Consider the following 54,944-nt stretch of genomic DNA (forward strand, 5'->3'; position numbering starts at 1 on the left):
GGTGGGGGAACGTCTGGGGTGGGAGCAAGAAGAGTTCCCTATAAGTAATGCTGGCCAGGCCTGCCAAGTGCCTCGGGCATTCCAGCAGAGAGCATCACCATCAATAAGCTGGGACCCCACAACAAGGCCAGTGAGTACTGCTTTCTAAATTGTGAAGGAAAGAGGATGAGCAAGGAAGGGAGGAAGGGCAGAGGAGGGGGAGGTGCTGCAGACAAACTTCTGCTTTGAGTATTGTCTTGGGTTGGTTTCACTGCTAAAGTGCACAACAGTTCAACAACTGGAAGTGTCGATTCTGCCACAGCTGAACTGTGAGATCTTGGGCATCCTCCAACTTCCATAACCCTATTTTTCCCTCTGTAAGTAAAGTCTCTCAGTCATGTCCAATTCTTTGCGACCCCATGGACTGTAGCCCACCACGCTCCTCTGTCCATGGGATTTTCCAGGCAAGAATACTGGAGTGGGTTGCCTTTTCCTTCTCCAGGGGATCTTGCTGACCCAGGGATCGAACCCGGGTCTCCCACACTGCAGGCAGTCGCTTTACCGCCTGAGCCACCAGGGGAGCCCTTTCCTCTGTAAAGTAGCCCCAGATACTGGCAGTAAACCCTGTTGAGTGCATATCCATTCCCCTCTGCTTATTTCCTAAGCGAGACTAGACTTTGTTTGTTCATCCACGCCTTCCATGTGACCCAGGGGAAACAGACTCCCTGTCCAGCTCCTGGGAGGAACCCTGACTGGTTTATGCCAATGACAGTAAACCCACCCTTCCTTGCCAGTAGGGCTTCACCGGCGGCTCAGATGGTCAAGAATCCACCTGCAATGCCGGAGACCGGGGTTCAATCCCTGGGTTGGGAAGATACCCTGGAGAAGGAAATGGCCACCCACTCCAGTATTCTTGCCTGGAGAATCCCATGGACAGAGGAGCCTGGAGCGCTACAGTCCATGAGGTTGCAAGAATCAGACATGATTCCTTGCCAATAACTGGTCCAGGAACCCAAAGCAGTCACTGGAGGTCACCACCCCACCTTATTGACCCCCCTACCACGGGATAGACATGTTATCTAACCTGACTATTCAGTATTAGAGAAGGATTTCTCTTCCATGCTTGGGTGAGAGAGTCTTCTTCTTTTGAGCTAGAATAATGAGATAGGTAGCCCCAGTTGCTACTGAGGTAGTTCTTAACCACCATAAGGGAAAGTGGTCTTGGCTTGAGCTGAAGATGCCCTGGCTAACAGCATGAAAGAGAGGGAGGAGTACTGTTGCAGAAAGGGGGACCCCTTTCAGGGCCCAAAAGGAGGCTCTGGTCTAACACTTAGAAATGAATTGTCTGAGGAGACAAACATGCTGACAAAGTAAAAGACTTTATTGGGAAGGAGTGTCCAGGCAGACAGCAGGAGGGTAAGGAAACCTATGTGGCTCAAAGTCTCAGGCTTTATGGTGATGGGATTAGTTTCCGGGTTGTCTTTGGTCAATCATTCTGACTCAGGGTGCTTCCTGGTCGTGCATGCATGGCTCAGGCAAGATGGATGCCAACGAGAAGGATTCTGGATTTTGACCTTTCCCACACTCTTCCAGTTGGTGGTGGCTTATTAGTTCCGTGTTCCTTACCATGACCTCCTGTCCTAAGAAAAACTCGTGCAAATGGTTACTATCGTGCCTGGCCAGGGTGGGCAGTTTCAGTCAGTGTGCTTGCCCTAACAGTACCTAAGTCCTCATCAACCTACTGGATTAACAACCCAAAACCATGATACCTGTGGTTTGGACTTAAGCCAGTCATAACTTTTCTTATTGTTTGATGCAGCTTGAATCAGATTTTCAGTTGCTTGACTAAATCACAGTGCAACAATGCTAAATATCAATCTACGTAAAAAGACTTTATAAATTGCAGAAAATGTACACAAACGACAGCCTTTTCCAAAATTGTAAAGTTTCAACTAACCTAGACAGGTGGGGTTTTTAGGAAAAATCCATAACATTCTTTCTTTAAGGACATATTTGCCCTCTCTTGACCTCTGAACAGAGATTGTATTCTCTACAACACCTATTGCATTATCAACACTTAATAAATGCAAAATAATGTTGTGTTAACTACAAATTGCCACCAGATGTTCTTAAGACTTTGGAACCTTCAAGTGAAACTGATTGCACAAAATAGTAGTTTAATTATTACATCATCCATCTCAGTAATGGCGAGCGTCTGTCTGTCTCAGGACTGAAAGCTCAAGTTAGACCACTGCTGCAGTGCTGAAGATCAAATGCTCGATATGTGGTCCCTAAAGGCAGATTTTGGGGAAAGCCAACAATCAGCTTCTCTATACATCATCATCTTGAATTATTTTGTTCAAAGACAAAGCTCAGCATCCAAAATAAGATGTCAAACAAGAAGAAGTCAAAACAAGAGGTTTCTGGTTGAAATGAAGTTGAGGAAGACAAGCACTCCCAGCAGTGCAGACAAGCAACCAGAAGCATTATCCATAGTGGTTAATAAATAATAAGAGAGGAAGACAAGTCTGTTTAGAACAGCTAGAAGGAATTGTCTCCTCTGCTGAAGGGCACCAGGAAAGGATTCCTGCATTCCCAGAAAATGCTCCTCCCATGCAGTGAATCTCAACCCTAGCTGCAGATTGGAATCACCTGAGTAGGGATTTTTTGTTTGTTTGTTTGTTTTGTTCTGTTTCTTCCAGCTGTCCCAGAACTCCACTGCAAGCAATTAAATCAAAATTCCTGGGGAAGGACTTAAATTAGAGATCCTGAACCAACATCATTAACATCACTTAGGAATTTTTAGAAATGCAAATTCTCAAGCCCCCATTCAAGGACTACTGAAGTTTGAGAAATATAAGCTTAGATGACAAAAAAGCTTATTTACCCTCACAGAACAGTTACAAGGCTAAAAAGTCCAGGATAGCAAGGAAGATGACTCCACACAGTCAGTCGGGATCCAGGTTCCTTCCTTTCTGTTGCTCTGTGGTCCCCTAGGACATTGTTAGCATCTACCTGGTCAAAGCTGGACCACTCCAGGTTGCAACCTGCAGCAGGGAAAGAGAGAACTAGAAGAAAACCTATTATCCTGAGGCCTACGGCCAGAAGTCCTACACAGTGTTTCCTTTCTGAATTTAGCCACAGAACCACATCTAATTCAAAGGATGTTGGGAGATCGAGTTTTGTCTAGTCTAAGAAGAAGGAAAGGACAAAGATCCGTTTCTACACCAGACACACTGTACTTCAGTTCAGTGGCTCAGTCAGGTCTGATTCTCTGTGACCCCATGGACTGCAGCCCACCAGGCCTCCCTGTCCATCACCAACTCCCAGAGCTTGCTCAAACTCATGTCCATCAAGTCGGTGATGCCGTCCAACCATCTCATCCTCTGTCGTCCCCTTCTCCTCCTGCCTTCAATCTTTCCCAGAAACAGGGTTTTTTCCAATGAGTCAGCTCTTCACATCAGGTGGCCAAAGTATTGGAGTTTCAGCTTCGGCATCAGTCCTTCCAATGAATATTCAGGATTGATTTTCTTTAGGATTGACTGGTTTGATCTCCTTGCTGTCCAAGGGACTCTCAATACTCTTCCCCAACACCACAGTTCAAAAGCATCGATTCTTCAGTGCTCAGCCTTCTTTAAGGTCCAACTCTCATATCCAACCATGACTATTGCAAAAACCATAGCTTTGACTAGACGGACCTTTGTCAGCAAAGTAATGTCTTTGCTTTTAATATGCTGTCTAGGTTGGTCATAACTTTTCTTCCAAGGAGCAAGTGTCTTTTAATTTCATGGCTGCAGTCACCATTTGCAGTGATTTTGGAGCCCAAAAAAATAAGGAATCTCACTGTCTCCATTGTTTCCCCATCTATTTGCCAAGAAGTGATGGGACCGGATGCCATGATCTTAGTTTTTTGAATGTTGAGTTTTAAGCCAGCTTTTTAACTCTTCTCTTTCACTTTCTTTCACCTTCATCAGGAGGATCTTTAGTTCCTCTTTACTTTCTGCCATAAGGGTGGTGTCATCTGCTTATCTGAGGTTATTGATATTTCTCCTGGCAAAGAAGGAAAGAACAAAGATCAGTCTCTGTGCCGGACACACTGTAAGTGCCCAATGGATGATGGCCATTATTAGAGCTGTTATTATTAACAAGGATGTATGCTCCACAAGCTTAGAATACAAACACTGTTTCATCTATTCTATCCTTCTAATAAATACTTTGAGACCCAAAGACCTTACCAGCAGGAAACCTGGAATTCCTTCCTTGAGGCCTTTTCCATTCTTTCATCCCTAGGGCCTTTCTCAGTTCTAAAGAGAACTGAGAATGCCAGGTGAGAGAAATAACTAGAAAGTTTGACTAGCTCACCAGTACCACTGCTTTGGAGGCTACCTCATGGTCATACCAGGCCTGGTCACACCCAGTCCAGTGGCTGATTATCCCTGCCATGCAGATGTGTGTTTTTCACACGGCCACAGTCAAGCCTCCACTCCACTCATCATTTTAAGTCAAATGCATCTTCTCAGTCATCATCTCTAAGAATAAAACAATGCCTGCCTCACCCAAGTGCTGTAGAACATCCTTTCTCATAGTCCAGGGCCCCACGAAACCCTGATCCTGAATCCAAGCCAGACATGCCCATGATGAATTCCACTCTAGGATCCTTGGTGTTCTTTCTTTCCAACAAATATCAGCCCAGTACATCAATGTCTAATGACATTAACCCTTAAAAGAGAAGAACCAGGGACTTTATTGCATTCCTTCCAGAGGATTCCTTGGCTACTTGGAAAAACTAACACCTCCTACTCAAAACTACCTCTGTATACCAAGGACTATGGTGAGGGGGCTACCTTTTTCAGATCATAAACAAAAATCTCTTAAAAATATTATCCCAAGGATAACACATATCTACTGGCCTTACATTTTTATAACTAAGCAAAGCACTCAAGTGATTTTTCCTACTACCATAAGAAATCTGCTCCAAGGCTGCTGCTGGATATTAAAGAGGCTGCCATCGTTTTAAACATCTCATTTCAGCAGTTTTCAATAATATCTAACATCCCTTCAAGGCAAGTATCATTATCACTATCTTGGTCTATAATTTTAGAAGTAGAGAGTTTAAGAAACCCCTAATTTCAATGACCACAGAGCCAGTGTTCAAAACCTGATCTTTCTGACTAATAATAATAACTAACCTTTATTAAGCACTTTTTATTCACTGTGTACTGTGAATAATTAATAAACAGAAACCTCAACTAAACAGAGCTGAAAGACCAGACGCGACTGCTCCCACACCCAGCAACCAGGGCAGAACCCAACAGAAGCAAGAACAACTCATCTGCTTTCCTGGCAAGGACTCAGACAATGAAAAGCCGCGGACTCTTCACTTTCTGTAGCCCTTCCAACTTCCTTCTCCCTCCATAAAGTGTTCTCCTAGCCTTGCCATGCAGGGACCTGCGTGTTGCTCACCATCATTGTAGTCCCCAAATTGCAATTCTTTGCTGATCCTGAATAAAACCCCTTTCTGGAGAAATATCTGGCAATCTATTTCAAATCAATGTTTTAGTGGCCCATATGGGAACCAGAGAAGACCCCTGATAGCTCTGGGTCTAGTGAGCAAACAGGTGTAATACTCAAAATTGAACCCATTGTCACTATTTTTCTCACCAACCCTGCAATTTAAAGTATGCCTTGATCCTCAGTGCAAATGCATTCCCTTTTTCCATTTGACGATTTCCAGATTTTACTTGGGATCTATTTTAAAGTTTCATCTTTCTGGTTAAGGCCCTGTTTTGTATACGAGTACTCATTTAGTGCTTTGGTCTGATCTTGAGGTCAAACTATTGACTGAGCTATTTCAAATCCTAAAAGATGATGCCGTGAAAGTGCTGCACTCAATATGTCAGCAAATTTGGAAAACTCAGCAGTGGCCACAGGACTGGAAAACATCAGTTTTCATTCCAATCCCAAAGAAAGGCAATGCCAAAGAATGCTCAAACTACTGCACAAATGCACTCATCGCACACGCTAGTAAAGTAATGCTCAAAACTCTCCAAGCCAGACTTCAGCAATACATGAACCGTGAACCAGATGTTCAAGCCAGTTTTAGAAAAGGCAGAGGAACCAGAGATCAAATTGCCAACATCCACGGGATCATCAAAAAAGCGAAAAAGTTTCAGAAAAACATCTATTTCTGCTTTATTGACTATGCCAAAGCCTTTGACTGTGTGGATCACAATAAACTGTGGAAAATTCTGAAGGAGATGGGAATACCAGACCACCTGACCTGCCTCTTGAGAAACCTGTACACAGGTCAGGAAGCAACAGTTAGAACTGGACATGGAACAACAGACTGGTTCCAAATAGGAAAAGGAGTACGTCAAGGCTGTATATTATCACCCTGCTTATTACATCATGAGAAACGCTGGGCTGGAGGAAGCACAAGCTGGAATCAAGGTTGCCAGGAGCAATATCAGTAACCTCAGATATGCAGATGACATCACCCTTATGGCCGAATGTGAAGAAGAACTAAAGGGCTTCTTGATGAAAGTGAAAGAGGAGAGTGAAAAAGTTGGCTTAAAGCTCAACATTCAGAAAACCAAGATCATGGCATAAGCAGGGTGACAATATACAGTCCCATCACTTCATGGCAAATAGATGGGGAAACAGTGGAAACAGTGGCTGACTTTATTTTGGGGGCCTCTAAAATCACTGCAGATGGTGACTGTAGCCATGAAATTAAAGACGCTTACTCCTTAGAAGGAAAGTTATGACCAACCTAGACAGCATATTAAAAAGCAGAGACATTACTTTGTCCACAAAGGTCCATCTAGTCAAGGTTATAGTTTTACCAGTAGTCATGTATGGATGTGAGAGTTGGACTATAAAGAAAGCTGAGTGCCAAAGAATTGATGCTTTTGAACTGTGGTGTTGGAGGAGACTCTTGAGAGTCCCTTGGACTGCTAGGAGATCCAACCAGTCCATCCTAAAGCGGATAAGTCCTGGGTGTTCATTGGAAAGACTGATGTTGAAGCTGAAACTCCAATACTTTGGCCACCTGATGTGAAGAGCTGACTCATTGGAAAAGACCCTGATGCCAGGAAAGATTGAGGGCAGGAGGAGAAGGGGATGACAGAGGATGAGATGGTTGGATGGCATCACCAACTCAATGGACATGGGTTTGGGTAGACTCCAGCAGTTGGTGATGGACAGGGAAGCCTGGAGTGCTGCGGTTCATGGGGTCGCAAAGAGTCAGACATGACTGAGCGACTGAACTGAACTGAACTGAACTCAGGAGGAAGCTGCTTCAGATGAAACTGTGGCCATTCAGCCTTCAGCCTATTCTTCAGGAAGGAGCTATCTTCTGGAAACTGGCTGGAAAAGCCTCTGGTCTGGCTACTTCTCCATGACCAAGCTGTTTCTTTTGAAGTGGCTGATATTCAGACTTGCAAGCTGTTTGACTTGACCTGTAAGCTATTTGAACCATTTGAAAACTGTCCTTTTACATTAGAGAAAAACCTCTGAGAAATGGGATCCCAGTTATCTAAATATTTTGAAGGTGCCCCCCTACACAATAAATGCAGCCAATTTTATGTCCTTTCCTCCTGCACATTTCTAACTAAAAGGGTCAATCTGACCAAGGGCAATCTAGAGTATCAAAGGCCATCATGGGGAGCTTTTTGAAATCCTCGAATTTAATTTCCTTAAAACCAAATTGGACTACAATAGCTCAAAATTTTCTGGAACTGAGTGGAATGCTTATTTCAGTTGGTATTTTGAGGTTTTCCAGCATAATCAGGAATCTAAAAATTGCCTCTCTGCAAAATGAGATTTTAAGATTAACTGAGGCAAACAATTGATTTAAGAGAAATAAAATGGTTCCTGATGGCTCAGGCTCTGCTTCCAGAGCCATCTTGTCTGTCATCCTTCTGCTCTTCACATCCAGACTCTGCCACCAGCACCATCTTCCTTCTTCCCATATACACTGCCAACACCTTCTTTTCTACTTCAATTCTGCCATATTAATTCTCTCACCAAACCCCCTTTCTCTGAAATTCTCCCCACCCCCTTTTTCTGCTGAACATATCGGAAACTATCCCCTTAAAATTAAGCCTCCTGGGGGTCAAGAGGCTAAGCCTTTAATTTCTTATACTCCCTGGACTAAAGCTGAACTGCAAGCCATAGTCAAAGACTTTCCCAAAGTAACCAAAGATCTTCACAGATTTGCTGAGAAATGCAGCAGTCATTCAAACTTAGCATACTGGTTTCTCTGACTTTTATCACCTAATTCATATGCTCATTGGTAAAGGCCAGACTCAACATTGGATGGAAGCTACTAATTGGGGAAATCCTAAAAGGTCTCCAGAATTACAACTGGGAGACCAGCCTGTTTATTATATGGTCAGGCATGCACAATTGCTAAGAGACTTCACTGAGCAATTCCTAGGGCTTTTTAAAAACCTACTGATTGCATAAGATTCAGGCTTTCACACAGAAATCTGATGAACCTGCTCATAATTATTACACTTGACTTCAGCTTATTTTTAAGGAAAACTCTGGTCTTCCCTTCAGCTGGTGAGTCCACATGGCTAGTTTTTGCTCTATTTTTATTAATGGACCAAACTGAGACCTTTTCCTTCTGGTAAAGAAAAGACCAGGATGGAATAGGAAACTACCTCCACTGCAGATTTAGTTAATCTGGTAAACCAGCTCTCTCGAATCCTAAATGAGTCACCTCAAAAGAAGATTGCTGAAATTCTTAATCTTCACCTTTGCAAATGAAGGCTCCTAAATGAAACCAAATCCTCCTAGTTTCTGCTATTATTGCAAAGACCTAAGGTATTGAAAAGAGATCTTTACACATTTAAGCACTTTAAGCATTTTCAGTCCTTTAACCAGCCTTTCCAATATCCTCCCAATTCTTAATGTCAGGCCTCCAAGGAATTACAGGGGATCTTCCCAACCCTCCCTTCTAGACAGCTTGGAGAAACATTTCTCTAGACTGGGGATGCATCTCTTCCAGTCCTGACACTGGAGCCACATCCTTGGTACTCAACACCACTACTGTTAAACAGCCCTGGCCTCAGAGAATTGAAACAGTTCAAATAGCAGGAATCCCCAGTGAACCTCAGGAGGTTCCTATCTTTGAACCTATTTCCTTTTGTCTAGGCCCTTGAGAGATACACACCCTTTCCTCCTTAGTTCCTCCTCTCCTATCCATTTATTAGACCAAGACATCTCAGAGAGGATGCATGCTGGAATTTCATTCTCCCAAAGGGGTAAGTAATTCTGGAATTTCATAGCAGTCATCAGTGTAACCAACTAGGTCACTTAAATGACCCTTTGACATTTTATTTCCTTAATCTCTGATGATATTAGAACTGATTCCAGAAACACTGATCATCTGTCCCCATTGAATCAGTTACCACTTTCCTTATGGACAAAATCTCTAAGTGACACTGGCAAAATTCACAGTGTACCTCCCATCAAGATTCAAATCTCTCTAGAATTAACCAGTACTCTTTCCAGGTGGAGCAGTGGTAAAGAATCTGCCTGTGAAGACAAGAGATATGAGTTCGATCCCTGGGTTGGGAAGATCCCCTGGAGAAGGAAACCGCAAGCCACTCCAGTATTCTAGTCTGGGAAATCCCAAGGACAGAGAAGCCTGCCAGGCCACAGTCCATGGGGTCACAAAGAGTAGGACATGATTTAACAACTAAACAACTGTAAGTTAAAAAGACCTTCAAGGCTTAAAACCCATCTTAGAAGATTACAAGGCACAAGACTTCATTATCCCTTGTATTGGTCCCTGTAACACTCCCATTTTACTGGTGAGGAAACCTAAGGGTCAAAGGGAGGTTTGTCTAGGACCTCCAAGCAATAAACAACATTGTTATCCCTGGACACCTTGTTGTTCCTAACCCTCGTTCACTACTAACATCCATTCCCACCAGAGGCAAATTCTTTACAGTTACTTATGCAGTGCATTCTTTGATGGTTTAGTCACTAAGTTGTGTCTGACTCTTGTGACCCCATGGACTGTAGTCTGCCAAGCTCCTCTTTCCATGGGATTCTCCAAGCAAGAATACTGGAATGGGTTGCCATCTCCTTCTCCAGGGAATCTCCCCAACCCAGGAATCAAACCTCGGTCTCCTGCACTGCAGGCAGATTCTTTCCTGACTGAGCTACGAGGGAAGATATTTCAGTTGATGAAGTGAGCCAATACCTTTTTGCCTTCACTTGGGAAGGAGAAGAATTCACCTGGACAGTAATGCCTCTGGCTTTTACGAAGTCTTTATTTCTTGCAAATCCTGAAGGCTGATCTGATTTATATAAAGTCCCTGAGAGAGTCCTTCTTTTGTTGCAATATGTGGATGATTTGCTTCTTTGCTCCCCTTCTTAAGCCTCCTTACAGGAAAATGGCACCCACTTGAGAAAGCTTTTCACCTTAAAGGGACATAAGGTCAACAAGGAAAAATTGCAGTCTGCCCAAACCCAGATTCAATATTTAGGGTATCTGATATTAGAACAAGGGTTATACCTGGAGCCAGATAGACTTAATGGATTCCTAAGTTTCCCAAAACTCAAAATTAAATGCCAACTTAGAAAAAACTTCATGGTTGTCTTGGACTAGTTGGTTATTACTGAAATTAGATTTCAAATTTCTCTCTTACAGCCAAACCATTATGTACTTTACTGAAAAATAACAATCCAGACCTAATTTTATGGAAATAAGGAGAGACATAGCTTTCAGTGTCTTAAAGGAGAGTTTGATGAACTTACCTGCTTTGGGGTATCTCAATTATCAAATGCCCTTTTTCCTTTTTTGTATATGGAAAGGAAGGAGGTGCCATTGGGGTACTCACCTAAAAACACGGGTTTTTGTTGAACCGAGAAAGTGCTTTACTTGTTTCACTTGTCTGAAGTACAAACCAGGAAAGCCTGTTCATGTTGCTCCTTCACTTTTTACACTGCCTAATGGATCACCCACTCGAGGTCTGGCAAATGAATTTCATACAACTTTCTCTGTCTAATGACAAGCAATTAATCTCCAAAATATACAAATAACTCATAGAGCTCAATATTAAAAAAAAAAAAGAAATTCAATCAAAACCTGGGCAGAAGACCTAGCTAGACATTTCTCCAAAGAAGACATATAGATGGCCAAGAGGCATATGACAAGATGCTCAGCATCACTAATTATTAGGGAAAAGCAAATCAAAACTACAATGACATCACACTGGTCAGAACAACCATCATCAAAAAATTCACAACTGATAAATGCTGGAGAGGGTGTGGAAAAAAGGGAACCCTCTTACACTATTGGTATGAATGTAAATTGATACAGTCACTATGTATAACAGTATGTAGGTTCTCTAAAAAGCTAAAAACAGAATTACATTTAGGATGCTTCCATATCATTGCAACCCCACTCCTGGGCATATATCCAGAGAAAACCATAATTCAAAAATACACATGTACCCCAATGTTCATTGCAGCACTATTTACAATAGCAATGATATGGAAGCAACCTAAATGTCCATCAACAGAAGATGTACAGAAATACTATGGAATATTACTCAGCCATAAAAATGAACAAAACTGTGCAATCGGCAGAGATGTGCACAGACGTCTGTCTGATGAATATAAATATATTTGAGTCAAGGCCTATATGTTTTCATACTGAACTAAAGCCTTTTCTTTCAGACCACTGCCTCTCCTGTGGCTAAAATCCTTTGGAAAAGATTACCCCTACCTGGGGAACTCCTCTAAAACTTCACAGTGATTGAGGAATCCATTTTACTGGCCACATACTTCAAAGAGCCTACACTGTTTTTTCTGGTTCAAAAATACTTTTGTTATCCTTATCACTCCCAATCCTCAGGTTTTTCAAACATACTAATGGTATTATTAAGACTCAGTCGGAAAAAAGAAGACTCAACTGGGGACTTCCCTGTAACTGAGGATAAGAACCCACCTGCCAGTGAGCATACACAGGTTTGATCCTTAGTCCAGGAAGATTCCACATGCCACAGAGCAACTAACCCACAACTACTGAAGCTCGCACCCTCTAGAGTCCGCAAGCCCCAACTACTGAACTTGTGTGCCACAACTGCTGAAGCCCAAGCGCCCTAGAGCCTGTGCTCCACAACAAAAGAAGCCACCACAATGAGAGCAATGAGAAGCCTGTGCACTGCAACGAAGAGTAGCAGCAAAGACCCAGCACAGCCAGAAATAAAATGAATCTTTTAAAAAGACTCAATTGGCAAAATTCGTGTCCATTAAGTTTGTGGTGCTACCTAACCATCTCATCCTTTACAGCCCTCTTCTCCTTTTGCCTTCAATCTTTCCCAGCATCAGGGTCTTTTACAGTGAGTCAGATCTTCACATCAGGTGGGCAAAGTATTGGAGTTTCAGCTTCAACATCAGTCCTTCCAGTGAATATTCAGGACTGATTTCCTTTAGGAGTGACTGGTTCAGTCTCCTTGCAGTCCAAGGACTCTCGAGAGTCTTCTCCAACACCACAGTTTGAAAATATCAATTTTTCAGCTCTCAGCCTTCTTTATGGTGCAAAAACTCTCACATCCATGCATGACTACTGGAAAAACCATAGATTTGACTAGACGGAATTTTGTCGGCAAAATGATGTCTCTTCTATTTAATATGCTGTCTAGGTTTGTCGTAGCTTTCCTTTCAAGGAGCACGCATCTTTCAGTTTCATGGCTGCAGTCACTGTCCATAGTGATCCTGGAGCCCAAGAAAAGAAAATCTGTCACTGTTTCCACTTTTCCCCTTCTATTAATATTTGCCATGAAGTGATGGGACTGGATGCCATGATCTTAGTTTTTAAATGTTAAGTTTTAAGCCAGCTTTTTCAATCTCCTCTTTCACCCTCATCAAAAGGTTCTTTAGTTCATCTTCCTTTTCTGCCATTAGAGTAGTATCATCTACATATCTGAGGTTATTGGTATTTCTCCTGGTAATCTTGATTCCAGCTTGTGATTTATCCAGCCTGGCATTTCGCATGATGTACGCTGCATAGAAGTTAAATAAATAAAGTTAAATAAGTTAAATAATAATAATAAATAAAGTTAAATAAATAAATAGTAGGGTGACAATATAGAGCCTTGTCATATTCCCTTCCCAATTTTGAATTGGTCAGTTGGTACCTCTTCAGTTCTAACTACTGCTTCTTGATCCGCACACAGGTTTCTCAGGAGGCAGGTAAGGTGATCTGGTATTCCCATCTCTTTAAGAATTTTCCAGTTTGTTGTGATCCACACAGTCAAAGGCTTTCACATAGTCAATGAAGCAGATGTTTTCTGAATTTCCTTGCTTTCTCTATGATCCAATGAATGTTGGCAATTTGATCTCTGGTTCCTCTGCCTTTTCTAAACTCAGCTTGTACACCTGGAAGTTCTCAGTTCATGTACTGCTGAAGCCTAGCTTGAAGGATTTTGAGCATAATCTTGCTAACATGTGAAATGAGCACAATTGTACTGTAGTATGAGGATTCTTTGGCATTGCCTTTCTGAAAATTCCCTGATAGCTCAGTTGGTAAAGAAACTGCCTGCAAGGCAGGAGACCCTGGTTTGATTCTTGGGTTGGGAAGATCCCCTGGAGAAGGGAAAGGCTACCCACTCCAGTATTCTGGCTTGGGTCACAAAGAGTCAGACTCAACTGAGTGACTTTCACTCCCCACTTCCTTGGGATTGGAGCAAAACCTGACCTTTTCCAGTCCTGTGGCCACTGCTGAGTTTTCCAAATTTGCTGACATATTGAGTGCAGCACTTTTACAGCATTATCTTTTAGGATTTGAAATAGCTCAGCTGGAATTCTATCACCTACACTAGCTTTGTTCATAGTGATGCTTCCTAAGGCCCACTTGACTTCACACTCCAGGATGTCTGGCTCTAGGTGAGTGACCACACCATCATGGTTATCTGGTTTGCCAAGATTTTTCTTTTTTTGTATAGTTCTTCTGTATATCCTTTCCACTTCTTCTTTTTTTATTTTTTAATTTATTTATTTCTAATTAAAGGATAATTTCTTTACAATATTGTGTTGGTTTCTGCTACACATCAACATGAGCCAGCCATAGGTATACATACGATCACCTCCTTCCAGAAACTCCCTCCTACCTGCCACACCATCCAACCCCTCTAGGCTCACAGGTTGCTACCTCTTCTTAATCTCTTCCGCTTCTGTTAGGTCCTTACCATTTCTGTCCTTCATCACATTACCACTAATGTTTCTAAATCTCAGATTCACACCTTTGGGAACTCATAAAGTCTCTCCTGAGATAGTCACATGGTGCCCAATGCACCTGACTCCTGCTTCTTTTAACCCACAACTGATAAGAGATAGTCTAATATTGCAAAGGCCTAACTATTTCTATTAAAAAGTTGTCAGGAGATAAAGACCTTAAACATCACATCTTGCAACCTGGAGGTTTTGTGTATTAGAAAAGACACTTCCAGATGAACTTTCTTCAATCTTGCTGGAAAGGCCCCTATCAGGTACTGCTAAGTGACCCACATGTCACCAAATTCCAGGAAATAAACTCTTGGATTCACGTGAAATACATAAAGAAAGCAATGAACTGTGACTGGAACTACACATCATCTGGTGACCTGAAAGTAAAGATTTTCTTGAATTGAAGCAGAAGACAACTGACGGTACAGCTTCCCCAAGACTTTCAGATGGCAAGTTTGCTGCCAAACTTTGATGATGATACACTTCAGATGATCTCTAGTGTCTATAATCGTGATAACACACCTCTGTGTGTGCTAAATCACTTCAGTCGTGTCCAACTCTGTAAGACCCCGTGGACTGTAGCCCCCCAGGCTCCTCTGTCTATGGGTTTCTCCAGGCAAGAATACAGGAGTGGGTTGCCATGCAACCAGGGGATCTTCCCAACCCAGGGATTGAACCCATGTCTCAGGTCATTGGCAGGTGGGTTCTTTGCCCCTATTGCCACCTGGAAAGTTCCTCCTAATAACATATGGACTTCAGATAAAAAGTGCCTGAGCGTTCACCCTCCTAATGTGACCTTAATAAGTTTCCAATCTGTTCACATCCCTCCAACTTGACACATCTTTCTTAACACTGAGAGACAAAAAGCCACTAAAACTTGAAAATTTGACTCTTGATCAGGAGTGCTTTCAGAGAAAGATCTTGATCAAAAGGGGAAAATATAAAAACTTAATAAACAGGAACCTCAGTTAAATAGATTAAGGAGACCAGAAGAGGAAGCTCCCTGGTCCTGCAACGATAGCAGAGCTCAACAGGAACAAGAATGACTTTTCCTTTTTCCTGACAAGACTCAGTCAGTGAGAAGCCATGGACTTGGTTTACAATAGCCCTCCGAACTTCCTTCTCTCTATAAAAGCATTCTCCTTCTCTTGTCATGTAGGGATCTGCACATGGCTTGTCATGGTTGCAGTGACAAAACTGTAACTCTCTGCCAATCCTGAATAAACCCATCTTTGCTGGAAAGATATCTAGCAGTCTATTCATTTCAGGTCAGCACTGTTTTTAAAAACTTTTTAAAAATAATTTACACACAGGAAAGTACAGAAATCACAAGTGCACAGCTTGGTAAATTTTCACAAACTGAGTACATCCACATAGTCAGTACCCACAACATAAAAGCCAGCATATCCAGCACCCCCAGATACTCTCCTCATGCCACTTTCTAGTCATTCTCCCCAACTAGGGCAATCGTTATCCTATTTTCTAGTTTTGCCTGGTTTTGATCTTTACATGAATGGAATCATACAGTATTTTCCTTTTCACATCTGGTTATTTTCACTTTTTGCTATGTTTGTGAGATTCATCCATGTTGTTACATGTTATAATATTCTATTATATACACAAAATGGAATGTATTTATCCATTGTACTATTGGTGGGCATTTGGGTAGCTTCTAGTTGGGGCTATTATAAACCATGCTGCTATGAACATTCCAGTAAATGTCCCTTGGTAAATATCTGTACTCATATCTATTGGATATGTACCTAGAAACGGAACATAATGTATGCAGTGTTCTACTGGTAGATGCTGTCCGGATACTATGTAAGTACTTCACATGTATTAACTATTTTAATCCTCATAAGAGTCCCCAAAATGTAGATACTATTATTAGCCTCAATTTATACAGATGAGGACATAAAGACATAGAGAGATTAAACAGATTAAATAGCAGAACCAGTAAATGAATGAATTTTATTTTAAATTCAAGAGTTTTAGGTCCAGAGCCTGTACTCATAACCTTCAATCTATACTGTTAAACTGAGATTTCTTCTAGAACTATACCATTCTTTTATTTTGTTAACTAATTTTCCTTTACCATGCACTGATATAAGAATTAAAGCACACACATACACATGCATATAAGATAACCCTAGGAATGATCGATAACTTCTTTGATATCCTTGATATAAAACCAGCTATAAGCTGGTCATTTATTTATATACAAGCATTATTACTTGTACATGTTACTACTTATATATTACTACTTATATCATTACTTATTACTTATACACAAGCTGATCATTTTCATATATACAAGTTGTGTGTATATATGAAAAGTTCAGATAAACCAAGGATTATTTTTTGTATTTCTGACGTAATTAAAAATATAATATAGGCAAGACATCCTCAGTTACATACCCAGTTACCAAACATTCTATATTAACTGGAAAACTGAAGAGTCATACTTATCCCAGCTTCCTACAGCAAGTGGTAGTTTTACACACTAAATCACTCAATATATTATATTATTTGTGCTAAGTGTTTTGAGGGGATGCACACTGGGAAAGTACACATGGGGTGAACACATTCCCCATCCGAAAAGGCTCTCCCATTCTTGTAAAGGACATTACAGAGAACTATGACACGAGAGAAGTACCAAAACACGGTTATAAGGCTACAGACTCACAAGGTGTGGACCACTTCTCACTCATAGATCAGAGGAGACTGAAATGGTGACATTTTGACTGAGTCAAGAAAGACTGATATGATTTCTCCAAAAAAAGGCAGTTGGGTCAGGAAGGGGTAATAGAAAGAACAAATGGACAGATACAGGAGGGCACCAAATTCTTCTGGAAAACAGCCAAAAGTGGAGTATGTTGGGAACCAGAGCATGTCCTGGGCAGAAAACCTCACCACTAATGTTTACCGAGCACCAACTGTGTGTTCTCTCATCTGACCCTCACGGCAGCCCAGGAAGGAAGGCACCGTGATTCCCTTTTACAAGTGAGGGTACAGGGACATAAAAAAATGAAGTTAACGTGTCTAAGGCCACAGCACTTCCAAGTGCCACAGACCAAGCCTTCAGGTCCAAAGCCCCCAGTCTGCTGCCTCCTGCCAGGGATAATGGACCTGAGGGGGAACTAGGAGCCTTCCAGGCTGAGGACCTTGGACATCACATGGAAAGCAATGTAAGACCATCAGAGAGTTACTCAAAGGGGCATCCCTGGTGGTCCAGTGGTTAAGAATCTGCCTGCCAACTCAGGGAACTGCGGCTCAATCTCTGGTCCAGGAAGATCCCTCGTGCCGCGAGGCAGCTGGGCCTGCACTGCCTGTGTGTCCTACAGCCCACGTAGCAGTCCCTGCTCTCAGCAACTGGAGAGAGCCCCCTTGCAGCAGTGGAGACCCAGCACAGCTATAAATAAATACAAAAAAAAAACAGGCTTAAAGAGAGTTAGTGAGAAACAGGATATAATCAGAGCAGTGCTCTAAGAACAGAATGCAGCAAACTGTAGGTCACTACTTACTAGGAATCAAATGAAGTAGGTTTTGACTAGCATTTTTTTCCAAATAAAAGGATAGAACAGAATGGAATGGAATCAAATAGAATAGGAAATATCAGAATACACCTCACATCGATTAAAATATAATTTCATAAAAATTTTGCCTCATTTTAGATAGATAACATACAGGTAAGGAGGTAGATTAGACGGATGAATAGAGAGATAAGTAGCAGAGAGGTGTGTATACTGCGCTCTGTATACATGAACATATTCGTGTTGAATCTTAACCTTAGCCAGAAATAAGAAAGACAAGGGGCTCATCTCCCAGGAAGAGAAGCGAGCATGGGCCCGGAGATATCAGAACCTTTGTAAACAAAGTAATGATTTCTTCCTCCCTAAAAATGATGTCCATGTCAAATCCCTAGAGTCTAATTCTCTTTAGCACTCACCCAAATTCCCCAGGAATATCTGTAAAGGGAACTTTACCGATATGATTAACTTAAGAATGTTGAAAGGAAGAGCTTATCCTGGGTAGTTTGGGTGAGTCCTAAAGGCAATTAGATGGATCCTCATAAAATAGACACATGGAAGGCAACGTGAAGACAGAGGCAGAGACTAGAGTGATGAGTCTACACGTCAAGGAGTGCTAATAGCCACCAGAAGATGGAACCATCAGAGAGAGTGTGGTCCTGCCCACGTCTTGATTTCAGACTTCTGGCCTTCAGTACTGAGAGAATAAATTTCTGTTGTTTTAAGGCACCAAGTTTGTGGTGATTTATCTTTGGAAGCCCTAGGAAACAACTACAGCCCTGGACAAGGGCTTGGGGTTTGAACAAAACTTCAGCCTCAGAATAGAAATAGGAGTTCAATCTAAAAGTGGAATAGAGGGACTTCCTTGGTGGTCCAGTGGGTAAGAATCTGCCTGCCAATTCAGGGGACATGGGTTTGATCCTTGGTCGGGATCAAACATGCCGCAGGGCAGTTAAGCCCAAACATCACAGCTACTGAAGTCCATGCTCTGCAACGAGAAGCTACCACAATGAGAAGCCCATGCACCACGACAAAGAGTAGCCCCCTGCTCACTCTAGAGGAAGTCTACGCTCAGCAACGAGGACCTAGCACAGCCCAAAATAAGTACGGAAAAATTTTAAATACATTTTTTATAAAAGTAAAATAGAAACCCATCACACACTGGTTCATGGGGCAGCCAGGCATGCCAAGTCACTTTAGTCATAACCTGCTCTTTGTGACCCTGTGGACTATAGCCCGACAGGCTCCTCTGTCCGTGGGATTCTCCAGGAAAGAATACTGAAGTGGGTTGCCCTGCCCTCCTCCAGGGGATCTTCACAACCCAGGGATCTAACCGGTGCCTCTTACATCTCCTGCATTGGCAGGGGGGTTCTTTACCACCAGTGCCAGCTGGGAAGCCCCATTAGACATAGACTACCCCAGACCAATTCCAAACCTAGCCACGATGGAGAAGAGTGGGTAAGTCCTGGAGTGACTCAGGGACTAGGTGGGGTGGAGGTGGGGGGGTATGGGGGGGGGACAGGGTGGGGTTCATCATGCAGGTAGGACTTTTCAGTACCAGGCAGGGCAATAGGAACTGACAGAGCAATGAGAGATGTTCTGCCAGTCATAAATAACTGGTAGAACCTGGCGGCATGCAGTCTGAGATGATGTCCATTTCAAAGGGGAAAAAAATGAAAAACCAGAAAAAATGCTGCTCCTTCTATGGATGGAATCCGTCCCTTCATTCAAGGGCCAGGCACATGCCAGTGCAGGGGTGTGGAGGTAAGCACAAGGTCTGCACTGGACCTCCTCGGCAGCCCTCACAGCCTCTCTTGGAACCGAGACCTCCCTGCAAGCTCAGAAGACTCATTCTCCCATTCCGCACCTGTGTTAGCAGGAATCAGGGAAAGGAAGACCTTACCATCTCTACAGGCTTCTAACTCACAAGTCGGTCATAGAACTAGCCTTACTGTTAACATACTATGGGGATTTCCTACTCCCTAAAAGTCACATAAGAGAATTTCAATCTAGATGCTCTCAAAAGGCACTTCTTCCCCACCTAGGCAACATAGGACAAACAACTATGCATCAGTTCCAGCCCCTGTCCCCCAGGAGTGTGTGTCCTCACACATAATATGAGGACTAGCCATAATCACTAAAACTATAGAGCAGTGGTATTTGTCGCTAAATTGTGTCCGACTCTTGCGACCCTGTGGACTATAGCCTGCCAGGCTCCTCTGTCCATGGGATTATCCAGGCAAGAATACTAGGGTGGGTTGCCATATCCTTCTCCAGGGGATCTTCCTGACCCAGGAGTCGAGCCTGGGTCTTCTGCAGTGGACCTTCAAATGACACAGACAATCAGAGACAAACAACTAGAGGGGATAGGACAGGTTTTATTGATACATCAATCCAGGCATGAAAGGATTCCAAAATGTGAAAACTAATATCAAATGCATATCTTTAATCTTATAACCACTAGAAACAGTCTTATCCAGAATAACCAGCATGATAATGAAATAAGATAATGTAACAGTTGCAATGAAAATCTCTTTTTAATTATTAAAGAATTTCTAAATTGTTTCACCTCTCTGGCTTCAACTGCTTCATCTGTAAAATGAGTTTGATACACAATCACTTTAAGTCCTTTCCAGTCCCCTTATATTCCTTGGGCAATTTATTGTAAGGGAGATACTTTTGTTGGCTTTATCCTTAGGGCCTTCTGTGAGGTCTTCAAGTAGGGGGAGCTTTGGGATTTTCAGAAAGCTTTTCGGAGAAGGCAATGACATCCCACTCTAGTACTTTTGCTTGGAAAATCCCATGTTCAGAGGAGCCTGGTAGGCTGCAGTCCATGGGGTCGCTAGGAGTCGGACACGACTGAGCGGCTTCACTTTCACTTTTCACTTTCATGCATTGGAGAAGGAAATGGCAACCCACTCCAGTGTTCTTGCCTGGAGAATCCCAGGGACAGGGGAGCCTGGTGGACTGCCGTCTATGGGATCGCACAGAGTCAGACACAACTGAAGTGACTTAGCAGCAGCAGCAGTAAGAATCTTTAAGCTATAAAGATTGGTTGATATGACTGGGGAAATAGAACAAACTGGTCAGCCTAAAATCCTGGGTTCCTCCCTAAGAGGCACTATGGCCAACTGGGGACCAGGAAGCGCACTAGGCACTAGCCCTAAGCCCTGGCCAGTGGGACATTTCTAATGGCCTCCATCCATTGGGTTCTCACTCTGCCTTCATTATAATGCCTCGCTCAAACTTTTACTCCCCCACATAGCTCCCCAACTGATCCTTTTATTCTTTTCCTTGAATCAGGTTTAACTTTCTGAAGACTGAAAATCATAAAGCAAAAATTGATTTGAAACAAGGAGGAGGGAAGAGGGAGCTGGACTCACACAAATATAGAAGTGAAAAAAAAATTGTTTAATGTCAAAGCCTCAAACAAAGGCTGGACTACTGACTCCTCAGGGGGTTGATGGGTTTGAGCCACAGGAATCAGCACGTGACTCTTCAGGTTGATCTGTTTGTTGGTTGCTACGTGGATTGGTGATAAAATATCCATTTGGGTGGGATCAAAAATTGTATTACCCTCTTAGAGCACATCTGTGAATACTGGCCTTTTGAACAAATGATTGTAGTTCAGCAGGTCTCTCTGCTGTCAGAGGCTGCTTCCCAAATACCAACTTTGAGTCTAGCCCTACCATATGGACTCATGGGGGTCCATGAAAAATAGTGTTCGAGGGGCCGGAAAGATGAGAAGTTCTGACAATAAGTGACAGGGTTTGTCCAGGCTGCTGAAGAGAAATGTACTGAGACAAAAGACTAAGGAGGTGCACACCTTTGGAACGTGTCTGTGGATCAAAACACACCCTAACAGATTCTTGAGACAGCGCCGGCAGCCGTGTTAACCTTGGCATTGCTATCATTAAAAGGCTATGCTCATTTCTGGCACCTAACATGGGACACTTTGACAGCAATAGGGTTGATGGAAGAGGAAAGAATCTGTTTTGCAGTTTAAAAAAAAACAAGTTCTCGGATTTCTCAGGCCATTTGAAATCACGCCAGAGAAATACTCGATTTCAGCATTCTTCAGCTCTCTGCGATGATGCTGCAAGTGGTGTCCCCCACGTGTGATGATGTATTTCAGAGCCAGAGTTTTCTCAACATGTTCCAAGCCTGCAGGCTCCTGATCCTTTTTCAAATTACAAAGATGATAGGATCCCAGAGAGAGCTGTGATTAGTCTAAACTCTCCACAGCTGTGAGAGACGAGTGTACAAATTCCAATAAAGATTCTGCATGTTCTGGACTGAATTTACCTACGCAGCACTGAGGCCTAAATCGGGGACCACTTAAAAGAATCAGAGCTGCCCCATTGCTATTCCATCTCCAGCATTAGCAGCCGGAAGGCTGGCAACCGTTCTCTGAAGATGCCTCCCCTCACACCCACTGCCTCCCCTCACACCCACAACTCTGTCACTGCCCAGCAGTGAGTATCTATTTTTGGTGCAGGGGGAGAAAAGCTAATACATCGACCCAATGGACTATAGCCTGCCAGGTTCCTCTGTCCATAGGATTTTCCAGGCAAGGATACTGGAGTGGGTTGCCATTTCCTTCTCCAGGGCATCTTCCCGACACCAGGGATTGAACCTGGGTCTCCTGCATTGTAGGCAGATTCTTTGCTATCTGAGCCACCAGGGAATCCCTATTGATACACGGGAATCCAAAGAGGCCTTGCAATTCATGATGTGAACTGCCAGGAGGACTATAAAACACCTTGTAACTGAAGAGGTTGGTCTGGACTGTGTGTGACAACAAAACCAGTTGTATTACCACCTCTAACTCATTTGGATCAGTGCTAGCAAGAACGCAGGTTCCGAGCAGTCTTCAGTTACCTGGCAAAGTCAGCAGGGCTTTGTTTTCTTATTTTGGACACCTTTTCCCTAAAATACTTCCTTGGAAGGCTAAGTAAATGTAATAATACATAGCACGCCACTTTTACCATGTTTAATAACTGTATAGTCTGAAGACTCTTGGCTACACTCCTTTATGAAACATCTGACACTTGGCATGCTTTCCAAGACTGGGAAAGAGTTAGGGGACAAGTATTCACACCACTGTCGACACATATTAACAATTATAGAGATAATAAATAAGACACTTTATTCGGGGGGAAAAATGAAAAATGTTTTTTTAATTATTTTCTCATACGATTTGCATGGGTTTTCCAAAGCCATGTACACACTCACCATGTACACACTCACCATGTACAGCCTACTCCATTGCTTAGAGTCCACTGCAGTGCACCTGGTATTGCTCCTGACATCTGGAGTTTTTCTTTTTTTTTTTTTTTTTTTGGCCACGCTGCAGGATTTCAGTTCCTCCACCAGGGCTTGAACTTGGACCACCACAGTGAAGTCTGGAATGTTAACCACTAGGCCACCAGGGAACTCCCTGGAGATTTTTAATAGTGTGCTTTCATTTTCCAGTTTTATCACACAGCCATCCACATGTGTGTATACGGCATTTCTCACTGTAGACATTGAACTTGACTTTCTCTAAAGCCAGAAAGACAACACAACTGAAGTCAGAAGTTCCAAAGAAGAGTTGATAAGCTGTAAATGAAATTCTCAAAACACCTACCTCTGGATGATCTACACATGATATCTACACACTAAAATGGGGGTGGGAGTAGAGGAAGAAGGAAATAAGCTTCATTTTTCTAATATTCATATAAACAAAACACAAAATTAGAAACACTTCCTCTTTTATCTTTCATAGTCCTTCATGCAAATCTACATGCTAAGTCTTTCAACTACTGATGGTATACCTCAGATTTCACCTTTTCTAAAGAAAAACCAAATTATTAACTTAAGTGTATTAAACTGTATGGCAACTATGCATAACTCCCCCAGGAACCATATTGCAAGGGTAATTTCAGTATCAAGTGGCTTATTCCTGTCTTTCTGCTGGAGGTCAGTTCTGAGTAGAAATCACCCAGCAAGGCAAGTTGGGGAAAAACAAAACAAAATATCAATATACTGAGTGAGAAGTCATACCATAGGACAAGATTCTGATAGTTAAAATAACAACCAGGGAAGACTGACAGGTAAGGGGAATGTTGCCTTGCTGGGAATATTCAAGATTTGCCTGGTGGTAAACATTAGTGACATGCTGATAAGCGTCTGACAACTAGCTCTAGCGATAAAAGTATTTTGTACCATTTGCAATTTCCCTGGTGTAAATACACCCAGGAAGCCTAATTTCAAGCTACCCAAATGACATCACTGAATGGGAAGTTACAAAGAGATTTATAACAATGGCCCACTGTATGCTATTTCAGACACAACAGATGTAAATAACCTCAAACATAAATTAAAATAAAATGTAGGGTAATAACCAGACCATGGTGTATTTTGACTACTGCTTTTGTTTTTCAATATAGTTAATTTAACTAAGTTTACATAATTTAATTTTTTTTCATAATTTAACTTTTTAATAGTGGTTGCATTTAACAACTGGCTCTCAAAAGTCATGAATATTTAAAGGTTGGCTCTATATTTGCTCCATCATATGTTGTCTGTTCAGAATATCTTTAATATCTCTAACCCCACCGTGTCTTTTCCCGCGAGTTCTTTAATAGATATTATGAACAGACAACAAAAAAAAACCAAGTAAATGAAGGTACTAATTCATTTCGATCAAAGTATCTCCAGAGTTTCCAAGGCTGCCAACCTCTTTGCAATTCCCCTTCTGAAATACTCAAAAGTTCAGGTTTCGGTGTGCATACATAGTATTTACAGGAGAGACAATACCTTACAGGTGTATTACACATCATACTTGCCCGAGCAGTGTCTTTAAGACACTGTGGGACATTCTAGCCCTGCATAGTCAATTTATATCAGTGGGGAACACTATTTTAGTGCATAGTGGGGAAAAAAGAGTCCTGGAGCTGTTTGTGCTTAGAAGGCGGCGGGGGAGTGGAGCTGATCGCGCAAGGAGGCCGGGAGGCTGATCCGGGGCCCGAAGATTCCCAGTTAGCTCCGGGAAAACGCACAACTCTGCAAGCCAGTCTACAGCAGCACCAAACTTTTTTCCCTCTCTCTTGTTTTCTAACTAGTGATTTTACTAAAATTCAGTTTTTTCTGGTTGGCGATACTCTCAAGATCCCCTCTGGGAAGCTAAAATTATTAAGAGCTACAACATTTAAAAGTGCGCTTAATCTGACAGAACAGCTCCGTAGTGTTTTCCTCGTGATGCAAACCTGTTACTAGAGTAGACACTTGTGTGCAGGCTCTTCATAGATCTCACTGCCAAAACTACCACCAGCAGTAGTCGTGGCCGAGTGGTTAAGGCGATGGACTAGAAATCCATTGGGGTCTCCCCGCGCAGGTTCGAATCCTGCCGACTACGGCAAGTGAGCTCTTTTGACACAGGAGCTTATTTCTCTTTTGCAGGCTTCTCCACAGACCTTTTAAAGAATATATGAACGGCTGGAATACGATTGGGACCCCAAGGGGCTAGACGAGGAGGAGATGAGAAAGCTAGGGAGTCGGGCGATTGTGGTTACAACCTGAGTCCAGGAGGAGCGGGAGACGGGACAAAACACTTCAGACAATCGGGAACAAAAAAGCCAGTAGCGCAGAAACGGACAAGGCCGACCTCCCGCCCAGCCGCCTGAACGTCCACGCCGCCCGGGGCCCTCGCGACCCCACCGCGTCTTTTCGCGCGAGCTCGTCAACAACCAAGCCTCGCGAGGGTCGGAAATGGCGCGCGCATGCGCGGGGGCGACGGGGCACGCGCCCCGAGAGGGGGTTGCCCCCCCCCCCCGCGTTGCCCCTGGAAACCACCCGGTGCCAGAGCGACCCGGGAGCAAGACGTGAGAATACAAGATGGCGGAGGACCTAGACGAGCTCTTGGATGAGGTGGAGTCCAAGTTTTGCCGACCAGACCCACTGAGACTGGGTACGGTCGAGTCGCCCAGAGGCGGCGGCGGCGGCTTCTTCGGCAACGACCAGAACCGAGCCGAGGCGAAAGAGAATCTCAGGTTAACAGGCGGGAGGGGCGGGTTGTTGTGGTGAAGCCTGCTCCAGGCCCTAAGGCCACCCCTCCGCCGCCAGACCGAAAGAAACGTACCCCCACCCCCACCCGCGACCTCCAGCTCCTCTCCGTGTTCGGGCCCAGACCCTCAGTTCCTCACTCCTCCGGGCTGCACATACTCCTGCGCCTCGTCCTCGAGGATCCTAGCATCTCTCCCCGAGGCCCGACTCCGCCCCCGAGCCGGCCCCGCCTCTGAGAGCCCACGGCTTCCCCAGGTCTGTTCCACCCGGACACTTCCCCGGGGCTGCCAGTGGGGCAGAGAGGGTGCAGCTTAGGCCCCTGCTTTCGAACCGCGAGGGGTTCACGGTGACCCGGGCCTCCGTCTTCGTGAGTGATTCTCGTCCCCTTTTCAGATGCGGGGACCCCATTCCCCAGGCAGAACAATTCTTGGGCCAGTTGCTGGAGAAAACGTTTGCATTCTAGTCCATCATTAGTTGTTGTTGTTGTTTTTCCCTTTGAAGCTCAGAATTAAATGAGGTTGGATTTAGGATAAAAGGTTTAGTTATTGGTCACACCCTATTAATCCCACCACTGTCTTTCTACCCAGGGCCCCAACCAAGGGTCCCAGAGGATCTCAGGCATTCAAATTGAAATTTGGGGCAATTTCTTAAAGTCTTGGTTTTTGATCCAAAAAAGCATCTTTCATATTTGTCAATCTTTTTTTTTTTTCCTGTGTAATTATTAAATAGCAATGACTTTCTTCTTATCTCCACTTCCCCTCAATTCCCTTTTTGCCAGAGTGAGTATAGGCCTTCAAAGTGATCACTTGGGAGGCTCTGCAATAACTCTTGTTTGAATCTCTTGGAAACTCTTGTGGAATTAGACCGAGGCAGCTTTGGAAAAAACCAAGAGAATCAGTCTTGTTCATTTATGGTTGCATCTGTGGGTTTTGTTTTGTTCTTGTGTGCCTCTGTGATTTCCCAGAACCCAGCACCATTGCTACCCAATTTACTAGATTTACCTCTAATGACATATGTTTGTTTAAACTCACCCACACAATAAAAACGTTGGAAAGAGTCTAAAGTTCAGAAACGGAAGTTCTAAAAATTAGTTGAGTGCTGGGCAGCATTCTAAGAAATAAATGTTGAGCCAACTAAAATGACTGCTTTGAATGGGCTAATGCTCACTTGACTGTATATGCAAATATCACTCTCATTAATTTGTATATTGTTATCTTGAAGGCTGGACATCCTTCTGTACTGATTTCCAGCAGATCTACCATTCCTGTCCTACAACAGTGTTACCTTACAGTTTCTTTGTTCTTTTTATTCACTCCTTTGAGGGTGGAGAGAATTTATCAAAGAGCCTTCCAGAACCTATTCATCTTAGGAGAACTAGCACAGAGAATAGGATGACTTGGAACTGGCTGCTGAAAATGGTAAGGATTAGTAAGGTGGACAGATCCTTTCCAAGCACAGGTCCTTTTATGCCTCTCTGTAAAATCCATCTGTAATCCTAGCACCCCATCCCACCATACTAAATCAAATTCTTCAGTAATACATTTACAGAAGCTGTAGCAAGCCAGTACTACTGTTATTCACATGTTAAAACTTTTCATTTGGCAGTATAGTTATATAGGTAAATTGCACAGAAAGCGCCAACAATGATGCTAAACTTAAATATAAATGCAGCATATAATGTCAAACATTAACATTTTGTCCTGAGCCAAAGTTGATACAAGAAAGTTAGGAACCTACTTAAAATATGAATTTATTAATAGGAGACTACCTGCCAATTGTATAGTGATTTAGCCTGTATCTCTTTCATAAAAGAGCTAAAATACTGAAACTGTGTCTTTAAAATGATAACTCTGCAACTAATACATGACTGTGCCATATCTGGATATCAGGGACAGCTACTAATATAAACAGAACATAGCAATTTGATGGAGACTTCAAAATGATAAAGGGAAATATATTATTAGTTTTAAACAAAAAAAGACTGATGTAAGTTGAACTGCAATAAGAATAATGTGGTTCAGGATGATACATATGGGGAATATTTACAGATAATATCATAACCTCCTAGATAATAGCTATAATAATAACCAGCATTTATTGAATCATTTCTATATACTAAGAGCCTTATGTGTGTTGTTTCACTTAATTTCCAAATCCCTATGAAGTGAATGCTATTATTGCACTCATTTTACATTTAGAAAAATAGTTACTTGCTCAAGTTCATATTTCCAAGTCTACCAGGACATTGTACACCTAGATATAAGCTTTTTTGTATACCTTTCACATTTAATTGTGGTTCAAGTGTTAAACTCAAATTGTCTATATTATGTAGAATATTTTATTTTTGACAGAAACTATGTTTTAAATCAGAATTCAATATAAGAAGCAAAATCAGAGAATCAATAGCTATTTATTAACGTTTGATAAAGATTATTGTATTGTAGCATCAAAAAACCAAACAATATTATACCATCCTTTAAAATTTATATGCTTTCTCACTGAAATGATGGCATCTTTTTTTCCCACTTCTATAGGAAAACATAGGCAAGCATAGACATCACAAAATTGTGTGATCTAATAACAAACCAGAATCTTTTTTTTTTTTTTTTTTTTTTAATTTTTTTTCCATTTATTTTTATTAGTTGGAGGCTAATTACTTTACATCATTGCAGTGGTTTTTGTCATACATTGAAATGAATTAGCCATGGATTTACATGTATTCCCCATCCCGGTCCCCCCTCCCACCTCCCTCTCCACCCGATCCCTCTGGGTCTTCCCAGTGCACCAGGCCCGAGCACTTGTCTCATGCACCCAACCTGGGCTGGTGATCTAACAGACCAGAATCTTAATGTAAGCTGGTAGTTTGAACCCCTAACAGAGTAGTAGACTGGTAACATTTGAATGCATCTGGTTCTTGAAATTGTGAAACTGCAGGAGAGGGGAATCCAGAGAGAACATCCTGAAAACCAAAGTAGAGAATTTCTCAGGGACATTTTAGCAACCTGCTATCATAATAAAAATTGAAGGAATTGGTACCCAAATATCAGGTGCTTCTGAAAGATTAAAAAGGATTGTTACTGAGAAAGGCCATTGAATGTAATGATTTGGGTAGTAGAGACTTTGGCAGCAAAAAAGGAGCTTCATTGTAGTTGAGGGATATAGAGGCCAGAGACAGAATATTACACCTGGAAGAAGTTTAAAATAGTTGTCTAGATCTGCTTGTTACATACAAAATGTCTGAAGTTCTGCGTGCTTAGTCACCGAGTCGTGTCTGACTCTTTGAGACCCCGTGGACTGTAGCCCACTAGGCTCCTCTCCTCGAAGATTCTCCAGGCAAGAATACTGGAGTAGGTTGCCATGTCCTCCTCCAGGGCATCTTCCCAACCCAAGGATGGAACCCAGGTCTCCCACATTGCAGGCAGATTCTTTACCGGCTGAGCCACCAGGGGAGCCCAACAGTAGTGGCATGGATAGGCTATCCCTTCTCCAGGGGAAATTCCCAACCCAGAAATTGAACCGTGGTCTCCTGCATCGCAGGAGATTCAGAGAGATTAAATATTGGGTTGACCAAAAAGTTCTTTTGGGTTTTTCCACAGCAGCTTATGGAAGTTTAATTTAAGCTTAAATTCCATAAGCTTCATTTAAACTAGGTGGATAGCTCTCGACTATTGGTGCCTTTCCCACTCGCGGGGCGTTCGACGTCGTCTTGGCATCTTTGATTGTCACAGCTGGGAAAGGGCGTGCTGCTGGCATCTAGTGGGTAGAAGTCAGGGACGCTGTAAAACACCCTGCAGCTTGTCCCCCCCCCATGACACACATCAGGGGGTGACTGGCCCAAACGTCGGCATTTCTAAGCTGGAGGAGCCCTCAGCCAGGCCACCGGCTGATGCTGAACCCAGTATATTAATACTGCAGGGAGGTAGAATAATGGAGGAGTGATCAGAGAGGGTGGCAGCTTCGAGAGGGTTTTTGGAGTGCTTCTCTGAAGAGCAGAGCATCCTTGGCAAGAAACCAGTATGGTGGTGGTTTAGTCACCGAGTCGTGTCTGACTCTTTGCAACCCTGTGGACTGTGGCCCGTGGCCCACCAGGCTCCTCTGTCCATGGGATTCTCCAGGCAAGAGTACTGGAGTGGGTTGCCATTGCCTTCTCCAGGGGATCTTCCCAACCCAGCAATTGAACCCAGGTCTCCTGCATTGCAGGCAGATTCTTTACCAACTGAGCTATGAAGGAAGTGTAGAGTGGAAGATAATAAAGGTAAAAGTTAGAAAGGGAAAAACTGAAAAAGAGTGAACAGAGACGGAGTTAGTCCTGCAGTATTAGACAGCAGCCTCTGCATTCTCTTATGTCAGGTTAAGTATCACACTCTAAGCAGCATCAGGAGCTTCCCTGGTAGCTCAACTGGTAGGAGAATCCGCCTGCAGTTTGGGAGACCTGGATTCACTCCCTGGGTTGGGAATATTCCCCTGGAGGAGGGCATGGCAACCCACTCCTGTATTCTTGCCTGGAGAATCCCCATGGACAGAGGAGCCTGACAGGCTACAATCCATGGGGTCACAAAGAGTCAGACCCTTTGTGGGATCACAACTGAGTGACTAAGCACAGCACAGCACGAGTAGTATCAGAGAAGGACTATAGTCCTGATGTTAAGAATTTCAGAGAAAATACGTTTCTACAAACAGAGTTAGACTGAAAAGCCTGTCTTTTAAAATAAATATGATCCAGTGAAGTTACAAAGTAATAATGATGTATAGCATCTGTACAATAGCAACTCTGAAGAGAGTTCTTCTCCTTTACGGTTCAGTTCAGTCGCTCACTCGTGTCCGACTCTTTGCATCCCCATGAACTGCAACACGCCAGGCCTCCCTGTCCATCACCAACTCCTGGAGTCCACCCAAACCCATGCCATTGAGTCAGTGATGCCATCCAACCATCTCGTCCTCTGTCGTCCCCTTCTCCTCCTGCCCCCAGCCCCTCCCAGCATCAGGGTCTTTTCCAATGAGTCAGCTCGTCGCGTGAGGTGGCCAAAGGATTGGAGTTTCAGCTTCAACATCAGTCCTCCCAATGAACACCCAGGACTGATCTCCTTTAGGATGGACTGGTTGGATCTCCTTGCAGTCCGAGGGACTGTCAAGAGTCTTCTCCAACACCACAGTTCAGAAGTATCAATTCTTCAGCACTCAGCTTTCTTTATAGTGCAACTCTCACGTCCATACATGACCACCGGAAAAACCATAGCCTTGACTAGATATCTTAAACTGCCCTAGATTCAATTCCAAGCCTCTCCTCACACTATTTATATGATCTTGTGCAAGTTTTTTAATCTCTTCATCTGTGTATTCAGTAACATTCAGTAACGTGCATAACTTCTATGCAGAGTACATCATGAGAAACGCTGGGCTGGAAGAAGCACAAGCTGGAATCAAGATTGCCGGGAGAAATATCAATAACCTCAGATATGCAGATCACACCACCCTTATGGCAGAAAGTGAAGAACTAAAGAGCCTCTTAATGAAAGTGAAAGAGGAGTGAAAAAGTTAGCTTAAAGCTTAACATTCAGAAAACTAAGATCATGGCATCTAGTCCCGTCACTTCATGGCAAATAGATGAGGAAACGGTGGCTGACTTTATTTTTTTGGTCTCCAAAATCACTGCAGATGGTGACTGCAGCCATGAAATTAAAAGATGCTTACTCCTTGGAAGGAAAGTTATGACCAACCTAGACAGCATATTAAAAAGCAGAGACATTACTTTGCCAACAAAGGTCTGTTTAGTCAAGGCTATGGTTTTTCCAGTGGTCATGTATGGATGTGAGAGTTGTGAAGAAAGCTGAGCGCCGAAGAATTGATGCTTTTGAACTGTGGTGTTGGAGAAGACTCTTGAGAGTCCCTTGGACTGCAAGGAGATCCAGTCCATGCTAAAGGAGATCAGTCCTGGGTGTTCATTGGAAGGACTGATGTTGAAGCTGAAACTCCAATCCTTTGGCCACCTCATGCGAAGAGCTGACTCATTGGAAAAGACCCTGATGCCGGGAAAGATTGAGGGCAGGAGGAGAAGGGGACAACAGAGGACGAGATGGTTGGATGGCATCACCGTCTCGATTGACATGGGTTTGGGTGGACTCCCGGAGTTGGTGATGGACAGGGAGGCCTGGCCTGCTGCAATTCATGGGGTTGCAAAGAGTCAGACATGACTGAGCAAATGAACTGAACTGAACTGAGTAAATGTTAGCTGTTAAATAGAAGTCCCATGCAGTAACAGTTTGTCAGTAATCCTGTGATGGCTTTACCTGTAGAAGATAAAGAGGTCGTTGAGGTACTCTGTCAAGCAACTAACACTTTTCTGTGTGGGTTTGTAATTGATCATTTGGTTATATAACCTTTGGCTCCTGTACTAAAGAGACTATTATTTGACTTACAATGGAATCCTTAGGGGAAAATTAGACATATGGAAATTATCTTTGTTTATAATTCTCAGGTTCTACTTATACATATTTTTTATTCTTTAATAAGTGGTTAATGTAATTTGGAAAAGTAGATACCTACCTTTCTCTTATATATATCATATGGCTTTAAATGTTATTTTTTAAGTGTGTAAAAGTACACATGTGAATTTGTACCCAACAAACTACATCTTTTTCTCAAGAAACTTGGGCTATGCCCATAGTATGAAAATAATAACATCACATTTGTCCTTTTGGTATCAACTCTAACAATGGACTTTATTGAAACAAAATTCTTTGGATACTTGGCTGACTTTGTCTGCACTTAAGCTTCAAATGTTTTTTTGGTTTTTTTGTTGCTGTTTGTTTTTTCAGATCAGCAGAAACATTTGAAGAAGAAGATGATCTTGACAGTCTTATTAATGAAATATTTGAAGAGCCCCACTTGAACAAAAAATGCTTTGTAAGTAAAGTGTCATAAAGGTAATAGCAATTCTTTCATTATCTCAAGACATGTTTAAAATAATCTGAAAGCTTATAGAATTTACAAGTATCTATATTCCTGAATTATGAGAAGTAAAATTGTTTAAAGAAATTATTCCACTTAGATTTATACAAGAAAAAAATATTAGAAACTGTGTGTGTTTTGCTGTTTATTTCTTGTCAAGAATGATAAATTAGAAAAGCCATTGAACAAAACGCAACTTGCAGATGAAGTTGATTACTTGTATTTATTTGTAGACTCTTAAGAGCACTTTTCTAAAAGGTCAAAATCAGCTTTCATTATAGGAGTGTGCTTAGCATCTCAGATGCTTTGCCGTTGCTCTCATCCCTGAACTAATGAGTTAGTTGGTAATTTAATTTTTTAAATACTTGTGCATCTATGACAACTTTATAAAAGCTTGTAAAATAACGTAACAGCCACCTGTATATTTACTACTCATACTGAACATACCTTAACATTTTGCCAGAGTTACTCCTCTGTATTTTTTATTTTTTGGACATGCTGCATGGCTTGCAGGATTTTAGTTCCCCCACTGGGAGTTGAACCCAGGCCAAAGTAGTGAAAGTACCACTGAACTGCCAGGAGCTATATATATCTTCAGATCAAGGCATTTCAGAAAGAGAAAGAAATACTTTTCTAAAGAAATACTAGAGAAGATAATCTGAAACAAAAGTAGCTTTTATAATCATGAAGAAATACACTTTTATACATTTCTTCTGTATGCTCCCTTTTTTTTTGAGGGTGAGGAAACAGATTTTATTTATTTATTTATTTGGCTGCACGTTGCAGTATGCAGAATCTTAGTTCCCCAGCGAGGGGTTGACCCCATGCCCCTTGCATTGGGAGCTTGGAGTCTTAGCCACTGGACCACCAGGGAAGTCCTCGTATGCTCCCTTTTTGAAGTTAGTTATTATATTCAGTTTTCCAACCTGCAGAAGAAAAAGCAACCCAAGTTAAACTTCTGGAGAAAAGCAGATTGATGTCAAACATTGATTGGATGAGAAAAGAAGTGTGTGAATTGCCAGTCCGTGCCCAGCTTGTCCTAAGAGGCCAGATCATGCTCCTGAGAACAATACTCCCTCCCCCATTGCTCACCCATTGTGTTGTGTTTTTCTTTCTTTTTTTTTTTCAGTTAAAGTATAGTTGACTTACAGTATTATGTTATTTGCCAGTTATTTTGTTCATTAACCATTTTCAGACTCACCCAAGAAAGCTCAGAAACAGCTGCAGATGTCCCAGTGTGCCAGCTTTGAGTCATAAACAGGAGCCAGGATGGCACATGGAGCATGCTTCCAAAGACAAACAGAGACTCGGGCACAATAGTATTTTTCAGATATGCACTAAAAATGTTTCCAGTTCTGTTTAACATCAGTTTTATTTAACAAATAGAAGAGTTAAGAGAAAATAGTAAAACAAAGTATTTTGCCTCCATTAAATTTCCTCACCTACTAGGTAAAATGATGGCGTGTCTCTGCATAGTTTAAATTGCCTTTTCTCCTTCTCATTTCCTTTCCTTGGTGGTGGTCCTAGTATGTGGTTGGCTTATGTTGTTTGGTACCTTATACCAGTTAACACTTAATAAGTGCTTGCTAATGATGATGTTGTGTAACCATAGAGGAACTACTGTGTGGTTGTGACTAGGTGACTCTACATTTTCATTGAATGGTTGATACCATTCTGTTTGATCAAAACTAATATTCCTGAAGTTACCCAGGAGTTTGGTTAATTTATTTTTAGTTCAGGTGAGTACCATTCACAGCCTTTAAAATGAGTCTGAGATTTTCTTCCTCAATTGCATTTTTCCATGATGAAGTTTTAAATAGCATATCCTTCATATTAAATCATTGAACTCTAGTGTTAACTGAAGAGTTATAAAGTGACTCTAAATCTTAGCATGCTAATAATGGCAGTATGTCAATTTTCTGGACTAAACGTTAGCATAGTAATTTGTGAATTCCTCAGAGAGGTCTGCTTCCCCTTTGCTTTTACAAGGTTTTGATCATTGTTTTTATTTCTGAAACTTTAAAATCTAAGGAAATTTTTATTTAAGCCATTTTTAAATACTTTTATTATAAAATAACAAATATTAGTTTTCATGTTACAATTCTCTAAGTTACCTCTGGTCTTTTATTATTTTGTTTTTTTTTTTAACAGAAATTAAAATCTAAATCTTCAGGTAACACATCTGTCAGAGCTTCCATTCAAGGCCTTGATAAAAGGTAAGTCGGGATTGCCTCAGCAAACTGCTAAGCATGGTCTAGTAGATTTTGTTACTATTTAACAACACTGAGCAACAAAGCACTGGTTAGTTTTCAGGAAAAAGACCGAATAGCAGCATTTTTGGTGCTCTTATGGTCTGTGACTCCTTAGCGCAAAGGAACTTGAATGGGAGGTTATTGCTGTTGTAAATAATTTTCTGCTGTGTAAAAAAAAGTGTGAACAGTTTCTCAGAATTAATGTGCTGTTATGCTCTTCAATATTTACTTTGTCCCTTACATTATTTGGCAAACACATTTTTCTCTGACTCATTTTAACTCTTTGAGTAGTCCTGAATGTACAGGTTTTATACAATAAAGCACTGACCCTGCAACGAATACCTCTTCCTTGTAATAGTTGACTTGCTCAGGAAAATATACAATTTGATTTCAAGAATATAGAGTCAGTGAGGCTAAATTAACTTCTCGTGCTTCTTTTATGTTTTGGTTTTATTTTTCTCCCCTCTGTTGAACATGTCTAGCTGCAGCCCAGTGTACATTGGTGGAAGCACTGTTCCATGTGGGATTGGGACAAATACTTCACGGAGGTAAGATGTCAGAAATACATTATACATTAATTAGGTTTTTCCAAATTGATATCCTGTTAAAACATAGTTCTTATCATCTTGGCATGAGCCTGTTTCATCATAAGAGGTGTATTTTGTTAGCCAGTCTGAGAACACTTTACCGAAATGTATATTATTCGTAGGTGATACCTGTGAAAGCTGTGGTGTTGGGTATGCATTGTTCACTGTGTTGACACCTTCTCTAAGATCACTTGAAGTGCCTGCGTCACTTCCATCCCAGCTCGGTTTCCACAGGACACCAGGAGCTGAGCTTCTGCTTTGCCCGGTTCCCTCCAGGCACAGAAGCCAGTGAGTAGACAGGTGGACAGTGCGGCCATGTACTATGTGATGTGTTACGCACCCTGCCTTGGCCAAGCAGCATGAGAAGCTGCGGGTCTGGAGTACCCAAAGAGTTCTTAAGCATAGTCTCTTGGTTTTACATATTTCAGAAGCAGAAACCCTCCTTTTGTCATCTCTTCCCCAGCCCGCCTTTTACCCAGTGTCTCACTCAGGACCTCTTTTAGGGCGGTCTTACAGTCACGGTGCCGCCTGTCCCAAGCCCCCACAGCCTCAGACTCCCGGCCTACACCACTGTCAGTTGTCGTAAAGTGGGGAAACAGACTGGTGTTTGGTGAATCTTTTTTTTATTGAAGTATGGTTGTTTACAATGTTAATTTCTCCCGTCTAGCAAAGTGATTCAATTATACATATATATACATTCTTTTTCATATGCTTTTCTATTATGGTTTATCACGGAATACTGGATATAGTTCCCTGTGCTATACAACAGTAGTACCTTGTTGTTTATTCATTTTATATATAATAGTTTGTGTCTGCTAGTCCCAGATTCCCAAGCCATCTCCCCCCTACCCCCTCTCCTTAACATCCACAAGTCTGTTCTCTTGTCTATGAGTCTATTTCTGTTATGTAGATAAGTTCATTTGTGTCATATTTTAGATTCCACATATAAGTGATATCATACAGTATTTGTTTTTCTCTTTCTAACTTACTTTATTTAGTATAATAATCTCTGGACCCATCCATGTGACTGCAAATGGCATTATTTCATTTTTTATTATGGCTGAGTAGTATTCCATTGTGTATATATGAAGTGAAGTGAAGTTGCTCAGTCATGTCTGACTCTTTTCGACCCTGTGGACTGTAGCCTTCCAGGCTTCTCTGTCCATGTTATTTTACAGGCAAGAGTACTAGAGTGGGTTGCCATTTCCTTCTCCAGGGGATCTTCCTGACCCAGGGTTCGAACCCGGGGCTCCTGCACTGTAGGCAGACGCTTTGCCGTCTCAGCCACCAGGGAAGCCCATTGTGTGTATGGGCCACATCTTTATCCATTCATCTGTCAGTAGACGTCTAGGTTGTCTCCTTGTGTTGTTTGTTATTAAGTAGTTCAGCAACTCATTTTACTGTCCTGGTTAATTTGGTTCTACTTTTACAGAAGCCTACTTAACTAAATTATTATGTTTTGTCTAATTATTTCTAAAACACTTTTTCATTTTCTGGTAATTTTTTAAGAAATGAAAGACTACACTATATGACTACACAATCACACTTCAGGAGAGATAATCATTGTATTAAGTAATTAAAGTTGGATCCAAAAAGACAATGTTGGAGGGTGCAGCTGGCCTAGACCTTGGAGGCCCAGAAAAAAGGGCTGTGGGACCAGAGGGAAACTGAGGATCTGGGGCAGCCTAGACCAGGAAGACCAGGCCGTGGACAGGCTGCAGCAGCCCACGGGAATGATGCTTGCTGGTACGTAAGCGCGGATAGCACCTGACTCATCCTGCATTGAAGACTGTCTATACAAAGAATTAGAGACTCAAACTGCACTTAGAGAAGAATTCCATCTGGTTGCTATCGATCCCAACTTACCTGTGTCAGCCCAATTGGACTGTCTCAGCCATTGCCAGACCACTCTGCCTTGGATCCAGGCTTCTCTCAAGTCACCCGTGAACTGTACAGCGAAGGTCTCCTAGTTACTATCCACTTCTGTCTCCTGTAGTCTCACCCACATAGAGCGTTACAGAAAAGATCCCTCCCATACTGTCTTGAGCACCTCTCCCCTGTTCAGAAGGAAAATGAGAGCTGACATCTGTCTCATGTTAACTCTAAACTCATTGTTTGCTTTACTAAATTGTTGTCCTTGTTCTTCCTCCTCTTTTTTCAGTTCTTTTACCTCCAGGTGAAGCCTAGTCAGATACTTTAATTCCAGTAGAACACTTGTTATGCTTCTATTAATACTTTCCACTTAACACTTTTCTGCCTCTGAGTATTTTTACATTTATTCCCTGACTAGAATGGAAAAGACATACAATTTGCATTTATATGCACAGGTAAGTGTTTATATTTGCAGATCTTCCTCACCCATCACAAAGATATTAATCATTGACCACCCTCTTCATGACACAGATCAGCACACACAGAAAGATAATCACGTACATATTCATGTTCATGTAAAACCTTTTATGTGTGAAGTACTTTTATCTATCCAGAGCACTTTTTTTGTATACGTGTATTGGTTCATCTGCTTCACAGGAAAAAAACAAGATGCAGATAGAGCAAGAATTTTTAACCCCACTTTATAAATGAGGAAATTGAGGCACTGGTGTTATTTTCATTAGACAGGTACTAATTCATCAAGTGCTTGCTAAGTCCTAGATTTTAAGTGAACACCTTATGGCGAACAAATAAATGGCCACTTCCCTTCCCTCAATGAGCTTTCAGTCTAGATAAGGAAAGAGACTTTAATTCTACAAATAAAAAAAGAATAATTCTACAAATAACTATGTGATTTCTACATAATACATAATGTAACAGATAAGGATACTATACACATAGATAATTGGCATTCTAACTAATATGAAAGGTTAGGGAATGCTTTCCTAAGCAAATAATATTTAATCAGACTATGGTATGATAAGTAGGATATAAGCAAAGAGGGGACCATTGGCATCACCATGTTAAATGAGGACACACCATGTTAGGTGATCCCTGAGCTTGAGAAGCCAGAGGTTTTGGAGGAAGGAAGCAGCCAGGTGAGCTGGAGTGTGGTGAGTGGGGGAAAGAGTGGCTCTGGAAGGAGATGGAGAGGTAGTCAAGGGATGTTTGGTTTGGGGCCCTGAGGAGGATTTTAGAAACCTAAGTCCTAGAGCAGTGAAATCCTTTGGGTTGTTAGTTTTGTTGTTTTTGTTTATGTTTTTTTAAGCAAATAGAGGTGACATAATCATATTTGCATTTCTAAAGAAATTTTTGTTCTAGAATAGAATATGGATTGGAACTTGGAAGGACAAGACAGGAGGGAACACTGAAAGACCAGTCAACAAACTGTAGTTAGCAGTGGTCCAGGAAGGAGACAATGATGGCCACAGTGACCTAAGTGCTGGCAGTGGCTGTAGCAAAAAGGGGTCTCACTTGAGGTACTTAGAATATAGAAATGACAGAATTCGGTGATTGAATGGCTATTGGAGGTCAGAGAGAAAGTTGTCAAAAATGACTCCCAAGTGCTGTTCCTTGCCCAAGGCGAGGACTCAACTGTGTAACTTGATTCCTAGTCCATTATGCTTTCTGGTATACCAGTTGATTATATAATGTATGCAAGACGGAAGCACTTCTGCTACTGTAACTGTTGTTATTTTCCAGCTGCCCAAACAGCAAGACTCCCCCGTGCACTGTGTAGATCTGACTGAGAACCACAGAGTCTGTGCAGAAGGCTATATTGGGCTGTGTTTTGGACATTCCCACCACTAACATCTTTACAACAACACAGATTTTACTTACTAGCCAGATAAAAGGACAAAGCCATTGGTGACACCTTCTTGTTTGTATTTTCTCACATTTTAGAGGAAAGACCTGACAGTTATCTTTAATTGGAACCATGACTTTATGTTAGATATTCTTTTATATATAGTCAGGAAAGAAAAATATATTTAAGCTCTGAAAATAAGCACCGATTTACATACTGAGAGTATAAAGGAAGGTCTGCTCTACCTATTTTTCGTGTGTTATATCTGTTTAATTTTAAATAAAGCTCAGGTTCAAGAGTAATCCTGAATGATTTTAGAATGTAAAGATTGGAGTCTTTTACCCAGCTGGTGGAAAGGAGAAAGAGTGGTGGGAAGCAAAGCGTGGTGGCGTTGATAAGGTATAGAGAAAACCAAAGCGGCGTCTTCAAGCCAGACTGAATTTTACTCTGCTCAGTTTTTAAACTACTTGCAAGACTGGACTATTCCATAGACTGGTACTAATTATGATCTAATAGAGTGAATCGTAGCAGCAGAATGATTTCTTAGCTGCAAGTTAGTTTTATGTTTCTCAGAGGACAGTGTTTGTAGGAAAATGTGGTAGTGTGAATAGATTTGAATAAACTACTAAATTTTAAATTAAAAAGCTGTATTTAACATTATGGTTGAAATTTTACACATACAAAATGTCAGGAAATTCTAAATTATAGTTCCCACAACAGCAGTAATTCAGGCAAATTGCACGTATGTATTAAGGCATTAAAGTTAACACTCTGTGCAGTCATGTAATAAACTACATATGCATAAGAAAGCCAGTTACAGCAGCTTTGGGAACCATCATTTTGCATTTTCCTGACCTGTACATTCAAAATCCAAGTTCAGATGTGTACAAATATAAGTATGTTGAATTTCCATATGTACAGATTCAATTTCATAGATTTCTAAAAGTTCAAAAGAAAATATGGAATTGTTTTTCAAGCTTGTATAGATTTTAAATGTGTAGTTATTGTTGTAACTAATATTTTTAGAAATATTTAGAAATATAAAGTATTGTCAAACTTTCAGGCAAAATATATTTGCAATTTTGAAGTTGACATATCTGATTTTAGAGGGAAACAAGTGAAAAAAATATAATGATGGATTTTATTTTTTAAATGTAGAAGTATTGTATGTTTATTGGGGGAAAAAAAAAAAAGTCAAAGTGTATAAGGAGAAAGATAACAATCTCCTTCCAAACCTAGACAGCATGTTAAAATCAGAGACATCCCTTTGCCAACAGAAGTCCGTATAATCAAAGCTATGGTCTTTCCAGTAGTCACATACAGATGTGAAAATTGGACCATAAAGAAGGCTGAGTGCTGAAAAATTGATGCTTTCCAACTGTAATGCTGGAGAAGACTCTTGAGAGTCCCTTGGACAGCAAGGAGATCAAACCAGTCAATTGTAAAGAAAATCAACCCCAACTATTCATTGGAAGGACTGATTCTGAAACTGAAGCTTTAATACCTTGGCCACCTGAGCCAACTCATTAGAAAAGACCCTGATGCTGGGAAAGATTGAGGGCAGGAGGAGAAGGGGGTGACAGAGGATGAGATAGTTAGATGGCATCACTGACTCAATGGACATGAGTTTGAGCAAATTCTGAGAGATGGTAAAGGACGGGGACCTGGCTCACTGCAATCCGTGGGGTCACAAAGAGTCAGACAGGACACAGTGACTGAACAACAGCAAAATGTCCTTATAAACTTTTAAACACCTGTACAAGAAAATCTGGGCAGTGGTTTTTACAAAAACAGGATCATGCTGTATATGTTACTCTGCACCTAGTTTTGTACACCTTTAGGTCAATAAGTAAATGTAATTATCTCTATCAACTGCCTGATATTCCATGGTATAAATGTTATTCAATCTTTTCCCTCCTGGGTAGCTATCCAGGTGATATCCTGTTTTTCTGCCATTTCAACAATACTGTGTAGAAATTCTTGAGATATATGCCTATATTCTGGTACTTTTATTTGTAGATTCCCCAAAATGGGCTTGCTGGCACAACAGCTAGGTTTAATTTTAACTTTAAAATTATACTAAGATTTTTCCTAAAAGGTTATAAGTTCACATACCCACCAGAAATGTCTGAAAGTGCTAATTTTTGCTAACATAATTGGTTTAGATATATATTCCATAGTTGCCTTAAATTTTAATTCTTTATGTAGTATTTTAACTTTTTAAGAAATGCTATGTGTCAAGACTGTTATAAGCACTGTATCAATATTAGCTTAGTTAGCTCCTGCTAATTGTGAGTGTGTAATTATTACTATCACCATTTAACAGATAGGGAAACTGAGTCACAGAGAAGTTAAGTTACTTGACTATAATTACACAGCTGGGGAATCAGCATTTGAACCTAGGCAATCCTGTCTACACTCTTAACCACTCATCTATGCTACCTGTATAAGTGAAAGTATATTTTAGGTTTTTTTTTCATTGTTGTCATCTTTAAGCAGTCTTTGTCAGTATAAGTATTTGATAATGTGTTGAAGATGTTTTCTTTCACTCTATCACTGGTCTTTTCACTTTGTTTTTGGTATCTTAGAAAACCATTATTTCCTTGTAATTTTTAGATGATCAAATATATCTATATTGATTCTAATTTTAAAATACTTCAGACAGTGGAGATTTCTTAAGTAAATCACAATTACTATACAAGTCAAATTGTTTGCAGCAGCAATTCATAATTCTTATTGTATGTTATCACTTTACTCCTGAAGTTACCGTATAGCACATGAATTTGGAGGTTTGCTTGGCATTTCAGTCCCTCAGGTTGTCACTGACTGTCTGTGCTAAGTACCATTTTAGCAGTTCTGTCCTCTTTCATCGGCAGCGTTTGGCCCTTTACCGCATCTCTGCCATCAACATACAAGCCTGCCCTTTTCCCTCTTTTCTTCAATATGACCTTCTCTTAATCCCACTGCCTTTACAACGCCACTTCATCTAAAGAGACTGCTTATAGTAGACACACCTCCTCAGTGAAGCCTGTGCAGACCGCTGCATTTAAAATTGCAGCACACTTCCTCCCAGTGCTTCCAGTTTCATTGACTCGACTCTACTTTTTGTTTTATTTAAAGCATTTTTATCATCTAACATAGTATATAATTTAGTTATTGTAAGTATTGTTTATTCTCGAATTAGAATCTAAGCTATATGAGGACAGAATCTCACCAGCACATAGTAGGCTTTCAGTGAATATTTTTTAAGTGAATGAATGAATAATGCAAAGTAGTGGGGAAACAGAAGCAAATAAGATATTGTCCCAGCACTTACAGGAAAAACAGATTCATTTCAATACATTATGGCCATTCTGTGATAGAGGTATCCTGAAATTTTCATTAGGAAAGGAAACACTTAAAAAGTTAACTTAAGTGACGATCTCCCTCAGGTGCAATTTAAAAACTAAAAGACCTATAAATCAGTTTTTTTCTTTATAAATATATATGTGTATAAGTATGTAAGATCTTAGTAAAATAGGTAGGTTTATGCAGAAATTTAACCTAAAAATTCAAATAGGTAATCAGTCCATTAGTATAAAAATTTATAATCAGATTCATCTTTATGTTTCTGTTGTTTACTCAGTAATCTGTAATGTGTGATATAGTCTATGAATAAATCAGCAGATTTTCACATTTTTAAAGTATTTTATTTATTTATTTGGCTGTACCAGGTCTTAGCTGCAGCACGTGGGCTGACCAGAGATTGAACCTGGGCCCCCTGTATTGGGAGCATGGAGTCTTAGCCACTGGACCACCAGGGAGGTCCCAATTGTCAAATTTAAACTTACCAATCATTTCTAATGTACAGTTATTTTTCTCTGAACAGAGCATGTGACCATCTGCGTTGTACAGCCTGTGATTTCTGGGTAGAAAGCTACGATGACTGTAGGTGGGACAAATCGTGTGATTACCTGTTCTTCAGGTATGTTTCTAAAAACTTCACCCTGTGAAAAATGTACTTAATGCAACTTTATATTTCTTATTGTGCTATGATGCCTCTTGGTGGCCTTGGCCAGATTGTGTGATCTGCACTCTTTGATATTTCTTGTATCATCTCCTTTCCATCTGTGCTATCAGCCTAATTAAGGACATGTTACTTCTGGACAAGAGTTCAGAAGTAGCCTCACTATTTTTCCTGAGTATAATCTCTTCTTCCAGACCACCCTTCACTTGCTGAGAATTAAAGCATAACTCTGAGCATGCCATTCTCTTGCCCCAAACCCCTCTGCTTACAGAATAAAGTCCAAATTCTTTAGCATGGCGTATGAGACCCTCCACAATTCAGTCCCCATCTGCCTGTCACCCAGCTTTGTTCGTCTTTCCACCATACAGTTTTCACCTTTACTAGGTTATAGGTACATCAGAGTACTCAGTGCTTCCATTCCCTGTGACTTTGTATAAACTCTCCGCCTCTTGAGGTACCTTCCCACCACTTTATCTACCTAAACCCTACGTGTCCCTCGGTACAATTCATTGCTCATTTTCCATGGTTCCCTTACCACTCTCTCAACTTGGAATTAAACTCATCCTTTTTCATGTGTCCACAGCACTTTGTACCTGTTACAGTACTTAACTGTAATAAAAGGTTGAAAAACTCTTGGATGGTATATGTCTGCTTCCCTCCTTGTGGTTGAAATAATGTCTTACTCATGTTTTTATAATACTTACTGAATGCCTAATGTTTTTAAGTTATAAAAATATATTTGAGCTATACCTTCACATTCTCAAATAAACATTAAGGGTTAAAGAATAGTAAAGTACATATATCATGCATTTTGGGTGCCTAAAATGTTTGGGTTTGGGTGCCAAACCTGCTAAACGAAGACTATATTTTCAGATACAAGTAATCAGAATTATTGCAGCACTCTTCTGTAGCATAGGAAACGGGTGAAAGGCTTTCTTCACACCTTTCTGGTAGCTGTTCTCTTATAAATCTATAGGAGTCTCCTCTAGTGTTAATGTAAGAGTTTTTAAACTTTTCACATCAAGAAGTGTTCTGGAAATCTTGTGAAAACTTTGAATCCCCTCCATATACGCAAAGAAAAACTCAGATATGTACTTAGAAAAATTACAATTTGGAAGATTTCATGGTCCCCAACCCCAAAAAAGCCTAGTGCAATCCCTAAATCCAAGTCAGGAGCCCTTACTCCTGACCTGGGTTTGTGTTAGTCCACTTTTTAATCCCATTTTTTGAAAAGTTAGCTTTTAATTTCATATTCATCTTTTCTGACTTATCTAAGCCCTCTGCTATATACTCTCTTCTAGTTGATGCAATACCTGGGTAATAGTCCACATATTTCACTAAGATAAACCATCAATTTTTGTAAAACTAGTATAATAGAATGCATATACCATCAAACCATCACTGAGCACAGGCATAAAGGAAGCTTATTGGTGATTTAGTTGTACTTGAGGAACTTAGTGTCTCCGAGTTTTCAAGGGCAGTCACAGTTGGTTTACTGTAGATCTGTTTGTTGTTGTGCTTACTCGCTCAGTCATGTCCTACTCTTTGCGACCCCATAGACTGTAGCCCGCCAGGCTCCTCTGTCCATAGAATTCTCCAGGCAAGAATGCTGCAGCAAGTTGGCCATTTCTTACTCCAGGAGATCGTCCCAAGCCAGGGATCAGACCCACATTTCTTGTATCTCCTGCATCGACAGGCAGGTTCTTTGCCACGAGCGCCACCTAGGAAGCCCATAGCTATGAGCAGCCTGGTTTTTAAAAACTACAGGCTTCTAGATAGTGAGAGCTATAAGATTCATTACACTATTAAAAATAGATAATGTTTATTGTGATTTATTCTTACACAGCATACTGAATACAGTGTTTAAGAGTAATGAGTAGTTACTGAAATCAGTAGAAAGTACCGTCTCAGGCCTCGGGATGCTTGGGAATATGTTTGAGAGGTAAGAGAATGGAACAAATAAAGGAGAGGCTATGAATCCCCATCAGGATATAGATCATCAATATGACATTTTGTAGCGCTTACTAGCATTTCTTTTTATCAGGTTTTCTTTAGGACCTAATCTGTAGCGTTGTTAAATACCAGGCTCACAAGATGAATAGGACACAGTATCTGCTCTCACGCTACACTCAGTTTTGAGAAGGAGAGACACTGTTAGAACATCACGTGATAAATGTAAAAGAGGAATTTCACAGGGCATGGTGGATGCATTCCACCCTGTAGTGTCAGAAAAAGCCTCAGAGCCTTGAAGGATAACCAGGAGTTTGCCTGGCAAGCCAGATGGACACTGGTGTTCTTTTAAGAGATATTTTTAAAGACACAGGTGAAGCTGCATGGCGTGTTTGGCAACTTCCAAGCAATTTGGACTGTGTGGAGTTTTGGCTATAAGAGCAGAACTTGGCAAGAGGTGAAGTAGGAGCAAGAGATCAAAAAAAGAGCACGGTAGTAGTGCTGAGGAATTTGGACTTCATTTTTTAGGCAGTGGATAACCACTGAAGGTTTTTAATCAAGGGAGAGATCTGAATATTTGAATTTATAAAAGATTGCTCACTATTTATGGGAACCAGACCAGTTTAGAATCACAGGAATTAGTGACATATATTGTGGTAATCCAGTGGGAAGGAAATGATCTGAGTTATGACAATGGGGAGGGTAGACTAGAGATGGATTCAAGAGCTATTTTAGACTTAGTAATATATTTATGAAGTATATATTTAGTAATCCTGACTGTGGAAGATGAGAGACAAATGTTAGCCAGGATGGGTCCTAGATTTCTGTCTTGGTTTACTAACATGGGCCATGATACAGTCCATTGATAGAATCTAAGAACAGTTTTGAAGGAGGAGTCTATACATTCGTTATGGGAGCTGATGAACCTGTGACTCTGAAGCTCAGATAGGAAATGTCTCTGTACAGTGGTAGTCAGAACCATGAGACTGGAAGATGTTACCCAGAAAGGTGACTTGGAAGCCTGTTATATGCTTCCAATGCAGAGTTAAAGGCTCATTTAGTTAAGATAGGAGATGCTTTGATGTTTATATTGTGGAGGGGAGGGAAGACATTGGAAGGGGAGGTTATGTGAGTAGCAAGGTCCTGGAGGCTTTGGGGTGCAGAGTGCGGCAAGTGAGCCGTGAGTAGGAAGAGGCCTCCTCTGTGCCTGGGTAGAAGGTGGTCATATGCTGATGTGTTTCGGGGGGGGGAAGCTAGGAAATGGAAGCCTTTTCACATCTCATTGCCTGATTTTGTGAATGAAGATGTGATCCGCTTGAAAGTAGAGAAATAGAGGGGAGATGAAACACTTGAGGAGGGCAGGAAATGATCACTGGAGAAACCAGAAGTAGGTGATGACCGAAGGCAAGGTAAAAGTTCTAGGAGTATCCCCAAATGCCCAGCAGGACATTGGGAGCCATTTGTTGTTAGTGGTACCAGTCTGCATGTTGGTTATACAGCAAAAACCCATTTAGTTGTTTCATTGTCCTTATCTTACAAGTGAGGGCAGTAAGTGTAGCCTAGCTTTGACAAGTTTTAGAACTTTCTAAAAAGAAGTGTAAGCTATACTTGACCATCCTGCCATAATAGCTAAGTAAAATGCTCTTATTTTTCTATTAAATCGTATTTCCTTTATGGAAAATAATATTTTCTTTCTAAGCTTTTAAAAATAATGCACTACTTGAAATGTATTAATTAATAATTAATTAGTTCCTTGGCTTTCTTGATTCCTGTTCTTGAAATCTGTAAGGATTCAATCTAATCAAGTGTCAGATGTTAAGTCTGTCAAAATATACAGATTGAATAAAGGACACTTCTTCACTTAGCCATTTAGTTTTAATTAAACATATTTAGTTTTGTTATGCTATTCTCTTTCCCATAAAGCTTATTCATTTCTTCCCTTATCTCACTGTAACCTTAGCTGAGTCATTCAGCTGGTCAAAGTCTCAGTTTCCTGAAGTCAGACCCTTGGCCTTGAAAAATCTCTCAGGTTTTTATTAGTGTCAAAATTGTGCCTGAATTTTGTGCAGTACTGACTGTGGTGCCCACTGGCCACCAGAGGGCACTTTGTATCCTGCTTTCCGTTGCAGTAACATCAAATAACAGCACTGTCTTTTTTTTTTTTAATACTTGTACTGTGTTTCATCATTTTTACTATATATTTTTTATCATTCCACTTTGAATTTTTTCATCTTTTTTCGCCATGAAATAGTTACATAAATTCAGTACATGAACTATGAAAATCATAGTTGATTTTCTGTTAATTTCTATGAATTAAATTTAACTTCTGTAGTCTTTTTTATCACAGCACCAAGTCAGATGGTTATCATTTTTCATGAGTTCTGCCCAATGACTCAATTATGTTAAAATTATTGACATTTACTTCAGGATAGGCATTTTTTTTTTCTGATACTATAAGTGAATAAGAACAAATTGAAACAAATGAGATACAATATGAATTCAACACATAGAAATAACAAGCACTTTTTCTCTATTAATGAAAAATTGTCATAGTTAACATATCAGAAGCCTGTTACCTGTATGCCTCTTACATGCCCTCCATGTGCAGGCTTTTAAAATATGGCACGGGTGAGTGTTTGAGGTTAGAGATGAACCACCATCTTTTCCACTGTGTTCTTACATTATGTTGTCTCAGATAGGACAAATCAGTGATTCTTCAGCTCTTTACGTCACTGTGTTCTACAGCAGCCCTAATAAACAGACCTAGAGGATTACCATTTTAAAATATTGAAACCCTCAGAAAGAGAACACCAAAGTGTATCTTCTGTTTTGCATGTGAAAACACCGAGTAGTTTAGTGTTTGGATGTTGTAAAGATTGGAAAATAAAGCAATGAGAATTTCTTTTTTTCTTTTTTTAAGTCATTAGGCACTGAACAAAGCTATTATACTAAAACCTTCTTGTTTTACCAACAGGAACAATATGCCAGAATTCCACAAATTAAAAACAAAGCTGGTAAAGAAGAAAGGAACACGAGCATACGCTTGCCAGTGCAGCTGGCGGACTGTTGAAGAGCTGACTGACCTTCAGACCGATCATCAGCTCCGCTGGGTTTGTGGCAAACACTAAGGATGCAGACTTTCCACATTCAGACAGATGCGTCCATGGGAGCAGTCTCTATTAATCGCCACAGTGTTAGGTAAAGGTGCATGGTATCATGCTCTTTGGAAAAGACAAAATTTCTTTTAATGGCTGTACAAATTTTCAAGGACTAAATGGACTTGGGAAGATAATGTGCTTTAACATATTGGAATTATTCCTTTTTGATATATGAGCATTTCACTTAGTAAGGTAACAGGTCATCCAAATACTTCTTTGCTAGACTGTCTCCTGGAGTTTCATACAGATATATAGCCGTTCAGTCGTAGGTGCCGTACTGCTGACTGCTGATACATTTGGCATGAGTATTCCTCATTATAGCAGTTAAAGAGGATAAGGCTGGCCTGAGGGGTCACTGACCGGGTACACATCACCTGCCCTGGTCAGATCTGTTGTTAGCAAAGATCATAATCTAGACACGTCAGAATCCGTATAGTCAGTGACCGATTAAAGGGTTTTTGAAGTGTATGGGTGAATTGTAGGTAAAAACTGCCTGTATCTGATCTTACTTCACAAATTCAAAGCAATTCTATGCACAATAATAAGTATATATTACCAGTTTTAACTTATTTCTCCTCCTTTTGTTCATTTAGATATCATAAGGTATCTAGTTTTGTATTTTAGCAAATATTCATTTCTATATAAAAAAGATTTTTTTGATGCACCTAAAACTACAAGGAAAAATCCTGATACAGATCATTGCTGGATTTTCAAAGTACCTTCTTGCCTTTAATGCCCTAAAACTCCATTAAGTAAAGAGAACAGCAAGTAAGGTATTTTCTCAGGCAGCCTGTTGATTTTTCTGGTAGGATCAGGTTGACATGCTGTTTATTAGATAACTACATGAAAACAGAAATAAAGCATAGCTGAACTAGCAGGTAACCTGTTGGGCTCCATAATATGACTAAGACTTGAGGAACCCTACAAAGCAGCACATTTGGAAAAGCGGTTACCTCAAAATCACCTCCCAGCCTCATCAAGAGATTCCAGTTTGCCAGATGCTCTTCACCGCATGTGTCTGTTATGCAGTTCAGATATGTGACACAAGGCTTGCTTAAAGGGAGTAACCAAACATAGTTACGATCTGTTTAGTCTTATCCTGAATCTGTTCCAGCCATTTTACTCAGGCAAATAAAGATCTGGTCATTGCAATCCTCCTAACCGTGACACTTCTGCAGATGTGTATAACTTGCTCTAGTAAGCCTAGTATTCTAATAGGATACATCTCACTGGCAAATGCTCACATTTTTATATTGAGGATATGCTTGTTGCAGAAAGGGGGACCCCTTCCAGGGCCCGGAACTGGGCTCTTGTCTAACACTCGGAAATGAATTGTCCGAGGAGACACATGTGCTGACAAAGCAAGAGATTTAATTGGGAAGGGCACCCGGGTGGAGAGCAAGAGGGTAAGGGAACCCAGGAGAACTGCTCTGCCGCGTGGCTCGCAGTCTTGGGTTTTATGGTGACGGGATTAGTTTCTGGGTGGTCTTTGGCCAATCATTCTAATTCAGAGTCTTTCCTGGTGGCACACACATCACTCAGCCAAGATGGATGCTAGCAAGAGGGATTCTGGGAAGTGGACGGACAGGCAGTGTCTCCTCTCGACCTTTCCCGAACTCTTCCAGCTGGTGGTGGCTTATTAGTTCTGTATTCCTTATCAGTATCTCCTGTCATAAAACAACTCATGCAAATGGTTACTATGGTGCCTGGCCAGGGTGGGCGGTTTCAATCAGTGTGCTTCCCCTAACATGCTTATAGATCTTATCTTTCAATAAAAGTTTTTTATCTGCTAAAATTTTATCAGAAACATAGGAGAATCTGGGTTGCATAGCCTATTTAAAAAAATAGCAGAGCAGCAAGATCCACACATTCAGGACCTCATGGAATCTGGCCCATTTAGTCATAATGGTGGTTTTTTTTTAAGTTTAAATGAGCAGATTTACTAAATTATGAATTTGAATTTTTTGCTTTTATTATTTCATTATAACTATTCTGTAACTTAGATATATTGCCCATGTTTAGAAGTCTGTAACATAATAGTTATAATAATTAATTCCCCAATGTCAGAAATGTGTAAATGAGTTCATATTTTTGTTGGCAATTTACTTTATAAGCTTTTTAATATTGTATAATTTTTAATCTAAAATGTAGAAAGTATATACTTATATACAAATGAGTAGACTAGTACCAGTTGTAACTTATTAGCCAAAACACAGCTATTTTACTGTCAGTGTAGAAGAGTGTAGCTTGTAATCAATTATAATTTTTAAATGCAAAGTCTATAAAACTTTCAAGATGTGTTGCCCATTTGTTTTCAATATTTATAATAATTTTCTACTACCTTCAAGTATCTTATTTTTTTTAATAAAGTTTTATTGAAACACAGTATGTAACAAACCCATTTGTTTATCTAGTTGTAGAGCCCTAGTGCTGGCTCGGTCGTTGTGGTACACGGGCTTAGTTGCTTGGCAACATGGGAGCTCTTAGTTTCTGGATCAGGGATCAAGCCTGAGTCTCCTGCATTGCATGGATTCTTGACCACTGGACCACCAGGAAAGTCCCAGCAAATGTCTATTTTTTATCAAGCCAGGTAGTTACTTTATTTGAACTGTGTTGTACTCTCGGACCTTTATCTTGCCTAGAAATGAAAAATCTGTGTGCATGTGCTCAGTTGTGTCAGACTCTTTGCAAGCCCATAAACTGTAGCCTGCCAGGCTCCTCTGTCCATGGGATTTCCCAGACAAGAATACTAGAACAAGATGGCCATTTCTTTCTCAGGTGATCTTCCCGACCCAGGGATCGAACCTGAGTCTCTTGAGTCTCCTGCATTGGCAGGCGAGTTCTTTACCCGCTGAGCCACCAGGGCAAGTCAGGTAGCTACTGAGAGGGTAACAGGCAGGAAGGCCAAGGAAGGCTGCAAGTGTCAGATATTTTTTCTCTCTCTTAAGTGGCTAGTGTTAGATTTTTTCCTCTTCTCTATACAGATTTAAAAAGAGGTTTCTTTTAAAGTTCTGTGTTGCCATGAGGACACCTGGTTCCACCTGAACTTAACTTTTCTCAAACCTTGAGCTAACCAGTACCATTTTTCTTATGGAAATGTTTGTCTTAAGCTGTGTTAATGAACTGTGTATTTACCCTAGACTCTGTCTTCAAGTCGGTTCCACCTAATAAGATTCAGACTTGACAAACCAGTATGTTTTACTCATGCAAATGTTCTCTTAAGCTATGTTAATAAGACTATATTTGCTTGAAAACCTGCCTTTCTTCAAGATTCCTGTCCATCATTTATTTGCCCAGGACAACTCACCTTGTGCCAATGTTATCTCAGAATGCATGTTGTGGGTGAGGGGCCTGGTACCAGTCTCTGAGTTTTGAGACATTTCCTCTCTCTAATTAGCAGACTGCTAGAAGCTATATAATCTCTGGCTAAAGGCTAGCAGGGGGCACTCTTTCTGCCCCCTTCTGATGTCTATGTCAGAAGCCTTCTCTATCTCTTTTATACTTTAGTAAAATTTTATTACACAAAACCTCTGAGCGATCAAGCCTCGTCACTGGCCCTGGATTGAATTCCTGTCCTCTGGGAGGCCAAGAATCCCAGCATCGTTCATGGCTCAGCGACAACTTTACACTACTTTATTTGACCTGTGTTGTACTCTCATACCTTTATCTTGCCCAGAAGTAAATAAATAATAAGTAGCTTTACTCTGTATTTAGGTGTATTTTTTTTGTTTTATAATAAAATATTCATCTGGAGATTAATGTGATATACTTTTGATAATTTCCTTTAAAATGTCAACAAAAAGTTTTGAGCCATCCAGTCTAACAAGAGAATGTGTTTATTTGCATTGAGGAAGAGAAGCATGCCATAAGTTTCAGTGCCTGTGTAAGCATGTGTGTGTACGTGCACATGTAAGAGAGTGTGGCAGATAAAGGAACAGGTCCGAGTGCAGGAAGGAGCCATGTTGATAAGGTGTTTGGTGTGATGATATCCGTACACTTAACACCCTCCTTTTCTTGGGCCAAAGAAGATGGCATCAAACTATGATTTTTAATGGTTTTCCCTCCTTTTCTTACCTCATATTTTTAAATGTGGGAGAGAGGGGTCTTAAATCTAATAAGTATTGTAATGAAGCTTAATAGTAACTCAAATGCTGATTTTTTTTTCAGATGTTAGGTTTTTAACAAAATCTCTATCAGCCACCATACTAGCTTTATATATTGTTTAAGGTAATTCTGAAAGGAATGAAAAAATTTAAAATATACAATCTCTTTTGAGATTTTACATTGTATCACATTTATTTGGGTTTGTAATACCAAATGCACCCCATTTTAAAATGTGGCATGGAATATATAGAATATGGTTGGTAACTAAATTTGTTTTCAGACTTTCCCCAAGATAGGTAACAATGTGAAGTGTTCCAAAATCAGAGTTGGAAGTTATGTCCCTTGGAAAGCTACTTAACCTTGGGGCTTTACTTGCCTCATCTTTGTGAATGGTGATATCCCTTTTGTAAGCTTGTTGTGAAGATTAAATTATATAGTATGTGAAAATGATATGACATAGTGTGGTGTTTAGTTCAGAATAAGTGCTTAATAAGTGCTCTCTTCTTCCTTCTATCTAAGTTAATTGGTACCACGTGTTTCTTACAGTAAAGCATTTGATCACATGTCTATTCATTCCCTAACATCAATCTGTTAAAACCTACTCAGCTGTCATTTTATCTTATTGCTAGTAAATATAAACATGTCTAGCTTTATGTTCATGTAAGTTGAAATAACTTTGAAAACCACCCACTCACTCTAACCTTCTGTTCCTGTCTACTTTAAACCTATTTGAGCATCATGAAGGGCTCCCAGGCCTTTCACAGAATCTTTTTGGCTTCTTCTGCCCCTGCTTCCCTTCTCTTCCAACCAGATCTACAGCGCACCCACTGTTCCTTAGACTACTTCATGTTTTGCTGTCTTAAAGTTCCTGCTCACCCTCATCATATTCTATCAAAATTCGACTCATTTCTTAAAGTCTGTATCTTGTACGTCAGTGGTTTTCAGGGTGTTTTCCACTCTCAGAGAAGTCCCCTGGAGTCTTGCGGGGGTCCACGTGGTCAAACCAGTTTTTGTAACACTAAGACATTAGTGCTTTTTCACGTTTTCACTTTGTTGACATTTAATACTGTGGTGGAGAGGCAGAGGAACCAGAGATCAAATTGCCAACATTTGTTGGATCATAGAAAAAGCAAGAGAGTTTCAGAAAAACATCTGCTTCTGCTTTATTGACTATGCCAAAGCCTTTGACTGTGGATCACAACAAACTGTGGAAAATTCTTCAAGAGATGGGAATACCAGACCACCTTACCTGCTTTCTGAGAAATCTGTATGCAGGTCAAGAAGCAACAGTTAGAACCCAACATGGAACCACAGACTGGTTCCAAATTGGGAAAGGAGTATGTCAAGGCTGTATATTGTCACCCTGCTTGTTTAACTTGTATGCAGAGTACATCATGCAAAATGCCAGGCTGGATGAAGCACAAGCTAGAATCAAGACTGCCAGGAGAAATATCAATAACTTCAGATATGCAGATGACACCACCTTTATGGCAGAAAGTGAAGAAGAACTAAAGAGCCTCTTGATGAAAGTAAGAGAGGAGAGTGAAAAAGCTGGCTTAAAACTCAACATTCAAAAAACCAAGATCATGGCATTCTGTCTCATCACTTCATAGCAAATAGATGAGGAAACAGTGACAGACTTTCCTTTCTTGGGCTCCAAAATCACTCAGATGGTGACTGCAGCCATGAAATTTTAAAAAGGCACTTGTTCATTGGAAGAAAAGTTATGACCAGCCTGGACAGCATATTAAAAAGCAGAGACATTACTTTGCCAACAAAGTCTGTCTAGTCGAGGCTATGGTTTTTCCAGTAGTCATGTATGGATGTGAGAGTTGGACCATAAAGCTGAACACCGAAGAATTTATGCTTTTGAACTGTGGTATTGGGGAAGACTCTTTAGAGTCCCTTGGACTGCAAGGAGTCAAACCAGTCAGTCCTAAAGGAAATTAACCCTGAATATTCATTGGAAGGACTGATGCTGAAGCTGAAGCTCCAATACTTTGGCCACCTGATGGAAAGAACTGACTCATTAGAAAAGACCCTGATGCTGGGAAAGATTGAAGGCAGAAGGAGAAGAGACGACAGAGGGTAAGGTGGTTGGATGGCATCACCAACTTGATGAACATGAGTTTGAGCAAACTCTGGGATTTGGTGATGGACAGGGAAGTCTGGCATGGTGCAGTCCATGATGTTACAGGGAGTCAAACACGACTGAGCAACTGAACTGAAGTGGGAAGAGGGTGCACAGAAAGCACTTGTGCAGTTGTGAGCTGAACAAACCACTTTTTTCATGGAATCCATTTTTGCTTGAAAGAACAACTGACAAACTATGGGTAATTCAGACTTACTTCGCATATATTTTCTCAAAAATTAACAAAGTGAGTCACCTCCAGGAAAA

The 54,944-nt window shown here is 40.9% G+C and overlaps 1 protein-coding gene, 1 long non-coding RNA gene and 1 other non-coding gene across 3 annotated transcripts; 2 read left to right on the forward strand and 1 right to left on the reverse strand.

Annotated features, from left to right (window-relative positions):
* Positions 1–22,875: 22,875 nt before the first annotated feature.
* On the reverse strand, positions 22,876–25,447 carry LOC139038403 (uncharacterized). The gene is made up of 2 exons (XR_011491365.1): positions 25,010–25,447; positions 22,876–23,303 (listed from the first exon to the last, which is right to left on the reverse strand). It is a non-coding gene; the product is annotated as an uncharacterized lncRNA (long non-coding RNA).
* TRNAS-AGA (transfer RNA serine (anticodon AGA)) lies at positions 25,077–25,158 on the forward strand. Its single transcript has one exon. It is a non-coding gene; the product is annotated as a tRNA-Ser (tRNA).
* Positions 25,448–25,578: 131 nt separating the features above from the next.
* CFAP418 (cilia and flagella associated protein 418) lies at positions 25,579–52,151 on the forward strand. Its single transcript, XM_020882084.2, has 6 exons — positions 25,579–25,792; positions 32,621–32,708; positions 34,905–34,969; positions 35,488–35,553; positions 43,197–43,292; positions 48,259–52,151. The coding sequence occupies exons 1-6, from the start codon at positions 25,638–25,640 to the stop codon at positions 48,410–48,412; spliced, it is 624 nt and encodes a 207-aa protein (XP_020737743.2). The 5' UTR covers positions 25,579–25,637; the 3' UTR covers positions 48,413–52,151.
* The last annotated feature ends 2,793 nt before the right edge of the window (positions 52,152–54,944 follow it).

The sequence above is a fragment of the Odocoileus virginianus genome, chromosome 15 (assembly GCF_023699985.2).
Source record: "Odocoileus virginianus isolate 20LAN1187 ecotype Illinois chromosome 15, Ovbor_1.2, whole genome shotgun sequence".
NCBI lineage: Eukaryota > Metazoa > Chordata > Mammalia > Artiodactyla > Cervidae > Odocoileus > Odocoileus virginianus.

Bases quoted from the DNA above. Each gene is read 5' to 3' on its own strand.
- CFAP418 (XM_020882084.2), top strand. From the start codon at position 25,638: ATGGCGGAGGACCTAGACGAGCTCTTGGATGAGGTGGAGTCCAAGTTT. The intron at 25,793-32,620 runs GTTAACAGGCGG...TTGTTTTTTCAG, and splicing joins GAGGCGAAAGAGAATCTCAG to ATCAGCAGAAACATTTGAAG. The intron at 43,293-48,258 runs GTATGTTTCTAA...TTTTACCAACAG, and splicing joins TGTGATTACCTGTTCTTCAG to GAACAATATGCCAGAATTCC.